The 71,895-nt window shown below is 46.3% G+C and overlaps 1 protein-coding gene across 3 annotated transcripts; it reads left to right on the forward strand.

Moving 5' to 3' along the window:
• The first annotated feature begins 22,246 nt into the window (after positions 1–22,246).
• adamts18 (ADAM metallopeptidase with thrombospondin type 1 motif, 18) lies at positions 22,247–59,555 on the forward strand. Of its 3 annotated transcripts, XM_029145088.3 has the most exons (24): positions 22,247–22,735; positions 22,974–23,055; positions 24,375–24,688; positions 32,585–32,894; positions 33,439–33,653; positions 34,080–34,163; positions 34,268–34,427; positions 35,230–35,335; positions 35,752–35,889; positions 35,983–36,136; positions 37,289–37,384; positions 38,374–38,522; positions 42,868–43,040; positions 43,965–44,095; positions 44,508–44,631; positions 44,917–45,161; positions 49,506–49,626; positions 49,938–50,064; positions 54,164–54,368; positions 56,050–56,244; positions 57,302–57,372; positions 57,456–57,621; positions 58,688–58,883; positions 58,951–59,555. In XM_029145088.3, exons 1-24 carry the CDS (start codon positions 22,634–22,636, stop codon positions 59,064–59,066), a joined length of 3,780 nt encoding a protein of 1,259 aa, XP_029000921.1. In that variant the 5' UTR covers positions 22,247–22,633; the 3' UTR covers positions 59,067–59,555. The 3 variants fall into 3 exon arrangements, with proteins under 3 accessions (XP_029000921.1, XP_029000923.1, XP_029000922.1); XM_029145090.3 differs by lacking the exons at positions 22,247–22,735; positions 22,974–23,055 and adding an exon at positions 23,821–23,977; XM_029145089.3 differs by lacking the exons at positions 22,247–22,735; positions 22,974–23,055 and adding an exon at positions 23,838–23,984.
• The last annotated feature ends 12,340 nt before the right edge of the window (positions 59,556–71,895 follow it).

A 71,895-nucleotide genomic window follows, 5' to 3' on the forward strand; every position in this document is an offset into this window, starting at 1 on the left:
CAGCCATGATGATAACAATTACACTGATACTTGTCTCGTGGCTTTTTTTGTAGCAGTTTATTCCTCAACAGACCACTAGAATGCAGCAGAGTTCAACAGATGGAATCCAAAATTAATGAGTGAGAAAACACTTTATTTAACCTCTGGGTGGAAACAATAAAACACCATAACAACCGTGGGGGTAAAAGGCAAATCATTACTTTCTAATTAAAAGAAAACAAAGCGGAAATGTTTTTTAACAATCAATAATAATTATTATTCATTATAATTAATAATTAGTGAAATTGCCTTTGACCTCTGACTCTCATATTTGTTTGTTGCATTTAACTGCTGTCAGGTCAGTGTAGACGGCTGACAGACTGCCACAGCAGCGTCGGATGACATTCCATTAGCACGCGCGGTTTAGAGAGCAAATTGTCTGGTGAAGGGCGAGAGGACGCGAGTGCATCACGGTCTCCTAAAACAGCTCGCCTGCGTTATGAGGCGCCGGTGCTGCGGTGGCCCCATAACTCAGTGGCTGCCGTCAATAGAGTCAAGGTGACACACATCTATCAACGTCTCATATTAGAGGTGGCAGCGAGCCCAGACACACACACACACACACAGCATCCCCATTAAGATGCTTTGTCTCTCTCTAAATGACTGTACAGCTTATGACAATGAAAGCACAGAACCGCATTTACATACAGGGTTAGAGACTAATTATCTTACACTAGTAGATTTGATTTGAGAACAAACGTATAAACTCAAGTTGTGCATTGATGTTGGTTTTATTGAAGCTGTCAATTTGGTAACTTTACTTATCCCTTAATAGTCAATTCAAGGTAAGTGATTACACACAACTCGGTCCTTCTGCTCACATTCACAGTAAGTATGGCACTTAAAAGAAAGACTTGACTCAATGGAATTGCTTTGTTTTTTTATATTGTGTGAGGACAATAATAATTTGAACTACATTGTTGCACCCCGACAGTGCCCAGGGATCAGCATGAAGTATGTACTGTAGGAAGCAGGAAACACCGGGAGGGGAAGCTGAGAAAGCAGGAACAATAAATAAACAACAACATTAATCCTTAGAAAAATGGCAGTCATTAACAATGGTTGGCTGAATGAACTGAGAACAAAACCTAAGAAATGAGGAACCTTCACGAAAGCTCTCAGAGATTCAAATATTAAATCTGTTCAAATCATCTCTCCCAGATAAACACAGATTTGAAGAGTCCTTGAAGAAATTGACGAAGCTGTCGAACACTAGAGTCTGGGACCAGCTGCTTTAACAGCAAACTCCAGATGATTAAGACGTGTTTTTATTTTAGGAGACGGCAGAAATACTCAAAGGCCTCTAGTCACTATGCAACAAGCAAGAATTACTTTGTCCATATGTTCATGTCTCCTTCAAGGACTATAGCGACAACAGTGTATGTGTATTTATCTTTCATCATCGCTACAAAAGCGCCAACTAATTAAAAAGATGATGCAGGAAAGTCAAGTAACAGAGTCGGAATCCATTAATGGAACACAACAATTCTTTTAAAAATAGGAGGTTTTTGCTGTAGCCGCTGTTCTTGCCTGAGTCATTGTCAGGTCGTAGGTTTCAATTTTACAATACGTCACAACCGGTTCTGATCCGCAGGTCGCCACGAGGATGGAGATGAAGAGATGAAGGAAGTACAGATAGAGACGAGCGCGATGGAGCAAAGAATAGCAGTTAATTATGAAGCTACGTGGGTTTTATTTGTCTCTGGGCCAGAGTTAAAACTGCGCCTTGTGCGATGTGAGAGTGAAACGCCACAAGCTGCGTTACAGATGATGGTTCTGTTTCCTCTTTTGTTTTTACTCATTGTTATTATAGCGAATATTTGAAAAATTGTTTAGTTTAAGAAATGTCTAGCAATACTAAACAAAGATATGTTATTGATTATCATGCAATCATATCATCCATGACTGTATTACTGAAGCAGCTCTGTTTGATGCTACTTTGAGCTAAATGCTAACATGTAGTCTTGTTTGCAGTGTGTGTTGTGAAGAAAAAGGTGTATTAATAAGAGGGTCAACAGGTCCTTTTATTCACACAGTCCCTGTCTGGCCTTTCTGTCTGCGGCTCCAAGGAGCCGAGTGCAGGTGAGATTATATTATGAGTGCACCAGCACCACTTTAAAGTCTGGACACTTCCCAGACAAGTTTTACCCTTCTGGGAGAAATTTAATCTTCTCCACTGTCCAGGGCCCAGGCCAGGGTTAATGCTTTCTGCACATTGAGAGAGGAGGACAGAAGGAAGAGCGGAGGCAAAGTGGAAAAAGTTCGAGCGGAGGATGTGGAATAAGAGATGAAGGAGAGCATGCGGGAGAAGGTGGCAGATGTCAAGTGTGTCGGCGTGATGATGGAGGTCATGGGATGTTGGGAAGAGCCGGAGCAGGACATAAAAAAAAAAAAAAGGACGAGGCTGCAAAGGACGTTCATGTCCGGCCTCCCGCGGTGCGCGCATCGCAGCAGCGGCTCCGGGTCCAGAAAGAGGAGGATGAGACGTCTGCGCGGAGGACGGGGGAAGTTCCACAGCCCCCGACCCCGTCAGAGAGAAACCCCTCACAGCGTGGGGCCGACAGGAAAAGGGGAATGTGGGACAAGGGTGCACTCAAGCCAGACGGGAGCCTGCAAAGGAGGCAGGAAGGATGTGGTTAACGCAGGAAGGCTACCGTAAATTTTATGACGGAGGCTGTTTGTGTAATATTGTGTGACCGTCATAGTGGAATACGGTAAACGCAGCATATACTGGAGAATAATGCAAATGCAGCATCCGGCTTTGCAGGTCAGAGTCATTTAATATTGTAGTTGAGAAGAGTTTCATTGGATTTTTCAGCATAATTGTTTCCTTTAGAGGCAGATGCCAGTGCAGCGTCAGAGCTGCAGCACTCGTTTCCCCTCCGGACTGTGGTCGGCCTCACGTTCACAGCGATCCCCCACCACGCGGGTGCTTGACCTGCAGTCTGACCATCCTCACCTCCCTTCATTTTAACAGCTGTTAACGCGTGACGAGTGAGACTTTTATTACCAGGGTTAAACTCAAACTCAAAGAAAGTCTCCGGCTGAATGAGCCATACTTCATGTTGTGGTGATGCTGCTGTGATTTAATCTGAAATAGTGTTTTAATATTAGATGTGATAAAACATCTTTTGTCATAGAGGACGTTTACCTTTCATCATTAACATATGTTTGAATAGTTAATATCACAAACTATCTCAAAGCCTGTTTTATTACGCTGACAATATAATTAATTCTCGATGAGAGCAACTGACACGTGGTCGATCACACGTTCACCAAACTGGCCACTAGATGGCGATAGACAGCAGCAAATGTTCTGACGGATCAGTGGCCGTGTGTGGAAAGTGTGGATGACTGCGTTGGGGTAACAGGCAGACACAATAACACACTGATAAACACACTATGTGGAAAAAATAGAGATCAGATCATTTGGGTTTCATTGCTGAAGTTCTGAGAACAGCAGATACATTCCGCAGCTTTCACTCCGACGGTCAGATTTGCTGGTTAAGTGCGTTTTACACTTGTTCAAGGCCATTTTGCATGTGATACTGCATTGTCAGATCAGTACTATCAGCACTGAGTGTGACCTGATGTGGCTGGCCAACAAATCAGACAGCTTTTTTAACCCGGTGGGGTTTTGTGATTCATGTCTCACAGTCTATTTATCGCTGGTGCCACTCACGACCCGTCGCCCTGACAGCTGCTCAAAGGCCACGGCGGCCGGGAGGATCCAGTTATCTCGCCTGCCTTCGGCTGCTCTGTGCTGCTGTTTGCTTTCTAATCTGCTGTGTAATTAGACGCAGGCGCTACGTGTCAGCGTGCGTCCACGGTGACCTTTACTGTGGACTGTGGACGACGAGGAGTGAATCCTTGTTCTCCTTTCACCCTACGTTCCTTAAAATGCTAACGCTACGCTACCATAGAAAAGTGCATTCCCCAGTGTGGGGTGGAATAAAACATAATAATAATAAAATACATATCTCAATCCACATGAACACCAGTGACTGAGAAAATAAGCCTGATTTCATTGGTTCTTCAGTGCACATCCAAAGCGATTAAAGGCCGCGTTCAGGCCGGGGTGGTGTGTTTACCTGCCCGTGCAGCATTAGTAAAAGGCCCGACGGGCCGGGACGCGGCCCGGCAGCGGCGCCGGCGTCGCCTCTGCCTGTTGACGCGCAGCAAGTAGGTCGGTCGAACCTTCCACAAACCCGGCGTCAGCGCGATCATTATAAATGAGCATTTTGCCTTCCCGGCGCTGACAAGTGAGACTCTGGTGCCAGACGTGTGTCTGTACATGCACAGAACACGGCTTTAACTTTGACCCACAAAAAAAAAACCTGCAGCGGTGCCAGAAGGAGTCAGCAGGTTCAGCACAGACACTGATGGAACCTTTAAACACCCAGGTTCATTTAGCTTCCGTGGTCAACGAGTCCCTCATCAAACCTGTGGAGGAGCAGAGGACGCATGTGATTGGTTCCCATATTTATTCAGCCTCTGACGTGTAACCGTAGCCTTTCTTCTGGGCTGCAGAGTTCTCCTTCAGGGAGCTCTTATCAGCACCACTCACTTAACTGATGTTCACTGACTGATGAAGTAACATTAATAGTGTGTTCTTACATTGACTCCCACTGTTGCACAGGCTTCCACGCCCGCAGGCTGCGGCTCATTTAAGTTCTTTGTCTCATTTGCTGCCGTTCACTTGTTGAGTTGGTCTCTGATTCGTCCTCGTTCGCACAGAAATCGGCGGCAAACGCTGTCAATCACGTGATTCGGTGATGGTTTGAAGTGAAACAAGGACCAAATAGAAAGAGTTTGCAAACTGAGTGAATGCAAGTAAAGCTCAACTGAAGTTCTAATAGAGAGCATAGAAGTGTGGGACTCATTCAGATCTGCTCACTGTGCTATAATCTTATTTATCTAGTTAATTTCCATACAGTAGTCACGCCTGCTCGTGTGTCTATGGTGACTCCCCCAGGTCCTGTGAACTCTGAATGCATCTACTGTGGATGTTTGTCAGCGCTCCCTGGGACACAAACAGCCCCTATACATGGCACAATCAAGCAGAGATTGTTTTCTGCAACATCTTTTATGATGTTTCTCATCATGGAGCAGCGCAGCCTCAGCAACAGACCACAACAGATGTTGTTTAATACACATCCAGCCTGGGAAGACGGTTCACAATCACAGCGCCCGTCACATGCCAGACCCTTTGCATTCACATATAAAAACCAACACTACATCATAAAAAGCATAGCGGCATTCCAGCTGCAGCTTAGTCAAGGTCAGTCTTGGTTTTTTCCTTTGTATGTGTATATTTAAATTAAGTGTATTAGAAATGTTTGCGAGGATGTGCCAAAAATGTGCAGTACATATGATGCTGGAGTGTGTGTGTGTGTGTGTGTGTGTGTGTGTGTGTGTGTGTGTGTGTGTGTGTGTGTGTGTGTGTGTGTGTGTGTGTGTGTGTGTGTGGGAGGAAGCGAGCGGTCATGCTTGCCAGCGCACCCTCAATCCACGTAACCTCTCACCGCGGGACCTCCACCTTCAGCCCAGCGCATGTTCCGCGTCTCCAGCGGAAGGACTTTGCAGAACCTGATTCTCGTATCCGCTCCGCGCTTAAGAAAATTAGTAAAAGGCCCGGGGGGCGGGGGGGTGCGGGGGATATGAGTCTGGGTGTTAACACTCCCACAGAACAGTTTGATCATTAAAATAAAACCAGGCTATAAAACGGAGCGTAAACAGTCATTACCCCGAGCGATGATTGAGTCATAATTTTCACAGGGATTTAAAGAGATATTAGGTGGAAGTCTGGCATCTTTAAACCCAGTCCGCGGTTACAGTGAAAACACAAACGTAAAAATGTGCAGCCTCGCCGCGACATACACAAACAAACACGCACGCACGCGCGCACACACACACACACACACACACACACACACACACACACACACACACACACACACACACACACACACACACACACACACTACAAGGCGCTCGCCATCAAGACCCGGCACGTCTTGATGTGCTCAGTAATTTAATAATGGTTGCTGCAGGCGGCAGCTTAGTTGAAAGGAAGAGCACTGATTTGCAAGAGAATTCCTGGTTCCGTTAGACGTGATGCGCTGGTGAGCATCGTGAGACACTCGTTAAAGCCGCAACTTGAGCCCATAGGTTAGAACAAACACGGGCCGCTTTTATGAGGGAGTCGCAGGATGAGCTCAGGTTCTTTGATGACTTACAGTATTTTACAGACAAGGACGTTAAGGATGTGACAGATTTGATCACACATTTAATCACTTTCTGTACTAAGCTTTTATTGCTACAACGTTTCTTCTTTTTTCCCCCAAATATTATTTATTTTAATAATTCTTTCTCTTTGCATTCGTGATCTTTACTTTGCACCCTTGACATGTAAACGAGCAGCAACCCGCGATGACGTCACGCCTCCGGGCCTCTATATGTGTGTGCGTGTGTGTGTGTGTGTGTGTGTGTGTGTGTGTGTGTGTGTGTGTGTGTGTGAGTGTCCGTGCGCCCGTGCACGCGCTATTTTGACTCCGCGCTGCGAACTCAAAAGAAAAAAAAAACAAAAACAGCCACGTAGAGTTTGAGTAACACAAAGGCCACCCATTCGCTCCAATCAGGGCGGAAAATCGACAGACAAGGGACCCCAACTGTGCTGGACATCCACGCAACACACGCACGCACACACACACTGGAACACGGACGAGGACTGGCTTCCTGTGGCCTTGGCGGCGGTTGAAAGCGGTCGGCGGGATCAGACGGCAGCGAGCGCGCGGCCTCCGCCGTGACAGATGACTGGAGGGGCCGCGTCACCGCCCGGCTCGGCGGTGGGCGGAGCCTGTCCACGGATGAGCTCATGTGCCTGGCGGTTGCACTTGTTGTCATTATTTACTTGTCCTGGTGTTTGGCCGCGCTGACGTGCAGCTTCTTTGTGGACAGATCAGAAACCGGGAGGCCGGCGAGGCCTCTGATGAGTCCTCCGCCGTCACAAGCCATTACCGTCAAGTGCTTTAGAAGTCAGGGGCGACCATTGTTCCCCACGTCGCATAGGGCTACACTGTTCCCCTAAAGCTAAAGTACGCAACATAAGCTAGTGCTAAATAACCTGGCCTCCCTCTCCCTGCTCGCCTTCGGTCTTCCATCATCCGTCGCTCTCCTGCATCCTGCACAGCCCCTTCATTATTAAGTATTACATTTAAATAAATACGATGCCTAAATTCTCCAGCTGCCTTTAAAACCACTAGGAACTTCCAGAGGTGAGCGTGTGTGCGCCGCCGCCGAGTTCTGACGACCCAGGAGGCATCACCAACACCTCTTCACAATAAACTGCTAAAACGTACTATATGAAGCAGACAAAAAACATCACACAGTGCATTTTTAAATAATGCAAAACACCAGGGCCTCTCTCTCCTGGTCCAGAGATAATTGGAAGCTTGAGGAGGGCGGGGGTCCCCGAGGACCCCTGCAATTCATCATGCTGAGTAAAGTGCAGTTTATCCTGGGCAACCACGGTTCGTGTCTGTTTGTGTCATGACAGCAGAAAACGAATGTTATTAGGGAATGGAAGTAGCAGCTCTGTTGTGTTTGTGGTCCTCGCCCAGAGCAGGACACAGCGCTCTGCAGCCCGAGAAGCATTCTCTCCGTTTATAGACTATAAAATCTATATAACTGTATATATAACACCTGCAGCTGCAAACAACTTGCTTTTATGAATTTTGCTGCCGCTGCAGATTCACACCGTCTGAGTAACGTGGAGCCTTTGAACCACGCTGGAGCTCGAGGCTCTTTGTGTTTTGCCCGCTAACGCTAGCTTCCGCGGCTAATCGCCTCCGCCCTGCAGGGCGCCACGCACCGTTTCGCTGCCGCCCTCCTTTAAGACTCCTCGAAGAGAAAAGCGGAAGCCGGGCGGTGTTTATTCACCGACGGCGCCCGCTCAAGGTCACGACCCCGCGCGGCCGCGCCGTGTTCTGAATCAACAGAGAATCAGCGTGATTGCGCGCGTAAACCGCAGCTCGTGTAACAATGCATTTAGTGCGTTATGCACTTTTAATGGCGACCGCGGGACCCAACTACAGTACAGGCTGTGGAGGCTGAGTTAATGTACGCTGAACAGCACCGTGGGCATCGCCGCCTTGGCTTTTGCTAGCATTTTTCGTGTTTACGGCTTCGTAATGTGATAATAGTTACTTTTCCACTCGCAGCTCGTTACGCCGCCCTCGCTGCTGCAGATGTTCCCGCGGCTCCGGTTTTAGATTCGCGCAGCCATGTTTAGATCAAGTGGGACGTTTTCAGAGGGACGCACGCTGTTATCGGATGCAGTGGGGAGTTCGGACCTGTTATCTGTCCGAGCCTGAGAGCAGACGGCGGCGGCTGCTGGATTTACACTTTCCATATGCTGATAAAGAATATAAAATTACAGCCCTCCCCTTCAAGCTGCTCGTGGTCAGATTATGGTTTCCCGGCTGTCTCGGGTCACAGTGATCTTATACTGCAGCAACAGTAATTATGTACTTTTTGTCACATTCATAGTAATATTAGCTTTATCAGTCAGCCCAGTGAAAGGGTATTAAGCTTCTGCTTTCTTTAGCTGACATGGCTGCAGTGTAAATGAATGAGCCTCAGTCCTCGCTCCCTTTGATACTGATATTAAATCATTTTTAGGCCAAACCGCCAGAGACGAGAAACCTCCCACCGTGTAGTAAACCACTAAATCCTCCCAGTTTCTCACTGTAACTCACCGAGCATCCTCGGAATTCCCCTCAACCCCGGGTTAAAACGCGCCTGACTTTGTGCTCGCATGCTTCACATCGACGAGAGCGAACGGCAAAGACATGACTGGATGAAAAAGGGTCAATGCGGTGTTTTAGCGCAGCACTTGGGGGTTCACGGGTCCTCAGGCGCTGGCGTTAAGCTGGGATTGAATCTTAATTGATATCTCATCTGTAAATGCGCTTTTACGGCTGCTTTGGCTCAGAGCACTACGTGATTTACGCATGCGAAGAAGAAGAAGAGACGGCTCATGCTGCATTTCTTTTCAGATCCCAACAAGAGACGCACGCTGCTCGAACCGCGCGCCCGAAAATCCACCCAGAGGGACCGGTTTAAGTTACAGACCCAGTCAGGAAGCTTATACGATTCCGCAACGTTGGATGGTTTCAATTTAGATAAGGCTCCTGTGCCACCAGCGTGCCAGTCAACAATGAAGTCATTGACGTGGGTTTCTTCAAGAGCACCACAACAGGAAGGTAATCGTGAAGTAAAGCCTTTGTAAGTCTACTCCGTGGGTGTGTGCTGCATCTGGGTCAAATCCTCTTATTCACTCTCCTACAGTACGTGTGGTTGTGTCCATCACCCTTTATGTATCACACCATCAGCTCGCTTCCTGACAGGAGTCAGTTGCGTATCTGTTATAAAATATGGTAAAACATCATACAAGTCTCTTCTGCTTTGTGTGTTTTCCAAAGTAGTAGTTTATTTTTTGCAATTCCAGCATGCATGAGCAAGACAGGCTGCTCATGCTACTGACCAAAACTAACAAAATACCCATTAGGACCAAGATTCTGAATGCTTCAGTCTTCTTTGAGATTCAAACTCAGCCTAATATTTAGATGCGGGCTAACAGGAACCAGGGCAGGAGAACAGGGCTGCAGAGGCCCACAAACAAAACTAGAGTGAATTGAAATGATTTAACGAACAGGAAATGACACCAAAGCAAAGACAGGACTGAACCAAAAGCCCCCCAACAGGCCGGAGGGCTCAATCGCACTATAAATGCCTTTAGTAATATTTGTTTACATTGGGCATTTAATTAAACCACACGACATTAATGTTAATACCTCTGTCCACCAGCAGGAGGCATTGGTTTATGTGTCGCTCATGAATGGAAAGCAGAAGAAGAGCTGTCACCCAAAGAGCGCTTGGCAGCGTCAGGTTGTTATTATGGTTTACAGCTCGCTCTAATTGACTCTCGTGTTCAGCAGGACACTATAAATGACTGTAGGTCTAGCTTTGTAATTCAACATGCTGACTCAGCTACTAAGTCACCATCGGGAGCCCAACCGGCTTTCAGATCAGCGCCATGTCATTCTCGCCGAGTGCGAATTCAGCGGGTGACTTTTTCGCACAACTTCCTCCAATTGAGGTTCAAAGTGAGGCGTCAGTAGCACGTGTTTAATTTTAATCTACCAGAGCAAATGTCGGGTCGCATCCCAAACAATTTAGTCTGCTTGCCTCTCTATTGGCAGGCAGCAAGAGTTCAAATAAACAGAACCATCTGTGAGGAAGACTCACTTTGGAATTCACTTCCTTTATTTTGTTCTGGATATAATTTTTTTTTAAACTGAACTGGTTTTACTTCCTTCGCTCCTTTGTATCAGCAAGTGGGGAAAAAGCTGAGTGTTGAGTCTCTGTCAGCTGATGATCAAAGAGCAGAATGACGTGGCCGAGGCCGCGTGCCGAGGATGAACGGATCATTAATCGCGGCAAAGGCTACTGAGAACCACATCACGGACGCTAAATCACTGTCGAATCAATACTGAGACGGGGACTTAAAGAGATTTTTCATACTCCTCCAACAGCCAAGTCAGCACATTTGGACGCGGCCGTGCCAGCGCGTAATGGAAATAAAGCTGTTCGAAGGCACACAGTTGGCGCTTTGTCTCCTCGCCACACAGGCCTTCGATTCAGGTTGCTAATTTGTGAACAGCGTGTACGTCCTGCACAGGCAGGCTGTGTCCCGCTCCTGTTCACGTCCTCCCCCGCTGCCGCCGCCGGGTCGGGTCGGGCCGGACCGGAGCGGGACGCGTCCCCGGAGCTGCCAGCGTGTCGCCACGGGAGGAGGCGGAAGAAGCCGAGGTCACGCGGTTTTATTCATGCACTGAGCGCTAAACGCAGCATTTCAACCTCTCGAGAGCCAGCGGGCTCACGTTCAAATCAATTCTGCCCACAAAAGAAATGCGTGACCCGCGGAGGAGAGGGCTTCTCTCGACCACGGAGGAGCGGATGAATAACACACGCCTTTGTCTGCTCGGATCTTTGGCCTGTTTCGTTATAACAACCCGAGGCGTCGTGAAGACGATGCAGACACGTGGGCGTGTGGAGCATTATTTTGCCTTAAACCTGCCTGAAAGATCCTATTTACTTCTGTTTATAGTAGAAATGTAAAGACCACTGTTTGTTCCTTTCCCTTTGATTCGCTTCGCTTTGAAACTGACTTTAAGAAAACTTTGGGCGCTTTTCTAACTTAAGAAAATCGTCCGCTTTTGTCAACGCAGCAGGCCTCAGACCACATGGTGAAAAGATTGGATGGTGCAGCAATATCCGGCTTGTGTAGGTGGAGCAGGGTCAGGGACAATGAAGCCGGTGTGTGTGCGTATAATCCCATTTGAAATGATCTCACCTCTCTTCAGGTCACTTCATCACTGAGGCCCCGCATCCTTTGTGCTCTCCTCCCGCTCTCTCTCGCTGTAGTTCCTTCAGTGTTTTTCTTTTCATTTCACACACACACACACACACACACACACACACACACACACACACACACACACACACACACACACACACACACACACACACACACACAGCAATAACAGGAGAGGAGAGTCAACATCGCCAGCAATAATCCAGTGCTGTCCCCTTGAAGGCAGGGTGTCAGGGGTCCGTCTTTGCCCATTGTCCGGTCAGAGGAGCCGGAGACGGGAGGGGTTCCAGCTCCTGCGCTCAGACAATGAGGCCCTTGGAAGGGGCCAGGACTAACAAGAGCCCTGGTTCAGATAGGAAGGGTCGGGGAGGTCATTTAACTGCAGACTTCAACTTGATGGGTTTCCTGGTTTTAGCTGCCAGAAAATGACCACTTTCCTAAAATCCGACCTGAAGCACTTTCGGAGGAAGTAAAAGGTCTTTAAAGGATTAAAAAAAGTTCTGGACAACATGTCGCGACCCTCTCGCCGCCTGTCCAGATCCCGTCCTGTGGAGCGTTTTGCCCTAATGCGGCGCTGTGGGCTGCAGCTCTGAACCGATGACAGTCCTGCCAAGGAGAAGCCTCATAACATGGAATAAATGACCTCCGTGTGGTTCCGACTCTCTGCTGACCTCCTACTTTGTGGTGCATTTAACAAACAAGGAATTCATACTTATAAATACATCAAAGCGCGGCCCTTCCGCCCTCGGCCTCAAATTGAGATCCCCGGACGGCAGTCGGAGGATGATGGTGCCCCCAGAGGCAGGTTCTATATGCGTCTCCCACCCGCCGGGCCACGGTGAACCTGCTGCTCCTGGCCGCGCCGTGCGTTTTCACAAGCCACGTTTAACCCCGCGAAAAAAGGCGGCGCGAGCTGTAATTTGGGGCCGTGCGCCCGTCGGCCGCTCCGCGGGGCTGCGGCTGCTCGTTGGCGGGGCGTCGCCTCGGGCCGAAGCCTCTCCTCCTCTGGACGGGGCTCACGCGGATGCTTCTCTCTCCCTGCGAAGTCAGAATCCTGAGGAATTATGAGCACTCACACACACACACACACACACACACACAACTGTGCGTGACCTTTAAGTGCATTGCAGGAACCGAGTCAGCTGATTTTTTGAACCTGTACAACACATTGCGCTGCACATGTGCAACAACAGATTTCATAATCTGGACACATGCTGACTTGTATTGTTGCATTTGTTTGTTTGATCTGTAAACCATGTGCAGAGTTTGCATCAGACTCCAAGTATCTAGGTGTGGAAAAAAGGCACTTGGGCCATTTACCGGGAGAGCTGTACGGGTGCAATGGGCGACAATGGGAAACCCCGCTGCGTGAGACCAGCAGTGGTTCTGCACGGATGACCAGCCAGCGGAGCCGGGCCACGTTGACGAAGACGGGCTGGTGAGGACACGTCAGGGAGTGGGAGGGTAAAACAAGCGGGACGCTGGCACGCGCCGCGTCCCAGATGGAGCGAGACGAGCGCTGCCAGTTGTCACGTTGCGTTTGGAGCCCGGTGGAAAACGCGCAACCGCAGCTCTGGGGCCGCGGGCCGGGCCTCATTATGCCCTCAGCTCTGAAGTGACTCACTGGAGCAGACTCTGTCTCGTTCCCTGCTTGTGTTGCTGCACCTTCATCTCCCTCTTTGTTTTATGGGGCATTCAGTCCTCCTGCTCAGATTCATATTAGTGTGCATGCTCAATAACTGTATATGCATATGTTGTCATATCCACTGTTATTCACATTATTCTACTTTAAAAACTTGTAACACACTTATTTTACCCACTTTCACAATAAAAGTGCATTTTATGTGATTTGATTCTTTGCACTGCACTTAGTTGTTAATTGGGGTGGACTGAATCAAATCTCACTTTTAAATAAAAAAGTGTCTGTGTTTTCTAAGAAAATGAGCAATCAGCTTGAACAGTTGCAGAGGTGACAGGTGCTAGAATGCAGTCGCCTGGTGATGGAACGGTCAAAACCTCCCTCTCATCAGCTTCACTCACTGCAGCAACGCTCCTGCACAGAACGAGGTGAGCTCCACGACACCACCTTGACAAACGCTGGAGAACATCCCACCCGGGTGAACGATCCTCGCGGCTCGGTTTGCGTCGTCTCCGATGCTGAAATGGAGTCTGAAACGGTCACGTAGCAGCTGTGTGGTGCCAGAAAAAGAGACGAAAGCCCGTAAGACGTATCGCCGGATACGAGGAGGTTGAGAAATCAGCAACTGCAGCTGTTGGAAATCACATATTATTAGGATAACAAATACAATAATGTCCCTGGGTTGAACTGAAACATCTTAAGGACGGAGCTAATGTGCAATGTGGGGTTTTACAGGCAACTCACGTACGCTTTGTTTGTTTTTACGCGTACTTTTAGGAGCTCAGGTTAAAAGGTCCCTGACTCTGAAGTGGAGATATCTTCAGTTTTATAATCCACAGATCAGAGTTCCCACTAAAGGTCTCACTTGGGGTTATTGCTATTCCCTCATAAACACCCATGTGTCTGCGGAGCTTTCTAGAGTTACTGTGCAGATGACATAGATTTGGCCGCTCGTACGATCTCTGACTTATGAATGATGTTCACCACCTCTCTCCTCCCCCGCTCTTGCTTATCTTCCACTCCTCTCCTTTTACCGTGCTCCCTGTTGACTTATTGCGCGCCAGTTCAAACAGCAGTACGTCACAACTCAGGTCAGGAAAACAAACACGAGGGGTCTTAGAAACAATGTGTCTGTGGAAGCAGAGAGGCTTGAAAACAAACCACAGAAACACCAGTTTTGCTCATATTGACTGACGTGTAGCTGCGTATTTACATGTGGCGTCTGATTTTAGCTTGGTATTAAAATGTGGGATGAGTCTTTGCAGAGAAAGTCTAAATAAAACCAATAGACTTAAAAGCATTTCCTGCAGCACCTTGTGCGAACCTCTCAGCTGTTTCCAGGCTCACAAAGTTCCCAGCATCCTCCTGGGAACACGTCAGGCGTTTTCACACCGCACAAAAGCCAAAACGTTCCCGTCTGACAGGCTAATCACACACTTTCCCGACTCAAGGCGAGGTGTTCAATCTAGACTCAGTCAGTTTCTACGTGCCCGGCGTCACTACTGTGTGTTGGGGTTGAGGTCGAGGCTCTGCAACCCCAAGGCTCCCACTGTCAGCTGTGCCTGGTGCCCGACCCCATTAATAGGAGACAGGATGAGCTCACTCTGCTCCCGAGGTCCTGAAAAGAGCGAGATATGAATAGAATAGTGCTGACTGGGAGATTTGACCAAACATTAGCCCTTTTCATCATCTGTCACCTGATGCTTGTGACTTTTTGTCTGTGCAAAGCCATTAAGCAGGTACCTGCGGCTGCCAGGGCACCAAACAAACGCCCTCTGTTATTCTTTACCTGCATTTCCCGGGGGGGGGGACAGTGAGGTAATGCTGCTCGGCTTACGTGAAACAGTATGTGCTCATGTACAGTAGATACAGTAAATGCGGTCCTTATGTTGCAACTAATGTGGTCACAGACGTGCACGTTTGGAAGCTGCACTGGGTCCCAACCTCAGTATGACGTTAAATAAACAGAGGTACATTGTTCCTCATCATCTTCCTCAGACTCCCAGTGGTTCTGCAGCTGCTGGTTCTCCTGTTTTCTCCAGCTCAGGCTTGTCCTCTGAGCAGCATTAAGATATCAAAGGATTACCCCTATAGTCATCCTTGTAAATATTTTGCTCCAATAAGGGTTTATTAAGAGCTCCCAACTTTCAGTGGCGAGCGGATGATGGGAGGAGTTGACAGCTGCTTGGATTTTCTTGCACTGGTCTCGTTCATACCTTTCAGCCTCGCCGTCATCCTTCACATCACTGACACAATACTTGGCCAAACACACCGCTGAGTCACCCCCTGACGGCGCTTCTGCCTCTGCCTAATCCCTGTTTGTGTAGACATACTGTGTATGTATGTATGAGCTCCTGGAGTCAGAACAGAAGAAAACAGTGGCTGAGCAGAATCTCTCAAGCTTTTTCTAATATGTTCCTTGGTAGTGTTAATACCTGACATTGCACGACATGCAGCTGTGTCTTAACAGTGTGTCACCACAGTGTGTTAAAACAAAAAGAAGGCAGAGAAACTCACAAAGGCTCCATGTGCTTCAAACAGATGATTTCTCCCGTCACATGAGGCACCGCGTCTCTCCTCAACCGCTCGATTTGACACCTCAAAAGCCTGTAATTTCATACCGTCACTCAGTCTTCCTTCCGTCTTTCCTCCCTTTGTCTCCTTGAACGCACCACGAAAAAGACGAGCCGTGAAAAGCGAGAGGGCGCTTTTAATCAGCGACAGCTCCCTGTGTGCGGCTGGATGTCTCCTAAAGAACACAAGCCGTGATGCTGTAGCTGTAGCTGTGCTTCCGAGGGCCCTCAGCCATAAACATATGGGAAAACGAACCAGGGTTAAATGAAGAAGTGCTGCCCAAGCAGCTGTGTGCTGGGATGGAGGATTGAGCCACAGCCCCAACCAGACAAATTTGTCATATTGTCATAAAAATCGAATGTTCTCCTCTGTTTTACTAATCACGGTCCATTTGATCTGGACTACATAATTATTTAGTTGAATTAAAATGATGTTCTGCGGTCATCAGTATAGCCCTTAAGTGATGTACATTTAATAAAATGTGCAATTTTCAGCATCATTAAAGCCTCAGACCTACAGGACACATATGGAAAATACTGTAAAAAAACACACATGCTGTACATAGAACAATAAGTTACACCAGTTGAAGGTCGTAATCAATAACTGAGCAAAGATACGTGCTCTCTTAGGAGTCTGACAGCAGAGGGTTTGTTTTGGTTCCTAAGAGGCCCTTGGAAATTTAAAGTAATAAAAGTTATAGATCCTTTAAATCACATGCAGAAAATCATTATATTTTACAATGACTTAAACAAACATGATTCAAAATAGTTTCTTTTATGACGTTTGTAAAAGTTTAGCACTGTCTGCCGTTTCTTAGCTGTGGGGACCGTCTCAGTGGCTTTTGCTTCAATAAAGTCCATCCAGACACATTATCACATCTAAAGCAGCAGAAGATTTCAGAGTACTGTAAGAGCAAAAAGTGTTTCTTTGACTGCAAATGAAACAAGTCTCTGGTCTTTGTAGTGGTCGCTGGTGCTGGAGGCTGATTTTCTGCACTGCTGCCCCATCACAACACTTCTACAAGCAGGAACCCCTTTGATACGGATCAAGGAGAATTTTTGCAAAAACATGTGTAGCATCAGCTCTGCAGAAAGAGGCAGTGGCCAGTTTGGGTGTGTGCCTGTGTGTAAGAGTGAAGTCCAGCACAGTGAGACCCAAGGGCAGCACCAGACCGTACGTAATGGGAATTAAACAGCGTATTAAAACACGGCCCGGTCATCTCCCTGCCCCGACCCGTCACCACTGTTGGAAACTTCCTACGTTTGGCCACTGGACGCAGAACCAAGCAGTAGATCTGGTCCAGTGGTGGATGAGTGGAAGCCCAGAGGCTGAATTCTACTGGGTTTTGGTGATTTCTGAATCTACAGTACGTGCTTTTAAATGGGTTGTAATAAAAATGATAAGAAGTGCTTCACCACCATCACCTGCCATTGGTTGCAGTGCTTCCTGCAACATTAATCGATCATCTGCGGCCTCAGACACTTGCTGTCTTTTACAGCATCCGTGCCTCCAGTCTCTCTTCCCATTTTACAGTATTTGTCGTTTCTACGAAAAACAAAGAATTTGAAGCACAGAAGTTAATCTCATAATAGGCCTTTATTCTGCCCAGCAACAAAACATCAAACACACACAGCAGGCAGTTAGCACTTCCACTGGCACCGAGCCACTTGACGTCATCAAAGTCAGAAATCCCAGGTGCTGAAGGGAGAGGAAACGGTCTCTCTGGCTCTCCCCCGACTCCTGGCACCTGGCTGACAACTGATGACATCTCCTTTTTCATGTAATTATCCCCTTGACTTCAAAGTGAAAGTAGGGGAATCCCCCCCGCTCACACACACACACACACACACACACACACACACACACACACACACACACACACACACACACACACACACACACACACACACACACACACACAAATAGATAAACACAGAGCATGTGGATATGTATTTATCTAATTCTTTAAACTGGGTGCTCCTTAAAAGTGTTTTATAATAAACAATAAAATGTTTATTATTGTTATCATAATATAATAAAACCTGGATTGTTATTTATTAATACCCCCCGTGAATGGGTGTGTTAGTGACATTCAAAATATAGACTGTTGTCATAGAACATTAAGTTAGTCTGGGGATAGTCCAGAGTGTAAACTGAAGGAGACAGCAGCAGGACCAGGACCTCCCCACTGCAGTTCAACTACTGCAAAAAAGTCCAGCTATAAAAAGAGAAAGAGTTTGGCCAAGAAACACAAGACATGTGATAAATTTAAAGTTGTAGTGTGATGTTAGTGATAAAATTTGTGGTTATGGTTATGTAAGATGAAGGTTACTGAGAATCAGCTGTTTGTGTCATTTTTCATACTTTCTGAGTGGTAGTGATGCAGAAACGCCTGTCAATCACAGCTGTTCAGCGATTAATTATTTGTTGATTATTTGTTGATTCATTTCTCATTATTGTTGTGGGAAATAGATTTAACCGAAGCAGGCAGACACAAACTAACGTTATGAACAGAGTTTACTGTTATTTAATTACATAGTAGAGGTGAATCATATTGATACAAAGGCACAAGCAGCATGTAGTCAGATATAGACTGTAGCGCTACCCTATATAATGCTGTTTTCTCCATCTTAGCAGATGACGCACATTACAGATGCAGCTTCAGAATTCTAGGTGGACCATCTGTGAGCTGAACTGCAGCATTTCGTGTCTTTGATGCTGGTGGGGGGTAGAGGAAAACACCAGACGGCCCGACTGCGGAGGAGCTGCAGAGGAGTAGACGTCAATGACACTGACTGACACTGGAAACGCCCCCGGTGCTCTGCACTGATGCTGTATCATCCCTTATTCCTTCTCTTCTGATTGCATTCACCAGAATATTTTATTTCCATGGTTACGGCGGCGTGAACCAGCGGCTGCCGCCGTGGCTGTCGCCGTGGCTGTCGCAGGCACGGCCAAAAATAATCCTGGAAAAACAGACGGAACGTCTCCGCAGACGCTTCCACGCGCACGGGGGCAGCGGTGAAATTATATGGTCTGAAATGAGGACCAGACACTCGCCGAGAGGACAGGGCAGGGCAGAAGAGCAGCGCTTGGCACCGCGCGCGCACATTCTGGAGCCCGCGTTGGAAAAAGCCGCCACATGACAGGCAAAACAAACAAACAAGGGTCCAGTGAGTGCGGGGCTGAAAACGGTCCCGAGGCAACAGCTTGATTCTCTACAAGCTTCACTGAAGTGTTTGCCTGTGCGCGATGGGGTCAACGATTGCCCCGCGTCTGATTGGAAACACAACGCGCCCACTTTTGAAGCTGGGGCAACACCCGACCATCAAGGAAACATGACTTTAGTGGTTAATTCTGTGGCAAAGTGCTCTAAACCCTCAACTTCCTCATATATTGGAATCTGGGGCACCTTGGGAACAAACTATAGCACCGTGTCAGGCTAAACATGTTCACCATCATGATATAGAGCACGTTGAACAGAAATTGAATATATCAAAGTGTTTACATCAGTGCTGACAGTCAGTTCTGAGATACCATCTGCTTGTGTTCCCAGGACACAGGATTCAGGGGATAGGTCTCAACTTAGCAAAGTTCCTGAATCTCAGCATCTATTTTCCACCCTGGTCAGAAAATAAACCCCAACTGCTTATATTTACAGCAGTGCCCATATATATTGTGTTGCCTTTGGGAAACAAACAACAGCCGGGCCTGTCAGGCAATGGCAACGCTGCGGAGCCGTCTATGTTACCAGAGAGGGGAAAGAGACGGGCAGAGGCTTGAGATGGCGCTGTAAATAAGCACGACTCCTGTCAACACAGTGGCGGCGTGCAGCAAGCTGCGGCGTTGCGGGGTGTAACGCTATGCGGATTCAAAAAAACATCTAGGTTTTCTGTGGGCGACAACGAGGGGCGACCAAAGCTGAGGGAAGTGGATCCATGGTGTTGGAAAATAGCAGGAAACAAAGGAGAAGAGCCACATCAGCGAGATTGGGAAGGGCCTCTCCGCTCTCCGGCCGTGAGGCTCTGCTGTGGCCCGAGTCGTGGACAGGACGATGCGGGCGGGATCTGAGCGATCCGGTCGCGGGATCGGTTGGTGAGACTGTCACATGCAAACGAGTCCTCGGCTGCGACCTGCGGAGAGCGCAGGTCCATTCTGCGCCGATGACGCTGTAATTAGCCTCCGGAGGAACCACTGTCAGATGCTGACAGTGCATTTTACAATTCAATGACGAGCAGAGGCTGTGATGAGCCGATAAAGCGTAGCTGCGCTCATGACTTTGAGTTAGATTTATTTAAGTTATGGAACGTTTAGCAGTAGGAGTCCCAGTTTAATCACAGATTCCCGGTTGATACGTTCATTTTACAGGTGACTAAGCTTTCGGTGTTCATGATGGATCACTGACTTCAGCTTTGTAAGGGCAGGTCCAATGTCATTCCCTACTTTGACCGTTTATTCATGCGTGACATATAATTGATTAGGAACTTCTCCAGCTCCTTCTCCATAATGCTTTGATTGCGTTTGCTGCATGCTTCGGCACGTTATGTGGAATGCGAACCTGTCGGAGACGCGTGCAGGAGCGGCTCGGGCCTCTGTGCACTGGATGCACCGCAACTTTCTGCAAAACCCGCATTTTCCAGCACCTCCTTTGCTTATGAGCTGGTACCTCTTAAACATCCGTGCTGTGTGTGTCTTCAGGACACCTTGTCTGATTAAATTCCTCTCTGCCACGTCTGGTTCCACTGTATACAAAGATTGGCGGCTCAGTTGAGCTAATGCCACTGTCTCGGACTGATTATAGCAGCTTTGTATCCCTTGGAAGTCTGCCCATATTGGAGACAAGTACATTTCATGTTTTAAAGCCCGTTTCAGTGTCAGTCAGGTCATTACATCAGATCAGACTCACACCCTGCATTAGCTGATTGTCATTCAAATTAATATGTCTTGCTTTATAACATGACCAGTAACACCATAGACCTTGCCCTGCTCATGTAACTCAGTCTTCTAATTGATAGAGGGTTAAAGAAGAGCTTTGGCCATTGACTTTAACAAACAATTAAGTAGCGCAGGCAATTATAAGATGATCTATGAGAACATTATAGGGTTATTAAGGTGATGTTTTACTGGGACCTCGCTTTGTGTCTTGCCAGAAAAGCTGGCGAGAGCTGTGAGAAGCCCCTTTTATGCTCGGTGGAGTGTGAAAATCTGTGTAGTGAACTGGCTGTTCACCTCAGCTTTGTGTCTGAAGATGCATTCCAGCAACTGATCCAGATGTTCGCCAGCCTCCAGGATGAGGGAAAGCCGATGCAGAACTAGCTTTTCACAACAAACACGAACATACACACTACAAACGTCTCCAGATCGCTTCCCTTTTCAGATTATACCACCTGGCCATTACGAACAAAAGTACTTCCTCTCTCAGAAAAGACTGTCTGCAAAAGGTGAAGGTCTATTTTAAAACATGGATGGTGGAGGGACGGCTAGTAGTGAGTGTGAAGCTTGTTGGAAACCTGTGAACATTATAGGTAAGCCTCATTTTAGTCAGCACAGAATACAGTCTGGTGGGTTCTAAACACATGCCGACCACATTTACAGTACAACGTGCCCTACTGCCTTAAAACATATTTAAGTCTGCATTTGTTTTACCTTCTATGCACATGTGTTCCTGTTTCACTGTTGCTTGTATGTTGGCACAACAGGATCAAAGGTTATTTGTAACTCTATGAAGCATTTTACTGAAAGCTCTAAATTTATGTGTGTCCCAACCACAAAAAAATGTTTATTGTAATACAAAGAAGATGTAGGAAATAAAATATTCCTTGTGTAAAGTGCTAGAGCTGTGGGAAAACCAACTCAGACAATACCTATGGCAACAGTATCATACCATCAAATGTGTGGCAAAAAAAGATTTTCAATCGTACAGTTTGTTGGTTTCTAAACTGCATCTGTACTTGTGCCTCAGATTCCTCTTTCATTTTGACCAGTACCTGGTCATAAATATTATGATTATAGCTACAGAGCACCCCTGCTGACCAATATGGAACTTTAAATACTCATGCACATAATCTCCCAATACCACAAGCTTTTTTCTCTTAAATATTGAATTACAGTTTTTGAACAGGAGGTTGCAGGAAATGTACAAATGTTAAATGTAAAAAAATATCCCTAAAACTTGAATAACAAAATATTTGAAGTGCAAGTAACGTAAAAAAGATCCCAAGGGGACACTTTAGGACGTGGGCTTGAACCTCCAGTACCCCTCTTCTGTACGTTCCTGGTACCGTACCAAAATGGAAAAAGTGGCAATATTTAACTGAGTATAAATCCTTGAACTGTTACTGTTTTCTGCTAATTTGCTTATGCGTGTGTATTTCCTTGCGTGTTTTTAAATTCAAGCCATCTCTATGCGCAATTTGCCCACGTGTGTTTGTTCCCTTGAAAACAAACGATTAACCCACCAAAGTTGTTTTTCTCGAGCGGCACGTGAACGCAGCACTAAGCCCGCAGCGAAGCGGAGAATCTCTTTTTCTCCTCTTTCATCTACGCATCGTGGCTAAATGATGCCGCGCGCTGATTGGCTGCCGCCCGCTGACTCGCGCTCCATCCCGCCGGCCGCCTCGCGCAGAGACGGCCCGGGTGCTCAGTCAGCGCTGCTCTCTGTGATCCCCGGCCGGCGCTATACTATACCTGCCGCAGCTCCTCGCACACGCGCGCACACACGCACGCACTCACGCACGCACACGTACACACTCATGAGTGCGCGTCGCGTCTGTGCGCGCCACCGGCGGCTGCAACCTGCCGACTTCACCTGAATCAGCGGCGCGGGGAGCAGAACCTCTGAACGATGCGCGCACATTGCATTATGCGCTACCGCAGGTTATTACTACTTTTGCGATTTTTCAGGAGGTAACGGGGGAGGTGAACGCTCGCATGCCCTCACCATGGATTGCCTTTTTCTTCTGATGTGGACTTTACCCATCCCGCTGGTCGGCTGCACCTCAGTCCGGCTGCTCTCCAGCCTCTTATCCTGGAATATCATCAAGGCATGTGGCACTCAATTATACACACACGTAGACTGAACATGCACCTTCCGCATGCAAAACCCACGCAGATATGATTTGTCTATTTTAATAACACATTTGCATTTTCCGTCTTCGTTGTTGACACACTTTTTTCCGGAAAAGTTGAACAACCTGTTGTCATGTTTCAGCAGCAAACTTCCACTTCTCCTGCTTCTCGCAACCTGTTGCTACCTGTCCGTTTATGGTGGTTTTTTTGCAGACGCTGCACATTTACTGCTCACACGCCTCCCACACCGTTTCGGCCGGCTATTCATCCAGCGACAGCCACGGATTAAATCACGGTGAGAGCTTGTCTCCCCACATGTGTGCGTGCTTCTTCCAGCTGGAATGATTTCATGTTAATGTCAGAGTGACATACATGACAGTGGGGGTTCTGTTATCGGGTTTATGAGTATTACAGTGTTCAAACGCCAAATGGGCTGATATTTCTACATCTTGAGTGGTTTTAATCTCCATAACTCCTGTATATGTCTTAATAATGTCCTGATAGCCATAGAGGCGTGACCACTCTCTTGGCTGTGTTTTTCCAATACGTTGTTCAGATGGTTTGCATGATTTAGTGAGAGACGGGAGATGGAGCTTTACTGTGGTTCTAAAGAAAACATCCTGGTTCTCCCAGAGCAACTTCTTTGAAGTCCTTTTATTTTTTGACCATGCAAAAAAAGAAAAAAAAGAAGAAAAGCCAGGTTGAAAGAGATGCTCTGAATCCTCCTACATAGTGTGTTACAGACACAGACATTTTTTCTGTATTAAAACGCTCCAGTTATTTAGTTACTTGAACACCATGACAACAGAAAATCAGAATAGTATATTTTCAAACTGATTCTGATGAATTAATCCTCACTTTTTTGGCGCACAGATGAGAAATAGTGAGAAATAGCATCTTAAACTTGTCGCTTGTCACACAATCACCATATGTTTCATTGTTACATAAATAAAAAACATAAAAATAACTCACAGGGGAAAAACAAGTTACAAGTTACAGTACTAGCAGCAGTCAGTTTAGTCCTCCGACCAGCGGGGGCGCTATTGTTTTGTACTTTGAACCGATTGGTAGTAGGAGCGCTTCAGTTGGTCTGAAGGAGAAAAACGAGGAAGTCGTTTCTCGCTCGTGCGTTTTCCCGCCCTGCCTTGTTCGTTGGCGCCTCGTTCTCCTGTTCCCTGACCTCTAGCTCATCGTGAGGAAATGAATCAGTCAGTCAGGTTTGTGGTTAGTGAGTGTTGTATTTACAGTCCGTTAGTTTTATGTTAGTCAGGTTTTGTTTATTGCTAGTCTAATTGTCAGTTCCTGCTAGCAGTTGTTTTCCAGGTCGTAGGTTTTCTGCTTTGAGTGATTTTGGTTTTAAACTTGTCCAAATTATAGTGTTGTCTGCTCTTGCTGTAATTTCCATGCTCCTTGTGAGTGTTTCCAGTTAGTGAGTCCAAGCCCACGTGTGTTTGTTACCACCTTGTACCTGATGTGTCAGCCTGATGTTGTGATGTGTTAATTAAAGCCATTTTGCCAGTTAAAATAAGACCAGCCTTCCAGTGTTTTTTTTTTTTTTTGTGTCTGTTCGTTCGCTTCTGTTGTCATGAAAGTGTGTGTTTTTGTTGCCTCCAGACTACGTGTTTGTAACCCCCGTGGAGGTGGACTCCGCCGGAGGATACCTGACCCACAACGTGGCCAGGCCGAGCCGTCGCAGCAAGAGGTCCGTGTCCTCGTCCCTGCATTATCGGCTCTCTGCCTTCGGGCGGGACGTGCAACTGGACCTGCAGCCGTCGCCTGTGCTCGGCCCGGGGTTCAGTGTGCAGACGCTGGGTGCCGACGGCGTCGTCACCGTGATGAACGATGGGGGCCTCCACAACTGCCTGTATCAGGGGTCCATCCGAAACCTGTCGTCCTCCGTAGCAGCCATTTCAATATGTTCTGGATTGGTAAGTGTCTGCCAGCAACGTTTTGGGAAAACTTTATTAACTTACTGTTTAATTGTCTATCATACTACAATAGATTAAATATATATTTTAGATGGATTACATTGAAACAGACTATCCCCAGGCTCAATATTTAAAGCATTTTAATGCCCTTTCTTAATGCGTTCCAAAAAAACAAATTAAACAGACATTTAAGCCCTACCTCAAAATGAATGCTTTTATAAGCTTAAAACTTTTTTCATTATGGACTCGGACGGGGAGGAGATCAGGAGAAGTTGTACTGTTTAGTTTGCAGCAGTAACGTTAGTATAACTCCACATTGTACCGTGGTAGATGGCTCACACGCCACTAACCAGAACTAGCTGAATGTCAAGAGTGTCTGACCAGCTGTGGTGCCTTGTGGAGAAGCATCAGAACACTTTCCATGGTAGTTCCTTGAGATACGGGTCTGTGCTATTAGCCACCACACCCATCGGTGCACAGTTTCAATTTTTACTAGAGGGAATAGGTCAGAGTTTAGGGATAAAGGCCTGTGGCTCTCATTTGGACAGGAAGGCTGCGTTTCGTCTATTGTACCTTCTACCCAAGATTGTTTTTCACTCTATGTTGTTTTATGGATCTGTCACATAGTATTCTCTCCACTAATATTAGGGTGAGAAATTAAAACCCCATTTATCTAATGCAGAAATGGACTCAATGGCTTGAAATCTTCTCACAAATCTCTGTGTTTTGCTGGGAATGATATGTTTTTCAAGTATTGTTACTGAAGTTTGCCGTCTTGCTTCCGTATCACAGCAACAAATATTTGCTCACCCCTGCGGTAGGTGAGGCTAGTTGACCTAGCATTAGCCGGAAGACTGGTATTGATACAGGAACAAGCTTGCTTGTTGGCACCTATATTGTTATTTTATTTGATTATGTCTATTAACAGATTGTTTTGGGATATGTTTCATTGAGCATCTAGCTACAGTAGCTAAGGCTGAAGGCAGTGAGGCTATGGATAAACACAAACACATACTGTAGACTAACCTTCCTTTACAAAATTTCTGTTTGTGTACAAGTTGGACAAATATGACGTTTTAATTACATGTTAAACAGCCCAATATGTACTTTAACTTGGCTTGCTATCTCTGGTCTTTAGGTATCGGTCCTAATGGATTTTATATATTGTACCTTAAATATGCAAATCCTTTGTGTAATTACAAGACCGTTTTGTTTGTGCTGTACTGTATGAAAAGCCTGGACCTGCTTGTCCAGCGGCTAACACACGTTCCTTGACACATCCCACCTGAGGCTGGACCTCATGTATACTCCACACCATAAAAACCATGCCTCGGCTCATCATACAGCAGTCATACCTCCTCGCACCTCCTCCTTCTCTGCTTTCTCTTTTGTCCCCTGTTTGCCCTGCCTCTGCAACTCCTCTTATTTGCAGCAATTAAAGCCAGGGTGAAGTTTGAGCTGCCTGGCTGGCACTGCTAATCTTCGCATTGTCCCTTTCATTAGGCTAGCTTCCACTCACAATAAAACACCACTGACCCGTTCTCTTAAAAGCTCTCCGAGGACACAATGTGATTGGGTCATGATTGCATTTGAATGGGCCTCGACAAACCCTTTGATCTATTTTTTCCTGGTGCAGAGACTGTGACTAGTTTTTCTATTCTCCCCCTTCCAAGTGTGACCCCCAAGCCAATGTCGGCTGGATGTCTTCACCTCTTTGACAGATACTGTACAAAACTTTGTAAACCTTAATTGACAGATGTGTCCTTTCTCTCTTTTTCTGTCTCTTGTTATGATCGTGATTCATCGTCTGTGCTTTGCTTTAGACTTAAAGCAATGCAAAGAATTAACCCCTGCTTTTGATCTTGCTTTTCACCAACAAGCCTGCTTGATGCAGTGACAGGCTCAAGGAGGAGATTATGGTGGGCTTAAAAACAATGCTACAGGGAAAAGTCAGCAAAAGAAAAGGAAGCAGGGAAATCAAGGAAGATCCGAGAGAGTGAGACAGAGCGAGGCAAAGAGGGTGGAAATAATGAATGAGAAGTGAGCTGGGCTGGGAGCTCAGCACTAGAGAGAGAAAAGTCTTGTGCAAGAATAATGTGCATTCATTTTCTGCGGTGGAAGCTCCCAGGGAGGCTGGATGGTCTCTTTATAGAGAGCTGAAGTGATGGACTTCATGTCAAAGGGATTTTAGAGAAGAAATGGGGTGGGAGCAAGAAAGAAAAAGAGCTTCCTCGTTCCTCCTGTCATTGTCTCCTTTCAACACAGACCAGGAAAGAGGAGAAAATGGTAGGGGGGGGGTGTGAAATAGGGCTTTTGGACTTGACCGTGCTTGTTAATAGCACAGAGGTGTCAGTCCTGGTCTGCTGGGCCAAACCACAGCAGACTTTTTCCCTTTTTTTAAATATTCAGCCTGTCCCAGGCCAAGCAGATGGAATCGGGATTCAGCTGTTTAAATGAAGACCAGGGTGAGGCGGTATTAAGAGCTGTGTATGTGGGTAGATGAGGGGATTTTCTAGTCTAAATCCCCATTAATTGAAAATGTTTTAATGCTGGGTTTTCAATTATTCCCTCTGTATCCCCATGATGCACCACACAAGTGTTACTAAGTAAAATGAAGTTGTCTGTTTTTCTTTTGCATGAGAGATGAAAGCATGTCAGATGTAATGCTCTCTGATTTGTAAGAGGAGTCGAGGGTCCGGGGGTGGGGGGCGGTTCTGCCTTCTTTCTTGTTTTTTTGACAGTTTCTCATCTGAGGTCTCTTTGCTGCTTGACCCTAATCTTCCCTGCTTGGGCAGTGGGTGGGTGTCAACCTGGACTCTGTCAGGTTTTTACCATGCAGTGCGACTTCAGAGCTCCTCGGCACTCGTGTGAACGCGGGGAAGAGGAGGTGATTTACTGCTCCTCGTCTGCACTCCCAGCCCCCTCCCAGGACAGGATTCCTGTCCTGGGGCAGAGAGGACAGATTTAAGTCCTGCAGCACCAGACTTTCACTGGTCCTTGTGAGAACAACCGCTGAGTATCTTCCAGCTGCAATTAGAAGTTTGACACTTTCTTTACAACTTTTGAGTGATACAAGTTTAGATTATTAGCCCTTATCATTCTCATGTCAGGCTCCCTAGGCATTGTGGCCTATTGCTGTGACACAGGAAGGAGAGAAAGTGTCAGATGTGTTATTCCCGCCTTCCAACCAGCCTTCTGATTGGCTGCCATTGACACGTTGCCGTGTTTTGTGGCAGCCACTGGTGATTCAACCTGTGACCTTTGTTTGTTAGGGAACAAGCCTCTCTTACTCTTACTGTTTTTTGGCTTGTTATACTATAGTCTCTGCGATTGCAGGCTTCATCTCAGTAGTAATTTATGAGACTTATGAGCTTCATTTCTTCTTTGGAAAATGTGACATTTTTCTTATTTTTTGCCATCAATGAAAAATATGGTTTTTTGGTTGTTTGCTGAAAAGCACACTGCATACAATTTTACCAATGATTAATCATCTAATAGCAACTTATACTCCCAAACCGCTATAAGAGATTTTGAAGTGCCACCTAAAACTCATTTTTGTAACATACGTCTGGAAAATAAGTGCAAAAGTCATATTGGAACACTGGTGCTCTGTTTGAATATTTGACATGTAGATGCAGTAATCCTATTTGTCTCTTTAGTTGAGGCAATATTTGATTGCTCATCGTACAGCCTGGAACAACGACAACATATGATGTGTGTGTTTGTCAGTTTGCTCAAAATCCATTAGGCTTTTGCAGGCCTAAAAATGACACTTGAGTGACCGATTCCTAGCCGGCACTTGGGTCATTTGTACCTGTCGGTTTTCTGTAAAGGCCAACAAATTGGACCGTCTCCGCAGTACAATGTGCCTCTCCGGCTTGGCTATAACTCAGCGGCTGGGCCGGGCCACAGAGGAGCTCAGAGCTTGGCTCTACAAGGGGAGAGTGGCCTGAAGCTGTTCCCTGGTGGTCTGGTCGCTGACAGTGATGTAGTGCCCACGGTTAGATGCCAGCAGGAGAGGGGGTTCGGGCGCTCAGCATGGGTGTGGGACGTTGTGTGTGTGAGAAAGGGAGAGGAAAAAGCCAAAAGTCTGTGTCCATGTGAGTGTCTGCGTGTCCTTTCGCGTCCGTGCAAGGTTTTTCTCACACAAGACTAATGGCGAGTGTTGAAGTCTTCAAGTGGATGCTGCAACCTCTACAAACACAGTCCATAGATCAAATCTGGCCTACTATTGTCACCGGTGCAGGGCATTCACTTCCTCATTCTGAAACGGGCCATGTTTAGAAGAAAGATGAAAAGTTGTCACAATTCAGATTTAAATCAGTTTAAGTGCTGTCTGAAGTGAAGGTCTTAACAGTTCTACCATACACTCCTCACCTGTAACTGTAGAGATCAGACAGTTCCAGTTTGAACCTGTGAGAAAAAATATCTGGAAATAATGGTTACAGGGTCCACTTTAAGACCACATTCTGTCTTATAACACTAGAGTTGCTGAATGGATGCCTTAGTTCTACTGCTGTGTTGAGTAACAGACTGACAAACTCTATTACAGCTGTTGTTAGATTGTTGGTAGAGTAATGAGTGTTCTCTAAGGCAAATGTACCTGTATGGCAGGTAATGATTATGAATGGGTTTACTCTGGTGTCAGTTTTACTGAAGTTACCAAAGTGTTTGGTGGCTGCAGCGTTAGGGTTCTTGTTATTAAGGAGTGGATACTATTTGCTGGAAAACTGGAAAGTTGCTTTCAAACAGATCTCTAAGATAAAGGTACTACGTGCATTAGAACAGAATTAAGGCCTCGTTTGCATCACAGAAGCATTGTATTTCTTAGTAAAAGTGGTAAATTTGCACTGTAACCCAGTTAGAATGCAATTAACAGCACTTTGAAAGAGGACATCTCCATTTGTATGGGATGATGAGGTAGTAGCCCCCCTGCTCCCTGCTGTGTGCACTAGGGATAACGAGTGGGACGGTGCCCAAAGGCTCCAGCTGACAATAGACTCCCAACACCTTGGTTTTCCCTTTTTTGTTTGTTCTGGGGTTGTTAGTAGTGGCAAAACAAGGGCTGCAGACCCCTGGCTCTTAATCAGTCGTACATGAAGGGGGCTATGGAGTGATGCTGCCAATCGCCCTGCCAACTGCCTGCAAGTATGTAGTATGTTTCTGCACCCTGAACTATAGTCATTTGAAGTTCAAGAAGGAGACATTTGACTGATGTTATGCCCTGTCATTGCCTCTTGTCTTCTTCTAATCCAAGAGCCAAAATTACCATCTCTTTACTACCCAATTTTGAAGACCGAACATTGCTCTTGTGCAAACTGTAATTACTCAGATTGTGATTCTATTGAATAGGTTGAAAGCCCGAGGGGCTGCCTCTGCTCCTCTTCCCCCCCCCCCCTCTCTACCGCACACTGTGTTCACGTGATTGTCTGCTGAGCTGGACTGCAGATGTGCTTTAGTACTGGGTAATCACTAGCTTGGGGCTTCTTGATGCTCCGGCCTAGTCTTTAACAGCATGTAAGCACTTACTCATTTGCCTTATAATATCATGGTGGAAAACCTTAAAAGAAGCAACAGTTTATACAGAAACAAGCTAACGATCCCGTCTGCCCTGGCATACAGTAAACCTCGACGTTGCCACCGAGGCAGAGCTAAAGAGTGCACGAAGAACTGCAATGTGTGAGAGAAAAATGACTGGGAGAAAATGTCGGTGGAAAGTAAATTAGTGTTTAGAACAGATTCTGCATCCCTTTAATTTACTAGTGGTATGTGTCTTGATGTAACTGAACACACACCTGAGCGTTGAGTTATTTAACTAATGAAAAGCAGAAATAATAATAAGCTGCAGGTGATAAAATAAACTTTATTAAAGAAAATTACTGCACATTATCTATGATATCACAAATAGCTTAGCCTCAGCGCTTCTCTGTCTATGGTGTTCATTAAAAAGATACAATGCAGGATGATAAATATGTGTATACTCATGGTCACACACATACAGCATCATTACCATCCAGCAGATGGATTTAATTTCCTGTCATTATCATCGCAGACACTTCAATCTACTGAGCTGGCAGATGTGGTGATACATTCCTCACATCGCTCTCACTCTTTGGCTGTGAGTTGTGAGCTGTGTTAATGATGTACGTAACTTCAGGCAACTGCACCTTTTTATAGGTTCACTGTCAAAGTGCTCTGCAGGTCGGGGCTTAGTTACTAATTAGATGATGTGTACTACTGCATAACTTTGTAGTCTTCTGAAGGTGAATGTTGTGCTTTAAAGAAACTATTGAAAGTCAGAATAAATATTTATAATGCTCAAGAGAAAACTTTCTCATGCTGCGTGTTTTTACAGGGTCATTGTTGTAAATGAGACACAGATGAAGAAATGGGCGTAGGAGAGATGCTGATGGAAGCCGCCTTTTTTTGACCTATTTCAACCCCTTCACTTTCTCTTTAATTCTAATTCTAAATTTCAATTGCACATATTTTATTCGCGACCCAGAGGGAAATACTGTTTCCACCTCATGGTTGCGGGTTAAGCATGTTGGAGCAATGCTGCTGGAGCAGGTAGCTGAGAGATATACTGTTTGAGGTTGTTTTGGCAGGTATTGACGTGCTGGGGCTAAAATCAGTGACACTGCAAAACTAAAGTCCAAACCACTGGACCTCGCAGAGCTTCAGGTAGTCAAAATAATGAAGTCTGACCGTTTCAAAAAAGGCTCAATGAAGAGTGATGGAGGAGGAAGATGATTTATATGCTGATGAAAATGTACTGGCAGCTAAGGATGGATGGAGCAAAGGCGGATGGATGGATGGATGGATGGATGGATGGAGGGCTAGAGGGAGAGATGGGGCTGATGATGGCAGCCTGCCATGTATTCAGGCACTGTTTTGACAACAAGAGTCTCGCCATGGCTTCCCCTTTGTCCTGCCTCTGTTTATTTTGCCACCTGCTAGTCCAGGGGAATGGGGTCAGTTCAACTGAAGAGAGGGTCTGACACACACACACACACACACACACACACACACACACACACACACACACACACACACACACACACACACACACACAGACACAGTACGTGCACTTACTCACACATACACTTCAGTAGGTTGCTGACACAAAGGTTAAAGGTCATTGGGTCAGTGGGTGTTTCTGCTTTTTAGAAATTCAGCGATATGTCCTTGTGTGGGTGTGTGTGTGTATGTGTGTCTGATTGCACAGCTATGTTGTGTACATTTGGTGGGTTGTGGAGTGAATTAGGTAGAATTCCGTGGTCAGACGGAATGTTTAAGGTTCAGTAGCTCAGTCTGTCAGTTCAGAGAGCAGCTAAGGCCACTCGACAATAACAAAGACCAAATGCTGATGTGACTTGGTACCGCCTGTGGCTGAGAACTGCTGAATCAACTCATATATTTACTGTTTTCAGAAGTGAAGTCAATTCAAAATGTGTTAATGTGCCCTTAGAATGTATGATCTTGTGTACATGTCCGCATGTTTAGGCTGCACTTGTCTAAATAAATAATCTTCACTGTTTAATCTGACTGAATGAAATATTGAAAGAAGAACAATAACGTCATAAACAATAACTGTCATACTAAAAATATGTGCACTGCTCACTGGACAGACAGTATATTGTTATTTTCTGAGCCAGGAAAAATGAAGATCAGCAGCAGTTCCTATGTAAGTTAAACCTTTCCCTTTAACAGGTCTTCTTCAACACAATATTAGGATAAAGTGAGTGTGGCGTCTAAATCAAGATTTGACCCCTGGCAGCTACGTATAAGCTTGTCAGAGTCATGTAGAGGTGATTTTAGTGTCAAATGCTCTGGTATGGGATCGTTTTTAATTTTTGGATTTTGCTCATGTTCTTGCTTTCTGTGTGTTGCCAGTCTGGTTTGATCCGCATGTCGCAAGAGGAGTATTTGATCGCCCCGCTTCCCCAGCATTTGGCAGAGCAGCACAACTATAGCGCCCCGGTCGGTCACCACCCACATATCGTCTACAAACGCTCGGCAGAACGCGTTGTTCACAGAGGATCCGAGAGCCCTTCGCACATCGGTTCTTCCAGGCCTGAGAGTCTGTACCTTCATTCTCACCACCACCATCATCATCGGCATCATCGGCAGCAGCAGCAACATCACCATGACTACCAGCATGGGAAGCTGCAGAGGCAACACTTCTGCGGACGCCGCAAGCAATGTATGTAAGGGAAACTCCTATTCCTTTTGTCTTTTACTAATAATCTTAGGTGATTGAAGCAGTGCCATAGTTTTTTGGTCATGTCATTATGTGAGCAATTATTTCCAATAAAAAATACGTACGTACTTGCATACGCTGCATAGTTTGACACTACATATTGATCAATGTATATAAATTGTATTGGATTTTTTAAAAGTAAAAAATATGGAACCATCTGAATTTTATGTCATACTCTCATAACATACACAAGCATTCACAGCATCACGGGACACTATTATACTGGGGTTACTTAAGCCTGAGTCTGCTCAACCCTGAACCTAGTTCTTAAATTTACATTTCCTTCTAGTGGTGAGAGGTAGGAAGCAGCATAGGGAGTGAATATCCTGTCTTTTCAACACCCAAGCCTGTGCTCTTATCACCCGGCATGAGCCAGGAAAAAGACAGTTCACTCCTGTGACCCTCACTGCCAAGTTCTGTCTCTGTATCTTTACTCGTACATCCTCTCTGTCTCCGCCCTTCCGTATTTCCATGCTCCCCATCCCAGACGCTCCCCGGCCTCCTGCTGAGGACCGGTTCACCATGCCCGATGAGTTTGCGTCGCCCCAGGTGGAACCGCCAGGCAGGGCAAAGAGATCGCCCATTCATTCCAACAGGGTGGGAGGTCTGAATGTGGAGACTCTCGTGGTGGCAGACAGGAAGATGCTGGAGAAGCACGGCAGAGACAACGTCACCACCTACGTCCTCACCGTCATGAACATGGTGAGCAGAAGGAAAGGAGGAGGTGGAACGTGAAACGTTTGAATGTAACGTCCAGGGGATGCTCTTTTATCTATTTATAAAAAAAACATAATAGGCTTGTGATTCACTGCTATGGGTTCAAAATGAGGGACATGTGGTAACCTCATTATTGCTTTCAACTTTTGATGTATTCCCATAGTTCAAAGACAAAGTGGATGAATTTTAAATTGCTACAACTGCATGTTTCATTTATATCATCAAATGTTTAGTTTAGGTTTTTTATTCTCATGATTACTCACTTTTTATGTGTGAAAGTGTTTGCCTAGTTCAAATCAATAATTTCTTTTCGAGGCTGAATGCTACTTTTCATTGCACAGTCAAAAAACTGATGAGTATTTGGTTTGACACATGGAACATTACCAACCCCTTTTTTCTACACTTTTGCAGGTTTCCAGTCTTTTCAAAGATGGCACCATTGGGACTGACATCAACATTGTGGTTGTTAGCCTGTTATTACTGGAACAGGACCCGGTGAGTGGATTTAGAAGAAATGCGTTGTTTTGCTCTGGACACTGGTGATTGATTGATTCACTTATTCGCTCGCTGCATTTCTATTTTCCTTTCTTTACCTTCAGCTGGGCTTGACCATTAATCACCATGCCGACCAGTCCCTCAACAGTTTCTGTCAGTGGCAGTCGGGTCTGGTGGGGAAAGGAGGTAAACGACATGACCATGCTGTTCTGCTAACTGGGCTGGACATCTGCTCCTGGAAGAACGAGCCTTGTGACACCTTGGGTAAGAAGGTTTGTGTGGAGTCCAGCCTCTTATCTTGTTTTAGCCCAGCAGGAAGCAGCTGATAGTATGGGCATGTTGTGATTGTGGACAGTGGGGGTGCCGACGTCACACCAAGAAGTGGTGGGCATTTGACAGGTGCAAGCAGAAGCAAAGGAAGCCTGCAATATGCCACAGCTATCAGAAGCTGCACATATTTAATTGCATCATTTAAAGTGCCATAATCTCAAGCATGTGTGGTGTTTTGGCATAGATAATAATGTTTAACATCTGGCACATTTAATAAACACATATTGTAGCTGAATGTACAGTATATGTTCTTATTGTTGAGTCCATTGGGAGACTGCTTTGCCAGGAAATAGGAAGAAACTATCAGCAGTACTGGACACTTTCATCGGTTTGTCAGGTGGTGTTCTTATGGTAAATCCCACTCCTAGGATCACTTCTCTTTTTAATGGAGCAGGATCCGCCACCAGTAGTAATCCAACGTCTCTGATCAGCCTAGAAGGAAGAAGCAGGCCAAGTCTAAGGTAGTGTAAGGTAGCGCTTTGGTGTGAAATTCCCTTTATGCACGTACATGGATGCGTGTGACAGGCATTTATTGTTGCCAATACTGTCAGACGTTTCAACAGTAGGAATGTAGTCGGAGAGCGAGTAGAAAAAGACAGGAGGATTTTATGTAGGAGATTTGAGTTTTGACTCTGTTCACCTCAGGGTTTTCAGCCAGTCACTTATTGCTGCTTATATCCAAGGACGAAGTCTTCTACTCACTAGCTCTTGCATTACTTTTGTCTTGCTTGTACAGGTTTTGCTCCCATCAGTGGCATGTGCAGTAAGTACAGGAGCTGTACCATCAACGAGGACACGGGACTGGGCTTGGCTTTTACCATTGCTCACGAGTCTGGGCACAAGTATGCTTAGCAAAAACTGCATTGAGTCATTGAGTTTATGTTGTCATTGTGGTGAATGCCTAAATGATATGTGTGATTGTGAACTATTTAAGCTGCTGATGAATTCATTTTCTAATTTAAATACAGTGCTTGTCTAAAAATGTGTACATGCTGGAGGATATGAAACAGCATTCGCCAAACATTTGGCACAGTGCAGTGATTATGCCATGCAACAGGCCATAGTTCCATATACTCTATGTAGTGATGTGAAGGTACTGTAGGTAAAAGTTGTCTGCAGCCTAATAGACTTAAAGCAGTTTAAAGAAGATATCTTTAAATTACTTCATAAAAAATTCATTCACTGATACATGTCAATATCTTCATGTATTGCATGACATCCTGACAGTTCTTCTGTTTTCCCATTTCCATTTCCCCAGTTTTGGGATGATCCACGACGGAGAGGGAAACCCTTGTCGCAAGACAGAAGGCAACATAATGTCTCCCACGCTTGCTGGAAACAATGGGGTTTTCTCCTGGTCCACTTGCAGTCGTCAGTACCTCAGCCGCTTCCTTGGGTAGGCCGAGCAAGCACACTGCGCTGCATTTGTAAATGGGTCGCATCACAGCTGTCCTCTTAGCTGACACAGGTAGTTTGATGTGTTCACCAGAACAGCCCAGGCATCCTGTCTGGTGGATGAGCCCAAGCAGATCGGTCAGTACAAGTACCCTGAGCAGCTGCCTGGGCAACTGTACGATGCAGACACTCAATGCAAGTGGCAGTTCGGCTCCAAGGCCAAACTCTGTGGCCTCGATTTTGTCAAGGTGAGACACTTATTTTGAACAGGATGCAATATACATTTTTAATGCTAACAATGGCTTAGCAAAGAATCATGATGGCCTCTATGCAAAAGCAGCTAAACATATGGACAAAACATTTTTTTCTGGTTCACTGAAATTACTGTCATTAATAATAATGCCAAATTACACAATAAATACCAGTAGTTAAAGATGTGATATTTTGAGAGGTTTGTAGAAAACAACATACGAATCCATGATAATGAGAAGAAGAATGATGCAGTGCTTTAATAATTAGCACAGTCTTTTACAACTGTACATGTGAGCACCACACATTTAACCCTGTGTTAAAATGCATTCCATTAGTTGAAAGTAAACCAGCAACCAGTTGTGCTTTTCAAATAATAAGCCTTTTTGTTGGCTTTATTCACTAATGCTGATTCACATGTAAATGATAAAACACTATAGGCCTTTCTCTCGCTGGCTTTAATTGCTGGGAAATGAAGCTTGCCAAATCGTATATATGACGGATTAGCACACATGGCATCACCTCGGTTGTTCGCGACTTCTCCGCATCCCTGCTATGTTTCCCTGACAGAGGATCAAATACTGCATCTGCATTTCTAAGACCTGTGTGCTAATCAGTGGGTGGTAAATTAACCTACATGCCGATTAACAGTGGATTTGGGGCTGCCTTTCACACTCCTTCCATCAGTTTTCTTTAGTCCCTGATGGGCCCATGTAGAATTAACCACCTGCTCGGTGTCAGAGAAGTAAATCAGCATGTGTACAAAGACTCAAACACACACAACCGGACTGCCTCCGCTGCTCTCCCTCTCGCTCCCCTCCTGCTGCCAGTTGCAGTTAGGCGCGTTGCCAGTCCGTGCCGCATGTCTCTCGACCCCAGCTCTCCCTCTGTGCTCTCTCGCTCGCTCTCTCTCTGTATTATTGGGTCAGATGACACGTACAATTATAGCTCATTTCATTAAAGACGTACAGTGATTAGATTTGACACGGAGGCATTAAGAGGAAGATTATTCCCTTTTATTGAGGCAGTGGGGGAGCGCTGACCAGCACGCTGGTGGTCCTAAATGTCAGGAAACTAAACCTGGAAGAAATAGTGCAAAGCCCACCAGTTTGACAGGCAGCGACAGTGTTTTTCTCTGTCTTGTTTGGCAGGACATCTGCAAGTCCCTGTGGTGTCATCGCACAGGGCACCGGTGTGAGACCAAGTTCATGCCCGCTGCAGAAGGAACCAGCTGTGGCCTTGACATGGTGAGGAAACATTTTCTTTTGTCTATGAATGATCACAGCTCATGCTCTGGCCTCCCAGTTAAATTCGCTGCACTACATAGACAATAGACAACAACAGTGTAATATTAAAATCTAATCAGACAAAGAAACATGCACAGACACAGACAGGAACTGTGCCAGCATCATAGAAATGGACTTACTGGATTCTTTTGATATTTAAGAAGGTTTATAGCATAAAGTAGAAGACAAAGACAAAACCTTATTCACTGCTTCCAGACAAGAGGCACTCCAGCACATAAACCCCTGTAAAACCACCACCTGACAAACATGATATAACCTGTTACTTTGTGAATTGTGCACATAAGCAGATTTTGGACTGTATTTCCACCTTTTGTGCTAAGCTAAGCTAACTGGCAGTTGGCAGCTTTGTATTTACTGTACAGACAAAAGAGGTGCATCGATCTTTTCACCTAACTTGCAGTAAGACAACATCTATTGTGTTTCCTCCAAGGTACGTCTTAAACCAATCCCCAGTCAGCCACACTCATTTGGATGCCAAAGTAGCTTTAAAAGGCAAATATAAGATTGGATTTGATCAAAAGGCAATTATTATATATCAATAAATACTCTAACCAGTGCACATTCTTGAACCCCCACGTGCAGGTACCTGCACAAGCATTTCTGCAATGTCAGTTCTCCCAGCTGGAAACAGAACAGTTACACCTCTTTGCGTATCGTAAAATGATATTTAGAAAGAGAGAGAGGTGATGAAGTGTTTGAATGCAGGTCTTGGCTTGGATCGGGCCGCGCAGTGTACACACATACACTGCAGTGTCTGTGTTGGCGGTAGCTAGAGAGACTGGGTGTCCAGGTGTGGTGCTGGGCATTTGTCCAAACCAGGAAACTCCGGCAAGATGCCCAGAATTGCGCTTGGGTCCTGATAAGAAAACTATTCCTGCGCGTCTTGATCTATCTCTCACTTCCTTCCTGTCTCTTACTGTTACTTCTAGTGGTGTCGGAGGGGTCAGTGTGTGAAATACGGAGAGCATGGCCCGAGGGCAGTTCATGGCCAGTGGTCAGCGTGGTCTCCATGGTCTGACTGCTCCAGGTCGTGCGGAGGGGGCGTCATGTACAGGGAGCGCTCCTGCACCAGCCCAAGGTACACACACCCTCACATAGCCTTGTAATGTAATTCATCACCTCCTTCAGCCAAGTGGATGACAAAGAGATTCATGGCTCGCTCCACAATGAAAAGCCGAGTCGCCGTTTAGAGGAGAAAGCGATTCTTGAAGGTCTCATGTCCCCAACATTCTTCCCTCCTGAGCACCTGAACGCGGGTCTGCCAGGTAGCTGTCGGCAAAGACGAGCAGCTCACATGCTGCACGAGCACACGAGCGGAGCACCCGATAACGGCTCTCATCAGTCAGGCTGACAGCCCAGACAGACAGACTATATCTCCCCATGCTCCAGACGAGACAAACCTCCTAATAGCGTGCTCTTTTCTCTGGAGTCTGCCAAGACAGTCGGCAAACGTCCCCTAATGCTGCTCACTCACACAAACGTAATGCTCCATAATTCTACAGAGCCAGATCCCACTGTGCATATCTCTTTGTTAGGCGAAGCCTCTGTGCATGCTATTACACGCATGTGAGAGAATTTTCATGTTTCACAACGGACACCCGTTATTGTTATTTTGCAGAACGCCCGAGATTTATGGGAATGTTTTTAGAATTTCGCTCGCACCCAATGCCGGCGAATTGAACTGTAGTTCTGTCGTTCCAGTCAAAAGACTGTGTCAGCCTGCATTTACTCTACCAGCTCCCACAACACTTTGCTTTAAATTCAATACAGGAACAGGGGATTATATTTAGAGAGAGGATTGATTTCTTGTAATTAATGCCACATTGTCTGCTTTAACCGTGTGTAATCCACCGTCTTGTTAAACGCTGACATTATGGTAGAATTACGTGCAACGTTTAAACAAGTCTTGTTAAGGATTTAAAGTGCTTCTCTTTGAAGAATGTTTATACTAGTAATTTCCTCTGTAATCCACCACACAGGAACACTCACGATGGGCATGTTTGAGTCAATTAAGAGTGTTTTTTTATTTTTATAGCCAATCAACAAGTGACTTTTCCTTGTTGGTCCTAAATTGGACTTTTGGTAATTCTGTCTGATTCGCGATTCGTTCTGCAACAATTAAACTAAACTGCATAACCACACAGAGCCATTATTCATGCTTGAGCACGTACTCAGTACAGTAGAACAAGACACTCAAACTGCAGCAGGTTTTCTGTATCATCATGACTAGTGGCCGACATCCAAGGTTGCTCCACCACGTGGATCGGTGGCCAGATCTACTATTAATGGTTGCTATCATTTAGAATTTAGTCATAGCAGGTTAGATCATGGTGACATGTCACATCTAATTCTACATGCGTGCACTCACACAATACTCTCATATGTGAGCTGTGTGTTAAGGTGCAGGTGAGATGCCTAGAACATAGTCTTTCATTAACTGAAGCCTGTATATGTCGTTGATTATCAAATGACTTCATGATTTTCACTTCTCACACAGTCATGGTCATTTTGACGGCTTCACGGTTGTCAGTCAAATGGTGCACAACCAGTACATAATCATTCTTGAACCTGAATAAAGACCCAGTTTAAGCCTGCTGCTCATAGTGAGCTTGTTTCCAGTTCACTTCATTTCACTTGTAATTCCTTAATAAATAAACAGATTTCAATGCTTTGTGTCCAGTTCAACACTGCACTTCAGCTTTTTTCAGCACCTCTACTTTCCTCCTTCCTTTGTAGTTGTATTTGATGATGTCAGCTGCTTCAACTAAGCAACCATAACCTTTGATTTTTATAATATTCACAAATTAGGAGATCTTTCAGGTACACACTGACATTATGTCATCATTACTCCCATCATTGGTTAGTAACTAAATGGAAGACAGGTTGTGGCTGTTCTGTCCTTCACAGCTGAACCCTTTGCTAATCCCTATGAGTCATCAAAGACCTCTCCAGAGGTACACTTGCCCTCATATGATACACATTACACACCATGACTGGCAGACCATAAAGGGCCACAGAGTCCTCTAAAGCAGGTTAGCCGTCGAGTTCATTTATCATTCATGTGGCACTAAATAGTGCTTTGTAGCAGCTGCTGCAGAAAGAGGCTGTTAAGCAAAAAGTTACGTACGGAGTCAGTGGGACGGAGAGTGGATTGGAAGACGATAAGAGCTAATATTAAACCCAATAATGCCAAGTTATCAAAATACAGACAATCGGGAGAGTTGTCAGATACAGTACTTTACAACCCTCCTTTGAAAATAACAATGTCAGGGTTCTTCTTTTCAGACGAGCAACTGCACACGTCATCTGAGTCATGCTATGGTGCCCGACCCATGACATTAAGTGTGTTTTCCCCAGTAATCTCAGTGATTATTTTGTCAGGGCCCCTCTGCTTTTAATCTGAGCAGAACGAGAAGGATTAGCCTTAATTTGACATCTTGTCTCTAAAATCACCTTCACCATAAAACTAAACTGCCTTTGCAATCTGGAATGTTCTCCTAAATATTCTACAAACATAACTGGACACTTGTCCAAAATACAATTGAGTGCTACAGATCTTTAGTAATTTTTTATTTAAATGTTCCTTTGTATGTGTTGGAAATGTAATCAAAAATCCTATGTTTTGCGGGGGTTTGGCCTTACAGACACATCAGCTTGTTGAACTCTTTCACCTTTGCCCTGCCATAAAATCTGTACTCAGCGGGAGCGGTCTAAAAAATTGTTCATTTGGTTTTGCTCATGCTCCCAAACAAATTTCACAAGGCAAGCATGTATGATTTGTTCAGTCTTGTAAAAGAGTTCTATGGGATGAGCCAATTAGAGCCCTCTGTTGTTGGAGCTGCTTCAACACGGAAGACGTATCTTCTTCCTCCTTCCACCTCGGCCCCCGATTCCCTGCAGACCACATGCCAAATACAGTTAACCTAATCCTCAACGTCAGGCCTGGGAGATTAAGTTTTGAATCTTGACCGGGTTTTGCTGGCTGGGAACACATTTGGCACACGCTTGATGTAAATGAAATGGGTTGTGTAGTGAAGGGGTAATGGCTTTTAGCTCGGTGAAGTCTCCTGATGGACTTGTAAAGATGTTTTACAGGTTTTAGGCCTTGTTGTAAAATGTTGATCGATGTGAGAAGACAGGAGGGAGCAGGTGACTTAAAAAGAAGCCTGGTGACCTCTGACCTCCGGGGGTTCATTCTCAGCTTTGGTCGCTAGGCAGATTTACTGGGCTCTTGGGATGTTTGAGCACCTTTTAACAGTCCTGAGATCTGCATTGATGTTGGGGTGTAGAGGCACGAGAAGAATGGCTGAAACACAAATCCAAAGCTCGTCAGGTCCAGTTTGTAGCTTGTTATCTTAAAAGTAAATTCAAAATTATGGAGAGGAGGCCATAAACGTGAAATCCAGAGGCTTGTAATGCTTAACACCAGATCATATCAGTGTAGTCAACTCTGTTTTCTTCTGTATGCTTTCCTGGTCAGAATCCCCTAATTGAGAGAATATACGGTGGAGTCCCTGGGAGCCCCGCTGTAAAGCACATTACCACATGGGATATGTTTGTCTGCAGCTAAGACTTAATAGGATCAGAAATACAAAAACCTGAGCCAATCCCCTCTGCCCCCCACTACGAGAGACTAGACTGACACACACACACACACACACACACACACACACACACACACACACACACACACACACACACACACACACACACACACACACACACACACACACCTTCAGTGTAGTTCCATCTTGGAAGCTGGTTTCTCGGTATGATTGATTCCAGCTTTAAATTGAAGTTTAGGAAAAATGCTGTGAAGCAACATTTTGGTTCTGATTGTTGCTGACGTTCATTGCATACAGACATGCTCAGTGCTGTAACAAGAGATTCAAATGCAACGTGCATCTGGTTGATTCATCCTCCTGGTTAAATGTTTTTATTGGGCTCTTTATCTCATTATGCTATAACACATGGTGAATTGTTTTTATTGGGCATGTTAGATCAGCAGGGTTCCACATTCTCGATTTGTGTGTGTGTGTGTGACCACTTTAGTAAATGGCTAAACTCAATTTTCTCTGCTGGTGGTTGTTTTGGAATGCTTGGCAGGAGCATACGGACCTTGGGAAGTAAAGTTTGTTCTTAAGACTTTGCTTTATGCTCTGAAAAAATGATTATTCACAGAGAATCTGCACATTTGTCTTTAAAGGCATCATGACCCATACCCTTTTCACACCCTCAGTAGTTTTTATTAGATTTTATAATACCTCCTGTTGCATAGGGGGCCACAAGGCCACCCTACTGAATTAAACAGCAAATCCCACAGTCCATGTTATTCCAGTTACAGTGTCTATTGGATCGTGTTTAGTAATGCTTCTGTTCTCCTTAACTCTCAGGCTTTTCCTTCTATTGTCGTCTTCTTCTAGGCCCCAGAACAATGGCAAATTTTGCGTTGGCTCCAGCCGCCTGAACCAGCTGTGCAACACTCGCCCGTGCCCTCTTAATGCTGTGACCTTCAGGGCCCAGCAGTGTGCGGAGTACAACAGTAAACCCTTCAGGGGCTGGTACTACAAGTGGAAGCCCTACACCAAAGTGGATGGTAAGGTTAGAAACGCAACTCGTACAATTCTGAGGTGCATTTGATTAAAGTAGTATTTTCCCTGGGAGTGTTGTGTATATATTTTTCTATCATCCATTTTTCAGAGCTCAGAGCCTTACTTGTAACTTCAAATAGTGCAATTCTGGAGGATTATATCCTTTTTATATTTTAATATAGACTAGATAGGCACATAATCACAATAAAACAGAGCAGCCCATACAGAGTTTGCAGATTGCTTAAAGCTTACATATCTTAAGTTTGTAGCTCTTTCATATTCTGCTCCCTACTGTACTCTGCTGGTCCAAATCTCTTTTATAAAATGTTTCTTTAATGCCTGTCTCTATTTACTGCTGCAATGATTAAGGCCAAAAAGCTGGAGGAAACTATCACTTTCTGTAATGTGCATGAGAGACTTGTAGCCACCTGCACCCTCTGACACAGTGGGGATAGATTTGAAAAAAGAGGCCTGCAGGCCAGCTTTGTTACATGGAGCAGGGGAGAGAGAGTGTGTGTGCAAAGGAGAGTAGTGTGTTTGGCCATCGTCCCAGGCCTGTTTAAGCTTTGATGAATGGGAGGTGATGTAGGGAGGAACAGATTGTGAACTGCCTTTTGGGACCCTGGGCCAAGTCACCATCACCGTCGTTTATTTTAATCAAAGACGGCTGCAGAGACTTGTCTGTGATAACTGATCTGAACTACAGAATAAACCTGTTGCCCCACATGAACACCCCTGGGTGCATTCATAGTCGGTTTCTGTCTCTTCCAATTCGGTCTCAGTGGGACCTGCACACACTCCACATGTAACAGGTTGCAGTACAGTAGCTCATCCAGCATCACATTTGTTTTTCACCTGCAAACTGTAAATGTCTGTATATCCAACTTACATTGTTACCAAATATATATATGTGTTTGTGTTCTTTGCAGAAGAAGACGTCTGTAAATTGTACTGCATTGCAGAGGACTTTGACTTCTTCTTTGCGATGTCCAGCAAGGTTAAAGATGGCACCACCTGCTCTGATCACAACAGAGATGTCTGCATCGATGGAGTGTGTGAGGTAAACAAACTCCTCTGTGCATGTGTGCATTAAAACAGATAGGGAGTGCTGTTAAATCTGGGATCAATAGAGATCATACTGGTGTCATTGTCATTTCTTATACCCTAATCCATTGATCCTGTGCTGCAAGCCACACTTCAGTAGTTTGTCTGGTTCATGTATTGTGTGGACCTCTAGAAACCTTTAGACCTCCTTGCATGTACAGTCCTTCTAACCCAGAACCCAGTTGCAGTAGTTATTTGAAATAGCAGATGGTCACACAGGTGGAAATAAAGTTTAGTGCCTTTATAGCAGTACATTTGTTCATTCTGTCCTCATGTACTTTATAACTGAGCTGCTTTTTCAGTTGCTGTTTTTTTGTATTTACTTTACACATATTCCAGCCTTATTGTTTGTATATGTTTGTGTGTAGGCAGTTGGTTGCGACCAGATTTTGGGTTCCAAGGCCTCTCTGGACGCCTGCGGCATCTGTAAGGGAGACAATTCCACTTGCAAGTTCTTCAAGGGCCAGTACACGCTGCAGCACAGGGCTAATGGTAAGTCTGACTTTGTATTTGTTTGTAGTGTGTCTGTACATGTTGGATGTTGCACACTGAAGATTGCCGCAAGACTATGGACACATGCACGCACAGACACATCCATCTAATCCCAATGCCTAATGGACTTTACCTAAACACAAAGATGAGAAAGGAGCTCCTGATAAATTAAAGCAGAAACAAAGCTGTGAGCATCCATGGGAGGACGGGTGTTGGTTGAACAGACCAGCAAACGCAAATATATGAGCATGATTCATCCTGTGTTTTTATTCCTTTGTTTTAAAGAGTATTACTCCATGGTAACAATCCCAGCTGGGGCTCGAAGCATCCACGTCAGGGAGATGGAAGTCTCCACCAGCTACCTGGCTGTCCGCTCCTTGAAGAGGAAGTACTACTTGACTGGTGACTGGACTGTGGACTGGCCGGGAAAATTCCACTTTGGTGGAGCTGTGTTTGCCTACGAGCGCTCTTTCAACAAGCCGGAGAGTGTGTATGCTGCTGGACCTACTAATGAGACGCTGGTGTTTGAAGTAAGCCGCCTCTGCTGGCCGACATCTTTTTATGTCAATCGACAGTGACAGGGTCCTCGGCCTGTTCTTTAGCTGGACATGAGAAGCTTACATGAAAAAGATTGAAGTTTGTGTAATAGGAAGCGCAGGGGCAGATGCTTTGAATGCTGCAGTGGGAGAATTAAAGTGCTGGGTTACGTCAGTAATGATGTAGGGAGGGGATGTGAGTTTAAGGCAATCTTTGTTCAGCTGCCATTATTCAGATTATTCACCACAGTTTACGTTTGCCCCTTGATTTCTTGGTAATGCAGGCGTCACTGTAGTTGGAGCAATGTGCTTTAAGCCTACGGTAACTGTACAATCCCTAAGTCCACCACCGTTTAGAAGAGAGATGCAGGTGATTTATGAGCTAGTTGTACTTCTTTCTGCTTCGCGTTTGTAATAATTTCGTGGCAGGAACCAGAGCTTAGAGGGGAGGACGAGTCTTTGCCTGTCCTAAAGACGTGATGGTGGACAGGCGTATCCTCCTGACAGCAAAGCTAATATTCACCAAGCGCCCAAGTCATTCTCGGTCTCCTTATGACTGTTAGTTTAAATGAATAGTGGTGGGATGTTCTTCCCACATAATTTTGTCAACGAAAGCATTTATTTTCTCCTGAACTCTGAACCCTAGCTGTAGAAACAGAAGTGGAAACCAGGTGAAAACTAGACCTTTTGTTTTTTTTTTTCTTTTCCTCGACCAGAGTTGAAGACATAGTCATGTAAACGCTAGTCCTCCCTCTGTCCCTTGGGCTACTGGAATCCTGCGGTTGAAGTGGGAACGACTGGCCTGTAAATCCTGGAGGAATACCAGCGCGGTGCTCCGAGTGCTTGGCTGGTCACTTGGCCATCGGGAAATGTTTTTGTAGCTATTTTAGACAAGAGGCTTTTGTTTGTGGGCAGTTTAACAGAAACACAGCCCAGCGTTGTTTCATTGTGCGCAATGCAGACTCGTAACAACAATTTAATTTTGTCACTCCCCGAGGAGGTTATTTTTTGCAGCTTTGCAAAGTGTGTTTGGACTCCAAATGCTTTGAAATTTTCACCTAAATAGTCATTTTTTATAGAAATATCAATTAATCACAATTTCCCAAAAATCAAAAAGAAATTAACGTCCACCTTGAACATGGGGAACAACAATTTGTCACGCATTATGTGTGTTGTTTTACTCACTCCTAAAGATAGTTTGTTTTGCTGAAGGTAGAGGGCACATAGCTTCAGGAAAAGCATTTATGATGTATGTGAACTTGCGCTGGCCTCTCTTGGATTTACAGTAAAGTTAATCAGAACCTCACGTGGGAAGGTGCAGAACATATACAACCATGTCTGGTACCTGCAGACATGTACAACCTTGAACTAACCATTGTTTTAATTATTTATTAACTGCTATATAGAATGTAACACAGATTTAACTTAATCCACAAGATTTACAGTCTGTCTTTTCACAGACAGAGTTATGTCAGTGTTGCAGTTTCACATATACAGCGTTGCACAAAGTCAATTATGCAATAAGCTGTAATGATAAGACAAAAAGGAGTCACAGCTTCTCTTGCTTGTCCTAGTCTTACATCTGTCCACTGAGACACCGAGATCAGTAGCAGGCGGCTGATCTGCAGATGACACGAGTAATCTGTATAAGTATGGCCTGTAATTAGAAAAAAGGAGCGAGGTTATTAGGGAGAGACGGACAGAGACAGATTGAGGAGAGAGTGTGAGATTAAAAGATTAGAATTTAGCTTTGTAGAGTTCAGTGCACAGGGAATTTAACGTTTTCACTTACTTCTCACATTCAATCTGTTTTTTATTATATTTATTTCTTCCCATTGCTGATCATCCGTTTCAAACACTTTTGCTAATTCATTCTATCATGGAAAATCCCTGGAACCACGAGCGGGGGAGGGTCCGTACACCGACGAAGCACTCGGAAGAAAAACAAATGTTAAGGAGCGTGAGCATAAACTGTGACAAGGTGTCCACATCTGCACAGCTGCTCAGCTGGGGGGGGGGCAGAGGTAGATAAGGAGAAGAGAGAACAGACATAACATATGGCTGCCTCCGGAGGTCTCTGCGGAGACCAGGAGGGATTATTCCCCTCCCATTGACATCCTTGCGGTATGAGGAGGCCGGATCGTGCCAGCGTGAGGAAAATAAGTGTCTTCATGAGCGAGATTAAAATCTCACTGATTCATCAACGTGACATGTGACTTGATGGGACACACGCTGAGGTGTGTGATGCTGCTCTGTAGAGCGACACCAGTCAGACCAACCACTTTATATGTTATTAAACTCAGGAGACAGAGTGGGGAAAACATGTCAGGAGCAGCTGGCCTCCCTCATCAGTGACTCAAGGTCTGGCCAAGTAATGTGAATTCTCTGCCCAACATCTAACCAATCAGAATGGTTTATTATTCAATTTTACCCTAGAAGAAATGAAAGAGAACTTTTTTTTTGTTTATATGAACCTCTGTGGGATTTAATTATTAAACTGCATATAAACACACTGGCAAATGTAATTGTTGTGCTCTGTTTCTACACGCAGTTCATAACGACAGTAATCGATGTTGTCAGCACTGATAGTGTCATTGATTTGCTGGCTGTAGCGTGTGGGTAGATTTTTATGTGTTGTGACTAATGTGAAAGCAGCGTGTTGGTGCTGATTTTGCTTTGCTTTGACCGTGAGTTTGACAAGGCCAGCGTGAGCTGCGTCCATGAAGTCGCTGGACACCGCGGCTGATTGCGGGAGGATTTGTGTTTTGGTTTGGGTGTTTGGTTGTCAGTCAGGGGATGAGCACCGGCTGCAGCTGTTCCAGAGTGGACTGGAGCGCAGACGGGGTCTGAAACTGTTGTTTGAAAGAGGCTGTGGTGGCAGACGTTGGTAACTCCACGGTTGGTTGGGTGTCGTCAGCATTTTGGACGTCTTAAGAGAGATGGGTAATTTATAAAGCACTTATAAGACCCCTTCATGCGTAATTCCTCCATTAAACTGTTGCTTGTTGTGTATAGACTGCACTGTAGCTTGCAGTTCATATTCTGAAGAATGTTCACAAGCTATGGGTTTTCTGCATAAGCAGATAGTTCCCATGTGCTTAGCAGAGGCAGCTGTTTCACTGCAGTCGGGTTTGAGAGGGAGCCTACACGTCCTCAAGCCCAGAGGCCACAAGTCGCTGCTGCTGAGTCTATATGGTCCCACTGATTGCTAATTGGTGCCAGTTAATAGAATATGGTACTGTATGCATGTTACTGTCATGGTACCTTAAATATGTCATATGCCCTTCCATGTTTTTTAAGTCGGGGCGCAGTGATCTAAAAATGCCGCACAGATGTTTTCGTTTGACATCAGTAGTCTACTTGCTCCTCTCGTGATGCACATCACTCTTCTCGCCTCCTGTCTGGACCGGTGCCGGCCCCGAACGGGTGGGAACCGTAACCAAGCGGCGCAGAGTGATTGGTCCAGCCAGGGAAGCACCCCAGGACCGCTGAATGTGAAATGAAGCCAGGAGGTGCTTGGCTCTCTGAGCTGGATGCTTGATGGTAGATTCCTTTGTACATCTGGATACACCCCAAAGAAAATGCACATGTCAAAGCTCATTATTGCGAAGAATAATAGACTGATGTGTTTGTCAGGCATTGGAATGAATGTTGACAGTTGGATTTAATGCAACAACCAACCCGGACTAAACTCACTATGAGCTGCCTGTATATGTAAAAAGGCCTCATCGAGTTGTTTTAACAATAGCCTGGTGCTACTTCTGTAAGAGAGTGTCTGCTTTAGTCTATGCTTTACATTAATGTCCCAATAATTCCTCTGTGCAGAAAAGGTGAGTCAGAAACACCAGGCAGAACAAAGGATGTGGTGAGAAGGAGTGAAGAAGATGGAAACTGTCTCTCATGTGTGCACTGTGCTCTCCGCAACGGTTGACCTTTAAAACAGTGGGAGCAGCCAGTTCTGTGTCCTGCTGCCACATTGACCATGGTCCTACCTTTACTCTCTTGCAGTGGAGAACAGAACGAATGGGACATTTGTTTTTACTTTTTTTCCTACATGTTCAGTTTGTACAGTGCAGACATATTGTTTAGATTTGTGGAGAGCTACTGAGACAAAGACTGTTTTTCCTAGTTCAGTTCAGGTGATACCCTGCTTTACAGCCTAGGGAGGAAGGTTGCTGGTGTGACTCCCTAGAGCAGCTGCAGTGGAGGATTGGACATTTGAAAACCTGATGTTGATGTAGAGCAGAGCGATGCTATCTGTGTTTTCATTATGAGTGAAGGTTAGAGGTTAACTGCCTTCACATGTGACACCCTTTGACCGATGTGCTTCTCTGACAGATCCTTCTACAGGGAAAGAACCCGGGCGTGTTATGGGAGTACACTCTGCCTCGCACTGAGAGGAAACCGGACTACAGCTGGGGTGTAGTGCGGTCGGACTGCTCCGCTCCATGTGCTGGAGGTGAGACTGGGCTTTTGTGTATGTTTGTGGCATGAAACCAGAGCATCACATGTTGCACCAACCTTTTAATTATTCAGGGTAAATTTGGAGGATCCACCACGGATGTTTTATGTATTTATAAATGTGCAAGAATAGAAAGCTGTGCCCACAGCAACCTGTGTTGGTCCCAATGACCCTGAGCTCACCCGTCAGTGGAGGGATGGTCTATGCTATGACCGTGGTTCGTTTAGCTGCACTTCAGCCGAATGAGTGAAAACAAAATTAAATTTAAAAAGTTCTTCACATTCTTCCTTTGTGGTGTTTCTTACCAGGTCGTATCTCGACCAAGGCGATCTGCCTGCAGGACCAGAAGGTGCAGGTCAACTCCACCATGTGTAATCCTCACACCAGACCCACGCTGGGCTCCCATCTCTGCAACACGCAGCCTTGCCCTGCATAGTAAGTGCAAGAGTGTGTGTGTGTGTGTGTGTGTGTGTGTGTGTGTGTGTGTGTGTGTGTGTGTGTGTGTGTGTGTGTGTGTGTGTGTGTGTGTGTTTGGAGGACGGCGCCTTTGCATGTGTGCTGTGGGATAAGTGGCACGTGTCTTCATGTTGCCAAATTTTCAGGAACATTAGGGTGGTGTTTTTATTACAGAAACACACACGCACACATGCACACACACTGTGGCTGAGCAGTCTAGAGGTGGCCTGTGGGTTTTTTGCTGTGGCCAGCCACCACTCTGCTCGGCCCATGTTCTTTGTACGCCACTCTCCTTTACCCACTCTGTAATTTTTTTTTTCCGTTTTCTCTTCTGAGAAACCCATTTCAACTGCTGTGCGTTAAAAATTCATCCTATTTTGATGAGTCGAAGGAAAATATTATATTTTTGATTTAAAGGGACGTGTAAGAATCTGATACGTTCTGCATAGCGATTGTGTGCGCAGGAGCTCCTATATTGTTGAGTGTTGGAACTGGAACAACGGGTTCCGGTGGTCTGGTCCAATGACTTTCACTTACTTTTACCACATGAAGAGAATTTTACAGCTCTTATTTGATTTTGGAGTCTTGGATCTGTAGCGTAAGACTCACATCAGTCACGTTAAGTCTAACCCCTGGTCATACGGTTTAACCACTTGGTGGAGTGCTCCTGTCGTGAGCTAAACACAAGATGATGTCTGCAATCAACCGGTGACTTCAGCAAACAGAAGAATGACGCTAAAGGATATGATCAAAGCAGAACTGGAGGGAGTGTTGGTTTTTGGACATATCTCCTATATTCTCAAACCAAAGAGTCCTAATTATTGCTGTATTAAACCATGTCTGTGTTTTAGCGCCATAGTCTAGACATTGTACTTAATGCCATACATTGTTAATGAAGAAGGTGCGTTCAGGGACCAGTGGAGCAAGCGAAGGAGGAAACCAGGTTTAAGCGCAGCGGAGCAACAAGTTGAAACAGCACTGGACGAATGGCGTCTCCTCTACGTGGGCCTTTGGCTGAGGAAACTGCAGCTAGTTTGATTTACAGCCCTGCTCCGAAGAACAGTCGGGGAACTGTGCCTTGGCTTTGGCGAGGGTGCACGTATAGAGCGCTCATGTACACGCACAGGACGCCGTGCGCTTCACAGTTCATGTGCATTCTCTGAAATGCTGGATTGTTCATCCAAATAGGTTGAAATAATAGAAATGCAAGCTGCCTGTTGTCATTTAGTGCGCCGTCAGCCATGCTGTAACACGTTCAAACTGAACTTTCTCCCATGTCAGGGGTTGAACAAGCCAGACAGCTATCGCTTACAGCTCCGACATACAGCCTCTGTTTCCCTCTAAGCTTCCCACCACCCGGGAGGACTTTTCCTGCCCCTAATCTCAGGCATACCACTTCTTTTATCTTGGCGAAAGGTATTAAACAGTCCTGTTGCAAGTCCTGACCCCCCCTTTGTTAGGGAGAACAAAGTGGTGTAGTCCAGATAAAGGGCGTCCGTGCAGATTGTCCATTCAAGGAAGTAAACTGGTGTTTGACAGCCATTGATGTAATTATACAGTAGCTGACAGCGGCCCTCAGCTGGTCGTGGGTATCGGCCAATTTATGGGCTGCACACAGGAAGAACGCTTGAGCTGAGTGAGCAGCATGAAAGGTTTAATGACTGCATTAAGACCTCCAGGATGTATGGGTATGAGTCCAGCAGAGGGAAGGAAAATTGACAATGCTGTGGCGTGCATGTGCGCTCCGTGTGTGTGAATGTGTGTGTGTGACGGGAGGGGGGGTGTAAAAGGGCCTGCTTATCTCTGTGATGTGTATCTCTGGTGTTGACAAGCCCATCCATGTTTTATTGCACAGAGACAGTGGGATTCCCATGGGGCCCAGCCAGTCTAGCCACGCACAGTCAGTCAACTCCCCCCATCTTTACTCCCATTTAACTCGTTTTGCTTTAAGCCTCCAGTGGATGTGAGTGTGTCAGGAAAACATGAATGTTTGATTGTGGCGTTGCAGCCCGTCTGAGTGTAAAGGAGGCTGAGATCTGAGGAAGGCGTTAGGAAACTACAGTGCAGTTAAGATCCACTCATGCGCCAGAGACTTTCGTTTCCTGTGTTCCTTGTTCTACCTTGCCCCCATCCCCACCTCATACATGCCCGTCTTTTCTTCCTCCCTTCAGTCTGTTTTACTCTTCCTCTTGGCGGAGACCATCTGTGGACTCGCTCACTGTACCACACGTTAGGGATTTTTCTGTGTTCAGCATATGTAGACAAATCAAAGCAAGGCGCGCTGTGCCTCTGCCAGAGGAAAAAAACAGGCGGAAGTGGTATTTAACATACTAATCAGCTGCTGTATTTATCGAAGCTGCATCAATAACACTGATGAATCAGACAAATAGAAGTAGGATATTTCTTCCCTAAAGTAAAGTGTATATTTACTGATGGACTCTTAATTACAGAAGGCTGTATGGACAATTATGCATCCATCAGCTGTCAAATAATGACACCCAGCTTTTTAAATACTTATGGTAAAAATATGCTCCAGAATTTGCCTTGGCGTGAAGAGGGGCTTTCAAGTTGATGCTTGTTCTTGTAACCAAGAGAGAAAACTAATTTAAAATAGGTTTAAATTCTCTTTAATTTCAATTAATTTTATTTGCCCTCAGCAAAATTATCTCTCTGCTTCTATCGCTCTACATGTAGATATAACAAAGATCAGAGCTTGCGTCTAGTTCTGGTTGAATTAACTACATGCTCAGCAGAGCCGGTCATGTTTGCATCCCATGCAGGCAATTGGAGAGTTGAAGAAAACCATTGGCCTCCAATCAAACCCACTATTAGGTTAAGAATAAACATTCAGTGGCACTGAAGCCCTATAAGCCCTAGAAACGCACGGGTGAGTTCCTCAGAACCTCCCTGCAGTGCTGCTCTCATCTGCTTCAAAATATGCCCGTTATTGAAACCTTTTACAGATACAAATTACAGCTGGGTCGCTGGTGGTTTGCAGCGAAGCAAAGTGGCGCTTCAGCCACTTTCCCCCAATGATATATTGTTATTTATAAGGCAGGAAAAAATAGAGGAAGAAAGCAAACAATCCACAAACCAAGAGTCTGAACCCGGTGCTTTTGGGTCCCAACGGTTCACATCTTTCCTGTTCCCAAATTGCAGTTCAGCCCAGCTGCTTCATTTGTCTGTGGCGCTGGAAAGGGTATGAAAGCATTTTTCTTCCCCTGCAGCAGGTTGGGCGGCGCAGAGGAATGGTCTGTGTGGTACAGGGAGTCTGTCGTCCCAGAACTGGACCGAGCCATCTGCCCATCTCTCCGTCTCCCTCGTCTAAGCCTGCGGTTTTCCGACCACTCATTTGCTGTAATCTCCCCTCCTTGAGCCCCAGTGTCAAGACAGAAGCTATTTTCGAAGTAGCGCCGGGCTTTCATCAGTGGCGAAGCAGGATTTCAAAGAAACTTAAGTAGAGGCGGAGGACAGGAGAGGCGACAAAGCGGATGAAAACACGGGGTATTGGAAATAAAAGGAGCATAAATGTTACAAAGGGGGGATGAGACGTGAAGATGAATAAAAAGAAGCACATCTGCCTTCATCCTTATTATATAGTGTCTTGTATATTGTTGTTGGCCCTGGAGTTACGTGTATGTACAACATGGGTTTCAGGTCTATTTTAGGATGCGGATGGACGTGGTCATACATTTAGGCCTGTCTATTTTCTTCTTCCACCTTTGCCCTTTTGTACAGTGATAAAAATCAATGGCTTTCATCAATCTTTAACTGTCGGGAGAAAGAACAAAAGATGAAGCCGACTTCTTCACGCCAGCGCTGTGTGCAGTGCTTTTTCATATTGAGCTCAGTGTGGTTGGCTGTCCTGATTAGGAGCTCGGTGGTATTCTAATGAGTTCACTCTGAAGCAGCTCCATCTGTGGAAAAGCCCTGATACACAAACGAGAATTTAATGTACTTACACCTACAGGCCTTTTTAAAATGCGATCTCTCGTTTGCAGCTGGTGGAAACCCTCGGTGCTTCCATAAGCCTCTTAATTTACTCACTCACTCCTCCTCTCCTCGTGCCCCCCCACAGTTGGGCGACAGGCGACTGGGGATCCTGCAGTCGCTCGTGCGGAGGAGGTCAGCAGACGAGGGCGCTGCGCTGCCTGAGGAAGGTGACCTACCAGAGGGACGAGGTGGTGGCCCACTCCCTCTGCCCCGTCGTCGCCCCTGCCCAGGTCCAACCCTGCCACACCCAGGCCTGCCCGCCCGAGTGGAGCACTGGATCCTGGTCACAGGTGTGGTAGCGTTCAAAAAGCCCAGAATGGAAATTACAGCGTGGTGCACCGCTGTGGCCCAGACTGAAATATCTCAGCAACTATTGGGTGGATATCCAACCCATAGTTTCGTGGGTTCCACAAGACAGTAGGCCAGTAGGTCAAACGTCGCTCATCACACAGGCAAATTATAGGTCCACACAGACATGTACTGAATTCTGGGAACATTTGTTGGCATTAATGAGCTGATATTAATATGAGGCAGACTCTGAACTCCTAGAAGAGATGGAATGTCAGACATATTCATCATGAGAAGTCTGAAAGCAAATTATAACCAACTTTACCAACTTTGTAAAGTGAGATACATTGTGCCAAAATTGAAAAAAATATCTAATTTTTTTTACTTTAAGGCTTGATTAAGACTAAGATACAAGATTTTCATATTACAGATTCTTAGTAGAAAAGCAGTTCGACTGACATAGTTGGACATCTGCATGTCTAAACAAGGAACCCAGTGGCTCTGCCTTTGGCTTATATTTAACTGCAACCCTCTGCTGCCCCCTGTTGGTCAAATGAAAAACATTCAAACGTCAATCATGACCACGTATCAGGAGAATCTTCTATCCTCTGCGAGCTATTGTTTTATCCTGGGCCTTGTGTAAACAGGGGAAATGTACATCAATCAATAATCAGAGTAATCAAATACACCCTCCAGTCACAAAACAGCCACATAAACCACAGAAGTGGGTGTAACTGATCATTGTCTAGTCTCTTGAATGGCTAGAACTTTACTAGACAATTGCAGAAGAAAATATAATTTTTGTGTTGTTTGTGATTGGGCTATTTCACTTTATGGCTGGTCTGCAGTTCGCTGTCCATTAGAGAGGGCATTTCTTTGCTCATGTGTACAATAATGATAGCCTGGCTGGAAATCTGATAGTCTGTCAAGCTTTGTTGAAGGACTGGTCTGACCTGTGCCGTCTGGACCCTCGGCTGTCATTTAGCAATCATTCTTCAGGACACTCGCTTCAAACCAAGTTCAGCCGGCGGTCACACCGAGACAAGGCCACTCCCCCTGAAAAAGATCAGTCGGACCGCTCCGCGACCGAAGGACGACTGGGACGCGTGTCTTTGCGGGGCGCTGTGTGTAAATGGACCAGCACAGATGTGTTTGTGTCTTTTGTCTAATAAAGTAAGTCAGAGTATTTGCACAAAGCGTCCCGATGGCCGCGGCCGCCGGTCCCGGTAGAGCCGTTTGACCCCCTCGTCCATCTCTGCGCTGCTCAGCCCCAGCACTGTCTGCCTTTGGCGGAGACGCTGATGGGCTGGGATTACATTCCTCCCCCGAGTTATTTGTTTAGTGAATTAATTTCGTTAGGCCACGCCAGGCTGTCATTAAGCTGGTGACCTTCCGTTTGATTGTCCACCATGTGGTGAATTGCAAACATATTTACTGTGTGTGTGTGTGTGTGTGTGTGTGTGTGTGTGTGTGTGTGTGTGCGTGTGTGCGTGTGTGTGTGTGCGTGTGTGCGTGTGTGTGCGCCAAGGGTTTAACCTCTAATGTTTGGACGCACTGAAAACATTCACACTATAGTTACAAGTTAAAGTGTGAGCATTCAGTCTGTGTATCGTCAGTTCATCGTTTCATCTTATCGACTCATTCAGCGTCTTTCACTTCTGTGTCCTCTCTGTCTGTTCGCAGTGCTCCAAGTCTTGTGGTCGTGGACTAAGGAAGCGAAGCGTATTTTGCAGCAGCACTGACCCTGGGGCAAAAGCGGTCGTGGTGCCCGACAGCATGTGCAGACAGCACCACAGACCCAAAGCCCAGGAGACCTGTGTCCTGCGGCGCTGCCCCAAAAATGAGAGGCTCCAGTGGACTCCCACTCCCTGGGGAGAGGTAGGGAAGAAAGAGACGGGAAACTCTAAAGTGAAATTGTTGTTTTCTGTTCAGTCATTTTCAGCAGTTCAGTGTAAAACGTCAGAAATCAGTTCGAAGAAATTGCTTTTGGTGCCATGAACATAGATTTGCTGCTACACTGTTGTTGGTGTGTGATTTAGTCCAAATGCAGACGGCATAACCACAGATCTAAGCATCTGCGTCCCTCATAATTATCGAAAACAGAGGCCTCCGTCCAGTGCTGCTGTTTTTTACAATCATAGAGGAAAACATCATCACAGAGCAGTGAGAGCAGTTTCACAGCTCGCTGAATGTATTGCAACGTCAAGTCTGGAGCTTCATCTGGACTGGAAATGTTCCGACTTCAAATTGTTGCACTGAGCCTGTTGACAAGCCACTACTGAATGTTACCAAGGGGCTGGAAGTAGATGAGGAGAAGAAGAAATTATAATACATGTCCTTTATAGAATTCACAGAATTAATATAAGAATAACTGAATTTTAAGCATCTTGTAAATCAGTAACCAGTTCAATTGAATTCAATTCAAAGTGGTTCGCATCACTATGAAAATAATTCCGGATGAAAAGCATCTTGCGATGTGAACTTTCTTTTTTTTTTTAAGGTGACAGTAATGAACCGCCACATTTACCAAACAGAAGTCAGTTTCTACCTGCGGTCCTTGTATTTCATTTTGTAACATACAATGATTCAAATGAGCGCAGTAAGAGCACTCAATTACTCGCCGAGTAGCTCATGCTGCTGAATATGTAATGAAACGGGTCAGTGTAAAGGTCAGGTGTTCAGCACACGACTAGCGAGATGAAACACAGGGAAAAGACTTGCGCTCGGACTATATTGAGTTTTTGAAGAGGACACGCTGCTGCATAAAGTAGACACTGCCTAAAAATAATGACTTTTAAATGTACCTATTATACAACACCTATTAAATATTTTGGCTCTATTACTGCAGTGATAACCGACCTTGTGGCGTCTGCTGCTATGGGAACGGCTCAGCATTTCACCACGCTCTCTAACGCTGCTCATTCCTCTGTCCTAGTGCTCCAGGTCTTGTGGTTCTGGTGTCCAGAAGAGAGAGCTTCACTGTGGAGAGAGAGACTCCCAAGGCGGGTATGTAGCTCCACCTGCCCTGTCTCCAAACTAACAATTTGAGGATGAACTGGAGCCGTTAAAAGGCCTCCTCTCCTGCTCAGGTATGTGGAGTTCCCCGTGCGGAGGTGCAGGAATATGGCTAAACCTTTGGTGGAGCTCCAGCAAGGCTGCAACCAGGGTCCGTGCCCCGAGCTGCCGCGGGCCTTTCCCGGCAGAACCACCTCCAGCGCCGTGGTCTTGGGCTGGTACGCCTCTCCCTGGCAACAGGTGCGTTTACTCCAGCTTTGATCTGCGAGAGACTTTCAGCGCTGCGAGCGCTCTCCAGCTGAAAGGCTTCCAATCCGGAGCTTTTCTCCCACACGTGAGGCACCATGATGACATCTGGGATGTCATCATAGGCATGATGAAAATCGCAGCGCCAAAAGCTACAAAGAGTGATTTTATGTCAACTGTGGACCACACACTATTCATGGGTGTTGAAAATTAGATCCCAGGGCATGTAACACTTAAGTGGATGCTGAGACTAGAATTTCCTATTATATCTGTAACTGTGACAACACGTCTTGCATCAGCCTAGACGCGGGCGGGAGGAAGAAGGATGCCTGAAATCAGTTCAAACTTTAAGTCGGAAGTCAAAACTCAAAACACAATTGAATGTGTAAACACATCTAGTACTAATAGTTTTATTATTAGGTACAGCAGCTTTCGACCATTTGTCACGACATGGAATAAGGTCCATTTATGTCCAATATTGGATTTTGGATAAAGGATTAGCTTCACATTCTTTTACAGTGTTTCCTTAATAATTTGTGAATATAATTGTATTAAAGCTGTGACGTAGGGGAAACTGTACTGTAGAAATGGTTGAATATATCGTCATACTGTACCTGCTGCTGACCGGAGGGTTGGCATCCTGGGCGAAATCCTCCCGCTGGGCGAGCGATAACAGAAAGCCTCAGATGCGAACCCGGCGCTCCGCTGGGCTGCCGAGCCCATCGGGACGGGCTGTGTAGGTGTTTAAGCGTCTGTTATGCAACACATCAGGCATCTCATACAGCACCGGCTGATTTCTGTATGTCTACACCAGAGGAGATTTCTCCTGACAGCACGCTGGAGGCCATGTTTGTTTTCTGCATCTGTTCGCGGCATCGCAGTAGAGTTTCCTTCCATCCGTTCCTCTCTCTCTCTCTCTCTCTCTCTCTCTCTCTCTCTCTCTCTCTCTCTCTCTCTCTCCCCTACTCCTCTTTATAGTGATTTCTCATTCTTCCTATTTATGTCTCTGTGCCCTTTCCACTGTCTCTCACTGTCTTTGTGTCTCCCTGCTCCCCGTCAGTGCTCTGTGTCCTGCGGCGGTGGGGTCCAGACCCGGTCCGCTCAGTGTCTCCGGCAAGGTCGCCCTGCAGCTGGCTGCCTGCCGCACCAGAGGCCCGTCACTTCCCGGGCGTGCAACACTCACTTCTGTTCCGCCGCGCTCCCTGCTCCGGCGTATCGGCCCAGTCGGGTCGTAGACGCTGGAGTGACACGTAAAGGTAAGACCTCACGCGATGACGCGTTATACCTCTGTCCCCGTTGCTCATTGTGCCCATTCCTCTGCAGATGAGCACTGCTTGGACCATTTCAGCTGGTGCTACTTGGTGCCGCAGCACGGCGTGTGCAACCACAAGTTCTATGGACAGCAGTGCTGCAAGTCCTGCTCCAGCAAGAGGCTGTAGAGCCGCCCGCAGGGGAGCATCACGCGTACGACACGGAGAACGGTGCTCAACAATGTGTTTTCTTCCTGAAGTACTTGACCAGTCTTGAAAAGAAGTTATAAGGTGAGAATCCAGAGACATTTTTTTTTTGTGAAAGGCAGAGTGGTCACTCATCGTCTTGGAACTGTTAAGTCACACAACATCTGAAGAATTATAATTTAAATGTTGTTTTTGAGAGACACAACACCACAAGCCATCACAAGAACAAGGACAACAGCGACTTTAGCTTGCTTATATATATTTAAAGGTGTCTGGTCTCACACGCCTTTATTTAAGTTATTACGGTTGTGCTTGCGTATTATTTCCATTTTGTCCGGTGTCATGTTCTGTCTGTGTTTGGTAACGACTGTGCCAATCACCCTCGGAGACTTCATTTGTTGTTTTGCTGTTGAATACTACCTGGACACATACTTCCTGTGCATCTCATTCATGTAAACCCAGTCTGTAAAACGTCGCATCCTGTCGTTTTTGGCTCTTCCGCGTCGTTACGCTAATACAAGTCCATCGTCCATCTGTTTTCTGCTCATACTCTACTGTACCTGCTCCTCTCCACCCATGCAATGAGAGGAATAATAAACATCTGGAGGCCTGGGGGGAGCGAGGGGTAGGGTGAAGAGGAGGAGGAGGGGGTGATTGTAGGGTGAGTGTGGGTGCCGTCTGAATAGCAAGAGGCCTTGCTTGTGGGCGAGGTCTGCTCAGAGCAGCTGAGATTCGAGGGTGGACCTCAGAGGCCATGACGCTGGCGTTTGTAATGCTCAAGGTAGCGCTTTCGTGCCGCCTGCAGCTTTTACTCGACTGTAATTCACAAACGTACACCACAATGCCTTTTTTGGCGCCCAGCTGCATCTAAAATCTTCGTTTGTATCCAGCTGGGTGGCTCCCACTGAACTAAAAGCCTGAGTCAAAGTGTTTTTAACGAGGTAAAACCCTGATCTCATAATCATCCGGCCTTTTATGAAGTATGTAGGTTAATCTGGTTATATCCGGTTATCACATGTTTAAATATGAAAATGTGAATTTTTGTTTAGCCTTTGGACTGTTTTGCTCTCCCAGGAGCCACGTGGCAACTTTTTGCCCCCTCCTGAGAACCAGCTGAGAGTTGCGTGTCGTTCCTGCCGTGATTGCGCCACCCTTTCCCGCACCGTGGGGGCTGCGGTTGCTCTTTAATCAGCCCGTCTGCGTGAATCTCGGCGGACTTCCCCTCGTCGTCTCGGCAACACGCGTTTTTACCGGCGTGCTGCGAGTCAGACACCACAAGCTGCCCCCCCCCCCCCCCCCCCCCCCCGCGCGCACGTGCACGCGCAGACACCGAGGCTAACGTATGTAAATATGCGGTGTGAACATGTGTATTTGTTGTGGGGGTGAAAGCGCGCATGTTTTTCTCCCGGACGCGTGTTTGTGTTTGCCGCGTGAATGCCTGCATTTCAACCCGTGTTGCGTGTTGCGTGTTCGTGCGGTACATATGCGTGGCCCCACATCCCGGCTTATGATGTCTGCCTCTCAGCGGGGCAGCAATTTTGCTGCGGCGCTGATGTGAGCGTCTTCATTTCTCCGCCGAGCTTCCAGCTCCAGATGGTCCGGCTCCATTTCCCTCCCGTATTGGTTTATAATAACGCATTTTGATTATCTTAGCGCGGGAAGCCACATCAACCCCGAGCATTAGGATAAAGGGAGCGAAGCTCAAATAAAAAGGCAGAAGCTGAGGCCTGCTTCTATTTGGCGTCCTCGCTTGGATTGAGATCTGTACGGAGGCTGCTGATGATCCCCGCGTTAGTAGCGGCAATAAAAGTGTGTGCGGCACTGAAACGTAGCCTCAAACAACAGTCGTTGGCATCGAGCACGTGCTCAGATGTCTGTTTGTTTTATGAAAATATAATTATGACTGTTAATCTTGCTTTCACAGCTGTTGACATATTCATTGATCAATCGCTCCTTTGCTCTTGCTCCTCGTGGTTTCCCGCTCGTTTCAAGGCCCAGTGAAGTCTCGCGTGGTCTCGTTAGCGCCTCACGTCCGTCGCACGTTACGTTACAAGCTCTCTCCCTCTCTCTGCAACGCCGGACGCGCGCACCTGTTCACCCTCTGTGGCGGGAGGGCACGCGGCGCGCGCGCGCTGAGCCGAACTAGATGCCCCGCTCTGTCAACTCCAAAATAGGGCTGTCTCTCTTAATCCCCACCCCGGCCAGGCTGATCGATGCAGGTGTTTCTTAACATGCTCTCCGGGTCCATCTCTCGCTCTCGTTCTTTTTTTTCCAGTTGGCAAAGCACCAGCGGTTGTCGGTCCAGCGGTAAGTCAGAGCTGGATGTTATTTCCAGCGCCGACATTCCTCCACTAGCCGACTGTCAGCCGGCTAAGACGGTCGTTTGTGTGCGCCCCGCGTGCAGTGAACCCTGATAGGAGCCTTCACAACTGACAGTCAGCCTAATCACATCTTAACTGAGTTCCATCTAAGTGCGCGGGCGCGCGCGTGTGCGCACGCTGAGGGAAACCCTGAGTGATCGCTCTATTCCTTGCGGGGCGTTCTCCGAGGGCAGGCTCGCGAGGTGAGAGCTGTCATTTTCAGGTGCCACCTTGCTCATCAGCACCCCGGTGGCGCGTGCACGTTCCTGCCCCCCCCCCCCTTTTAATTCCTCGTGCTCAGTGCTTGCTGCAATGACCGCGGGTGGATCGTGACACCGGCGGGGCTCCAGCGGTGCCCGGCTGCGTGGCGGTCGCCGCGTGGGGCTCGCCGGTTGCCGCCGGGCGTCTCCTCCCACGCGAAGAGATCTGCCCCTCGCAGATCCCAGTGATTAACGGCTCAGAAGACGAGTGGCAGCTCCGTGTCGAGCCGAGCCTTTGTGTCTGTGTCACGCCGGATGATTTAAGACCCGTGGACACCTCGCGCCCGCCTAAGCCTCCGCGGCGCTCGCGCACCCTCGCCCTGATCCTCGCTCATCACACGCTCCCATCTCGCCTCTCATTATCCTCATCCTCCATCAATCTACACGCCCCCCCCCCCCCCCCTCCCCCCCTTCTCGCGCCCCAGCTTTCACTTCTCTCACTCCTCTCATCTCATTAACTCCGCGAAGTTCGCGGTGGTTTTCGAGCACCCGAAACACCCCGGAGCGCCACCCGCTGCGCCGGGCGCGCGCTACTCGCCCCCCAACTTGACTTTTAAAGGAAACACTTCCCTCTTATCTGAAGCTCGTTTGTATTTCAAGCGTGACCCGTCTAAAAACGACCTTTTTTGCCTGCGCTTGATCAAGAATCAGTTTCTATTGATCGCTGGAACCTTTTCAGGCCGTAAAGTTCCAGCGTCTCGGTTTGTCAAACTGCGGCTCCAACGTGGACGTCCCCTGTGTTTGCTTCAGTTCCGATCGCATAAAATAAAGTCCATCTGTTCAGTTTTTTGAGACCTCGCATATGTACTAACCTTCACCGAACAGAAGTTTGTTCCGTATCGTCCCTCAGGACATGTTTCCGAACGCGCAGTGCATCTCTCGCTCTCCCTCCATCAGATCCATCTAGCAAAAAGCTTTTACTTAACGTATTTTCTCCTTGAGGCTTAAAATATTATTGATCTGTGTGTTTGCTCCAAGTCTCTCTCATCTATCTTCCTTCCTTTCTCATCATTTTCCCCCCTGAAATGTAAAAATGGATTAGGATCCTCGGGCCCGTAGGCACCAGCTGCAGCTGTGCCCACCTGCCTGTGAACCCTCTGACCTTGACGACGTCCGTGTCCGAGCACCTGTAAAGGGCTGTTTCCCGCCCGCCTCCTTGTCTTTCCCGGCGACTTTTTTTTTTTGTCTTTTTATTTTTTGTCTGGAACTTGTTCGCGTGTTGTCTGCCTGCGAGTTAATCAATGCAAAAGCAGAGAGCTCCCATCCGTTTCGGATTCGTTTCGTTCCCAGAGGGGCTGTTTGCTTGTCGTCCTCCACCTCCTCCTCCCCGGAGACGCGTTGCGGCGCTTGACATCCGCGTGCTCCTACAGAACCGTGTACGGCGCGCGCACCGACACATATGCACCTGGCCGCCTCTGAAAGATGCAGATGACGCCGGCGAACGGATGCTGAAGCCGGGAGCACGCGGCAGTTCCTCGCCCGGCCACCAGAGGGCAATGCTCAACCAGGAATTCCACCGTGGTGTGGGTGATGTTTTTCCTCCTCTGCCTTCACATTTTCAGTCACATTTTAAATGCAAATTACAAACAACAGCATAAACAAAGGACAACTACAGAAAAATAAATCATTCTCCCTCACAACCCAGATGCTAGATGTATGCTAATAGATTTCCTTTCATGTCCTTGTACACTTAGCAAAAGCATTGACTCCTCTGACCTTTACATTATCACGACTAGTACCACAAGCACCTTCCGTCTGACGTGCATCTTTCCGCTATTTCCAACTGAAGAAGTCATATCTTATTGATGAACTGCTCACTCACGTCGGCCGCGGGGAATACAGTTGCGCAACGTATATGTAAATTCCGAACCTATCAATTTTTCAGGCTCTTTGGTCCGCAAAGCCAGCGGAATCTCCGAGCCGATCCTTCATTTTTGCCCCTCGTGGATAAAAAGATGAATAGGCGAAAACAAGCCAGGCTTGATTTTTAGACCACCAGTGATTTCCTTGGTAAATGAAGTGCTCTCCAGCAGGTTGAGGGCAAAGCTGAATTACAAATAATCAGGGGAAACATCATCAGACAGAAAGAAACAAGGTCAGAACTACAGTGCTACCAATTAGCTATTGCTTTTTTTTTGTGCAAGGCAAGCAACAAAAGTGTAAAGGAGGGGAAGTGGAGTGTTCTCCTTCACAGAAGCAGAGAAACAATGTGCGTTTAGGTAATTGGTCAAGGTTACAAAGCTCGATAAATCAAAGCCACACTGGTGTTTTAAACAAGGACGTAGCAGTGGTCACATCACAGCAGATACATGCTTTTCAGATGCAGACCCCCCCCACAAAACGACTTCACTTCCCACCACCGGCGCTGCTCATTACTTGACCTCCCGCAGCAGACGAGGGGCCTTTCATCTCATCGAGGCCTCGACGAGACCGGGCAGATTGCATTTTGGAAGTGAAAGCCGTCGCGCCTCGATGGCAAAATGGGTCTGAAGTCGTCTCGAAAAGAGAGGGAGACACCCGCTTTTAGCCGCTGCAATTTCAAGTCATCTGAGGGGATTTCTGGATGTTTCGGGATTGTCGCGAAGAGACAAATTCGCCGTTGCTCCATAGGTTTGATCTCTCTCAGATCAGTGTAATGGATTGGGATAACTGGATAAAAGCACAGCGCCAGCTTCAACGGTGTTTGACTAAGTCCGACAAGTTTGGAGGAAGCTGCCTGCCGTCCTACAGTACACGACGAGCTGGAGAAGATGGGTGTAAAAGACGGCCTGAGTTTCTCAAAGCCCGTGTCTTTAAATCACCCAAATGAGCGTTGATGGAGGCAAAGTTGCGTAGGAATAAATCACTAAGCTTTAAGACAATGGCGGCGACTGCTCGTCTGGCTGTCAGAGTGTATAGATAGAAGACGGTAGGGGGGGGGTGACAGATTTCAGCAGCATGTGCCTCCCAACCACTTCCCCGCTGCTTTTTACCCAGTGCCTCTGGTGAAGTACACACATGAAAGCAAAGGAGGCGTCGCGTGCAGCCAAAATGGCGAGAAAGCGCCATTACGGAGACAAAGCAAGTGTCACCTCGGACCGGAGCAAGAGCATCTGATGGCTCGACTCACCTCTCCTCTATCAGTGTGTTTACACTGAACCTAAACGGCGAGAAAAAGCGAAACGGGAGCATTCGACGTGGCTCCAATATCAACTCAACGGCTGAATCTCATTCCCACAGACGACGCTCTTTATTAGATGCGACGCTCGCAGCGGCATCTTCCAAACGTGCCCGCGCCTCCTTTGTTCTCGCCGGAGTTCTATGAAGTTCTGTCGGCGGCAATCACAAACGCAATAGATACGGAGTCAAATGAAGCAAATCAATCAAGCTGCCCCCCCCCCACGTCCCCCCCACCGGCAGAGAAAGCAGCTGCCGGTGAAGTGGAGCTAAAGCGGGAACGCCATCACCCGGGTCGGGTTTCCTTCGGGGAGCGGCGGGACGCGGGCGGAGGCGGGTGCAGGTAGCGCCCGGCTGCGCCGGCGAGCCTCGCGCTCCAACTTACTTTTTGCTAAACCTCAGCTAATCATCTAACTCAGTGGTCGGTCCGCCCGGCAGGCGCTCCAGATACCTCGGCCCTCCCTCCACCCTCCCCCCTGTTGGCCTCAATTAGTGAGGAATTAAAGTCCTGGTTCATGGATGGGATTCATAGGGGACGCCGCTTCTTAATTACAACAGCTCTCCATGTGCTGCTGGGGACTGATTGCAAGGCAAGACCCCCCCCCCCCCCCCTCCCCCTCACCCACCCCAGCCCAGCACCACCCCAGCCCTATCTGGGGGTGTCTGGAATACGGCGTTGTTGAAATCAGCAGGCAGATGCAGATTAGTCATTTGGCTGATACAATAGTGCAAAGCTACAAGTGTCTCTGTCTGTTTTTGTCATTTTTCTCATCCTCCTTCCTCCAAGTCTGGAGAAAGAAGCACCGCTGTGAAGCAGGTTTTGTTTTGTTTTTCTTCAGCTCCTAAACACCAGCTAAGTGAGTTTACTTCCTGTTTGTAGGTTATGATTCAGTACTTTGTACCATTAGAGCTACAGTATGGTCTTAAATACCAAATATATTTATATATATATATATATATATATATTTTTTTTTTAACCCAAACCCTTTAAAAAGGACAGTTAATGAATCTTTTTGTTTGTCAGGGAACCTGCTCGTCACCGATTAGTGTAATATTTACACCAATTGTTCAGAAAAATGTGCCTTCACTGTGTGTTTGTGTGTCAGTGTGTTGGTAGACGCCATTAACTTTACATTCACTGCTAATTTTAGATTAAACATGAGCAGGTTTAGGTGTTTTCAAGGGGCCCAGACAGTCTAACACTCACCATCTGACGCTGGTACGTTGTAAGAGGAAATGAATGTAAAGAGCAAAGTTAATTCATTATACTTCCATCTTTACGTTGCATATTCCATTCACTGTGAAGCACAAATGGAAACTGGAGAGCGTTGTTTAGAAACAAGGCATCGACTGAAACCACACTCGTGTCCTCTTGGGATGGTTTGATATGCATTCTTTATTTGGGAGGGCAGAGCGTTGCGCCGTGTGTTTCCACAGCCCACATCTCGGTGCGGCTTTCTGTGAAAAGGTTGGAATAATTGCTCTTTGTCTCTGCACCTGTGTGATGCCCCCAAAAGCCAGAAAACCCTCCTTGAATTTCTATGAAAAAGCCCACGAGAGCCACTTGTGACGCGACGCAGCCGCGCGCTGAAGTGGCCGCAGTATTCTGGAATTAGCAGCGATAGTGGAATACTCAGGGAGGCAAGTGGGCACGCGCCTCCTTGTGTTATTTTTGTATTTAATTTTGAAAAGTCACAAGAGTGAGAGCATCCAGGAAATGTATCATTTAAATGGTGCGGGTTCTGTTCGTTGCATTGTCTTTGTGCAGCATTATGCAAAGAGCATTTCCCTCTTTGGATAATCTGGAATAGACTTGAGAGAAGCTCAGGTGCAAAGACGGGCGGTTTCTCCGTGACCGCACCGCCACACACTGTATCCGCCGCTCGGCTCTGACAAATGTAACCGGGCTAACTTTCACATTGGATTTTGCGCTTGTATCAATAGTTAGGGAGGTTTCATAAATCAGCCGAGACAAGTTTTCCCCCAATCTTCCCGGGGTTAGATTTACAGTGGTGTCAATGATGGCGTGATGAATGGGGCCTGTTGCCACACGTGAAGAAAAAACGGGCAACGGGAAATCAAGAGATAGATGCATTTAAAAAAAAAACAAGGAGAGAAAGAATATTTAGGGCAAAAAGTAAAGAAATATATATAAAAAAACCCAATCTTAAAATAGACTGAAACATATTGAGGGTTCTCCTTGCATCTCTTAATAAGGCTGAAAAGCATTTTTAAACTATATACAAGACATATTAATTTGTAACACAAAGTCTAATAAAGAATCATACGTTTATATTATTATTGCCTATGAATATTTCAAATTCTAAAAGAGCAGAACCAAATCACTTCTAAAAAAGATGCTGTTTCCTTGATCCTAATCATTCTGTAAAGACAATGTCTTAATAATAGCTGTGCTGTAGGTACAAAATGACCCCTAGAGGTCCGGGTTTAATGATAATAGCACATTAATAATAGGTATTTTAATGCTTAAATCACCAGTGTGTGACTGGGACACTCCAGAACATTTATTTTCTACCTTTTCAACATGTTTTTTTTGTCCTCCCTCACCAGTGACCCACGTCAGTTTGCCTCAGCTTGACGTCTAGTTTGTTAGTGCATCCAGGAGGATCACGCTGGGCAACGCATCCATAAATCTCACACACAGGGAAAAACTGTTTTTTTTTAAAAAGAAGTTCCCTGGTGAGTCACTGATCTTGATTGAATGTAGGTGGGATGTGTTTTTCTGTTTGGCCAACACAAGAATTAAATTAGCCACAAACTGGGAGTCACTGATGGATGGTTAACCTTTGGCGGTCAAAGGTCAAGGTCTGGACAACTGATTATTCACAGTAAGCTAACAATCATGCATGTTTGCACTTAGCCAGGTTAAGATCCCCTCTCCTCAGTGCACAAGCGCTCACCCTTATGGGAACCGCAGTTAGCGGTTAGCGACAGTTAGCGGGTTGGTGGATTGTAGGAATCCAATTCCCCCCTGAGCAGATTTCTCCAAGTGAACGGTGATTTTTCCTCCAAATACACACGACCACACATGCATGAAAAGGACCAGCGACTCACTGAAACTTGTGCCATCACCCCCCGATTAAGGTAAATTGGATTTTGTTTGTGTTTGCCAGAACTTCGGAAGAATCCATTTGATTCAATTTCACCCTCTATGTATGAGGGTGATGGCGGAAAACACAGACTGGTATCTCCTAAAAAAAACCTGTGTGGAACCGCTGCTTTGGGTTTGGCTGCACTGACCCTTTAAAGATGGAAACTCTTTGAATACTTCAATATGTCAAATAAAACAGGCTGCTGCTCCGTAATTAACTGCTGACATGGGATTTTTCTGGGGGATAAAAACAATGCAAAGGTAGCTTTTGTCACATTGGTGTCAGAGGAACGCGACTGTCAGTTCATCCCGGGTGACACCCTCTGTTTAATCCTGAAAGCAGCCACACTCAGCATTTGGCAGCTCGCACAGAAGCAAAGGGGAAGCGGAGCCGCGCGTTTGTTAGCAGCGCTAAATTAAAATGTCATTATGTGTCTCTATTCTTAACCGAGGCCGCTGCAGGGGAGTTCACGTTGTGGGAGAAATCCCCAGAGAGTCGACGCGGGTTCGAGCGACGCCGTGCGAGGGTTCAGGTAGCGTCATCGTCTAAGCTAACAGCGAGCGATCAGAAAGCACATAAATGATGTTTTCTGATAACTGGTTTTACCGAATACACAAACCTGCCCGTGGTTGAAGGTCACATTTGAACCGGACCCACGTTTTCGGGTGCATGCTTTGTTTGCAAACAGGGGACTATTATTATTATGTAGTTAGCACAATTTTTAGCTGCTGAATAATTGGAGGGGGATGCTTTACAAGTTTTAGCTTTAGCTGCTGTCGTTAGCGATTTAGTTGGTTTCTCTGCCGACACATGCAGAGCGACATCAAGGAGGGATTTAAACAACGTAGACCTAGAAACTCATTTCCTTTGAAGCCTGAATAGATTTCTTAGAAATGTTCGGTGTATTCTTTAACACTTTAATGACATAGTTGATTAACTGAATGTTAAATTCTATGTTAGTAATGTATATAGCACTGTTTCAGATTATGTAGTACAATGTACTTATATAGATTCAGGTACTATATATATTAATATATATAGTGCCTGAATTAAAGTATCGTGTACCTACTGTAATCACCTCATAATAGTTCATATTTCAACCTGAACATGACCCAAAGCTGACAATGTTTATTATTGAGGTTTTAGAGGATTTATCTTTTATTCTTGGCTCTTGTTCGGGCTCCAATAGTTGAAAACATAAAAGCATGAAAATCTGAAGCAGTCCTTCTTATCTGCTTGCTAGGGTTCATCTGTTGAACTCAGGCGCCCTGAATTGGAGTCACGTCGCCGGCCGCATGTCGCCTTCTGCTCGCTACAAAGCTATTATTGCCGCTCCTGTGTGAAAAAGCCACTTCTCCCTCGCCAGTAGCTCTCGTGGCAACTCTGTTGTTACCGTCAGTCTGGGCCAGACAATCTCATGTCATCCCCTGCTTATGCTCCCGAGCAGGATTTTTGTGCTATTTTCTGTCTATTACCATAGCATCAGGCTGTCACTTTAGGACTTGTGTTTTCAACTAAAGCTGAGTCCCCCCCCCCCTTCTTCCCTCCGTCCCCTAGGCACTGGCGCGGGCGTAAAAAGCAGCCTGTTGAGCAGCCATCAGTCTGCTGGCATTTGATCAATGCCCAGGTCCCTTTGTGCTGCTAAGCGACAGATAAAAGAGACTGTTATCAGCTCCGCGGCATCAGCTGCAGATAGCTACATTGCAGTGGCAGAGTGGGCCGGCCGAGGGAGGGGGGAGCGAGGGAGGGGGGTCTGCACTTCAGCAAATTGTAGAAGGGTAGAATCAAGGAGGGGGAGGAGAAGGGGCAGCGCACTGTAGGTCAGCGCCTTGATACAAGGTTTTACAGCTGTCACAAACCCTCTGGAGAGAAACGCAGAGGGCGAGAAGACGGGTAGGCGAAGGGGGGAGACGAGGAGGCGAGGGTGGAGGAGACGAGGAGGCGAGGAGATGGAGAGATGAGGAGGCGAGGAGATGAGGAGGCGAGGGGTAGGCGAGGAGATGAGGAGGCGAGGGGGGGGGAGACGAGGAGGCGAGGAGATGGAGAGATGAGGAGGCGAGGAGATGAGGAGGCGAGGGGTAGGCGAGGAGATGAGGAGGCGAGGGGGGAGGAGACGAGGAGGTGAGGAGACAAGGAGACGAGGGGGGAAACACGGGGGGGAGCGTAACAGCCGCCCAGAGGCCGGCGAAGAGGGAATTGGATGCTGATGTTTGGCGGCTAATAGCACGCGGTCAGAACAAGGCAACAAAGGCTGCGACGCTCGCACGAGACCCGACTCCAACCACGCGAGCAGCGACTCACGCGCACGTCGCGTCTTCGAGCAGAGCCCTCATTTACTGCGTGCGGGAGGTTGGGAGGAAGCCTGGAAACGCCTCTTTAAACAAACACACCATCAAACCAGGAAAGTCAAAAAGTCCCCAAGACGGAGCGGAGGCGGCTTTCGTCGTTAGTCGCGGTAGAAACAGGTGTGAGTGATGAGTGTTTGCCGTCAGCGCCGAACCTCGGTGACACATGGGTTTCACTGTCAGGCAGCGCCAGCGAATGGCAGCGTCGCATGGACTCAATCACAGACCCGTCCACAGTCACCCGTGAAATCCCACACCGAGGAAGACCTCACACTGACGCCAATGTGCCCAACAACCAACCACTGTCCACCCCAGATGTTCCACCTCCAATCAGCTCCAATCAGAGACGTCCTGAACACAGTCTAAACTCTTCCAGAAATTCTAAACTCTTGATAAAAACAAGTTGCCTTAATGGAAAAACACGCCAGCTGTTTGGAGTGAGGGCACAACAAAAACCGACAAAGAGAAAATAATAATTACGACAGAAATAAATATTTATTTCATGATGAATGTCAGCATTTTTAAACTGCATTCACCACAGTCCTGCACCTCACTCGCTGCTGACTTCCCTCTTCCTGTTTGGATACAAAGTTCGAACCAGTGTTTCCTAACATCGGTTTAGATGTGAAGCCACTTCACACACATCCATTTACCTAATTTTGCATAATTGCCGTGCAGTTTTGTTTATATTGAGCTGAAGCAATGTTGCCCGTTCGACTATTTCGGAAATCTGAATGTGTTTTCCGCCGCCGCCGCTTGCGAGCGTTTCCAGCCAAACAAAGACCGAAAATAAGGTTCAATGGCGGCGTGCCTCCAGTTGCCAGGGGCCCTGAAATTATGAATTCCCGCATAGAGAATCCTCAAACACGGGCAGAATTCACATTTCTCTTCCGACCAACAATTTTTACTTACAGAGTGGCAATAATTACCTTTCCACAATTTGAATCCATGATATCCTCCGCTGAAATTGCTAAGTAATTTCCTCCCATTTAGACAGCTTCTCCCACTCCACAAAAGGTGCAATATGACAGTTTTGGGAGATTGACTCTGCGTGAGAGCTGGAAAAGGCCCGAAGGGGAGGAACGGGACGAGTTAGGGGGAAGGCGCACACGGTGTGTGTGTGTGTGTGTCTGTGTGTGTGTTGCTCGGTAAGCAGGAAGGTCTCTAATTGTGTCGATATTTGTGCTTCGTGGAGGGGAAGGGTGTCGGCAACTCACAGGCGCTCTCAGTCTTTTGCAAATCCCTCTTCAGTCGCTTGTCAGTCGCAGAAACCTTGTCTAGAACACACACTCCTGGTCGACGCGTCTGCCGTAACACAGCTTTTGTTTCTCTGTTTTCGCCCGCCTCTTGTCTCCGTCTCCCACACTCCTTCTGTCGCCGTCGTACCTCTTATTGTCTCCCGCTGTCGTCCTTGTTGTCTGTTTTCGTCTGTGAATATTAAATGGACTCGTGTGTGTGTGTGTGTGTGTGTGTGTGTGTGTCAGCAGGGTGCCCGTTGCGAGTCCGTGCGATTCAGGAAAAGCTTTATTTGTCCCAATTACACAGACAATTACAGTGCAGTGACCGACATTCACAGT

This window comes from Betta splendens, chromosome 3 (assembly GCF_900634795.4).
Source record: "Betta splendens chromosome 3, fBetSpl5.4, whole genome shotgun sequence".
Classification (NCBI taxonomy): Eukaryota; Metazoa; Chordata; class Actinopteri; order Anabantiformes; family Osphronemidae; genus Betta; species Betta splendens.

What these genes read in the sequence shown, in the direction of transcription:
- adamts18 (XM_029145088.3), top strand. Translation starts at nt 22,634, where the DNA reads ATGGATTGCCTTTTTCTTCTGATGTGGACTTTACCCATCCCGCTGGTC. An exon ending in TATTACTGGAACAGGACCCG is followed by an intron (nt 34,164 to 34,267) that starts GTGAGTGGATTT and finishes CTTTACCTTCAG; the next exon opens with CTGGGCTTGACCATTAATCA. An exon ending in ATGAGACGCTGGTGTTTGAA is followed by an intron (nt 45,162 to 49,505) that starts GTAAGCCGCCTC and finishes CTTCTCTGACAG; the next exon opens with ATCCTTCTACAGGGAAAGAA.